Raw genomic sequence first — 71123 nt, forward strand, 5'->3', positions numbered from 1 at the left:
ATCTGACCATTACGAGACATGAGTTCATATGTAACTTTTTACTACTTGGTATTGCCAAGAAACACATCTGTTGTGTTTTTGATGTAATTGTTTTGTGTCTAGTGTAACATGCCAATCTGTAATGAAACGAGGGCCCCTATTGCTCAGCAGTATGAATGATGTGTTATACAGCATAAACCTCATTCAGAATCCGATAGTATAATATATATATATATATATATATATATATATATATATATATATATATATATATATATATATATATATTAACTAGCTAGTGGTAGGCTAACGTTAGCTGCTGTTGAGTATAGTGTTAACTAGCGTCATGTGCAGCGGTGTTTGTGTTACCTGTATCGTCTGTTTTAGAGCATCAGAGAGAAGCGCAGACATATCAGTGGCACCAGATTTCGGTATTATTGATCCAGGCAGCACATTCTCGTCTCCCTCCTTCATTTTACAGTCCAATGGTGGCTAGAATGGCTCCGGGTCAAACGTCAATATGGAATGGATTTATCTGCATTATTTTTTTTAACGCGTTGTTATTTATTTTGACAACCCTAATATATATATCTTTTTACCCAGTATGACAAAAGGCAGAAATAAAATGCAGTGCAATTTCATCACATAAAAAGCAGTAAAAAGTACAGGTGTCATGATCAGCGCAGCAAATGTCTGACTGCAAATCCATCCTAAGACCAGACAAACCTGCTTCTCATAATAACACGGCCTTAAATTTTGGCATTTACAGTCAAAATGACTGATCTTGACAGTGAGGGTTCAGTGGTCCAGCGCTGTCATTGCATCATAATATAATTTACTACAGTGCACACTGTATGATTGTATCTCACCCACTCCACTGAATAAACACTATCAACCATTTATTGTAATATTCACATTGGAGAGGGCTTTGAGTTCATCATTCAGCTGCACAGCTGTCTGACTGCAGCCCTCTAGTGGTAACAACTTACCACTACAACTTTATACAGCGACATGCTCTGTGTGTTGTGCATATGTTACCAATTATTGGAGAATCAAGCCAGTGGTACATTTCTTTCTTTCTTCTCTCTTCTCTCTTTCCTTTCCTTTCATACCCTGATATTTGTCACTGTCACTGTTTCTCCGACTCACTGTTCTGAGTTAAAGAGAAACACTGTCAAGCGGCATGACTCATATGTTATAAATAGTGATGCACATCGGCACTGTATTATTTAATTCTATTCTATTAGCTTCTAAATATGTAATTTCATATTGGTTAATGGCATTGCTGACCTGTGTTTTTTCTTGTGTGTGTGTGTGTGTGTGTGTGTGTGTGTGTGTGTGTGTGTGTGTGTGTGTGTGTGTCTGCCTGCAGGTACCAAACACAAAACTATCTTAGAGGCACGGAGCGGGCTGGGCCCCATCAAGGCATATCCTCGCCTGGGCCCCAAGCCCATTGGAGAGCAGGGAGGGGGGCCGGTGGACCCCAACACTCAGGAAAGAACCTTCCACTGTGAGATCTGTAATGTGCGGGTCAACTCTGAACTGCAACTCAAACAGGTAGGAGGGAGAAATGCCTTTTTATCCAAAAATTGGATTTAATAGGTATCTGTAAAATACTTTGCATACAATATTACTGGCTCTTTTGGAAGTCTAAAGATTACCTTTTCATGCAACAAACATTTTGTGAGAACATTTGCAATTACCATAATTATTTAATAATGGAAGACATTCTCAGGTCAAAAACAGTCCAGAGTCTCCAGAGTCTAAGATACTGTATATATTCAGTATGTTATGTCCACTTTGATGGTTTAATATGGTAATCATTTTCACTTAGGGAAAGTGAGAATAATTTGTCTTCCTGTGTTCCTTCCTTTTCAGCATATATCAAGTCGAAGGCACCGGGACGGCATGGCGGGCAAGCCTAACCCCCTCCTCAGCCGACACAAGAAGCACAGGGGAGCTGATCTGACGGTAACCTTTCAACTTTCTCTGTTGAATTCTAACTTCTTCTGTGACACAGTCAGCAAACCTGAAATCCACAGGTTACATAGACACAGAGAACATGAGGTCTGCAAGGCCTTAGAGTAGTTAGAGCGTGTTTATTTGATCCCAACAAAAGCCTTCCTGTTTTTGGCTGTGACCTCTTCCTGAAAATATTACCTCAATTGGACTGAAACCTCTGCATTATGCTAGATGAAAAGAGTCTGGAGAGGAAAGTCTATATATGTTTCCCCTCCATGTGTTGACCTTCTGGAACTAATCATTTTATCCCTCTCTCTCTTGTCTTGTGTCTCTCTGTGCACCTCCTTCTGTTTGCAGTCTTCTTTGACCTTCTCCAAGGATCTCACCAAAGCTTTGGGTGCAGGGCTCTTGCCCAGCCCCTTGGCTGTTGCTGCAGCAATGGCTGCTGCAGCTTCCTCAAACCATCTGGCTCTCCGTGCAGCAGCTCCTGGGCACCACCCGCACCATCACCTATTACAAGGCCCGCCTCTTAGCCACGCCATCCTGAGACCTGCCCCCGGGCCTATCCGCACCACCCATGGTCAAATCCTCTTCTCCCCTTACTGACACATCACCCTCTGACTTTGGCCAGTCAGGAACAGCCACTCCAAAAGCACACTGTGAAGATACAAATATGATCAACAAACAGCAATTGATAGGGGGGAAATTCCAACCATTTAAATATTGAACTGAGAGAAAAGCAAGGGAAAGGAGCAGCGGAGAGGAGTCAAAGTATATGTCTTTCTTCCCTTTACCTGAAACTCTCCCTCCATTTCAAAGACTTTTGAATGATCTGCAGATGGAATGAGCAGAGGAGAGACTTTCATTATGCATTGAACTCCCTTGTACATCTCTCACCTCCCCTGGTCCCTCTCCCTTGCACTGTGGCCCTGCCATGGCCGCCTCGATAGCTACAGAAGAAACACATGCACACCGTACTAGAAAGATTAAACCACATGTAGTGTTACATAATTATTCTGGGCCAGGTTGGTTTTCTCCTGTCATCACGGCTCAACGTGTTCTTCTCATCCTATGCACCTCAAAAACCAAGACAATAATGTTATGTCAGTAGGGTAGCTGCTTCAATCAGTCTTTGCTGTATGCGCCACATGTATCTGTGGAAGCCTCCACGTACAGTACACGTCCCCTTCTGCGCTGAAGGCCAGGAACTCTTCAGTTTGTGACACTAGGTCTTCGCTATATACAACATGACTTGGGTTGACAGGGAGGTCGTAGCCATCTGAACATGTCTGATGGTGGTGGTGGTGGTGGGGGGGGGGTTAGGAGAGCAGAAAAGTAACTGTGGGGGATTGCACTCCCCTGTCATTTCCTGAGACGGTGAGGTGAGAGGAAGGCTGGCACAGGTCAGCGGATTGACCCCAGGCAGCATGCAGACACACACAGGCCAAAATGAATATGTGTTTTAAAATAGACTGCACCAACAAAAATTGCTACAGGGCACATCTGCCAACATCTGTATCAGTCAAAGAAGGGCCTCACTAAAGGGGAATGAGGATGGAAGAAACGGCAGAAGTCACACATTGGTACATACTGTACTACTATATTTGATACATGATCCCCATCTTTAGCTTGGATTGTTTTTTTGATGGCAATAATCTGTTCTTTTAGTTACAGTATTGAGCAATACTGAAGATAGCATAGTTCATATGTATTGTGAGGTGAGATTTCTTAAGCCATCAAAAAGAAAGCTGTCAACATCTTCACATCACCGTGGTCTTTATTCGCAGGCTGATTCACTGTGTAGATGGGGAGGTATGACTTAGGTGCGACCCTGTGTACTGATGTATTTATGTTGTTTCTGCATGCAGCCTGACAATAAGATCCTGCAGGGTCAGGCTTCTGCTTCATTGGGTTGAACTCTTCCATTGCTGCCCAATCCGCCTCCTCACCTCCCCCATCTCCAAAGGTTCATATGAGTCTATAGCATAGGGCACATCGACACTGGCAACCATAATGTTCAAAGGGAACAAATTAAAAAGAGGAAGATGAAAGCCAAATACATTCTTGGAGAAATTATCTTGAGCTGGAGTGACAACCAAGCCAGAACTCAGCGAGGCCACCCAGGGCATCAACCGATTCTTCCCGTCTTACAACTGAAAGCCATGAAACGCACCATGATTTTGACTTTTGCAAAGACTGGTGAGCACTTAGTTTTGTTTGGTTTGGACTGAAATAGTAAACACAATAAAAAATATTTTTGTAGATTGAAAATGTTAAAAACTGCATCCATGAAGGGATAAGAAGAAGGGTGGAATTGTTAGATGGTGGATTATATAAGGGTTGACTAAGAAAGACTGATATACAGTACAAGCAGACCTATTGACTCAGTGGGGAGCCACAAAAGCTAAGCTAAGCAGACCTTTCTTGCTCGACAGCTTAATCACCCTTTTCTGAACAAGATGTACACTGTGCCCTTTCATTGAGAAGCAATGAGCTCTAATGTCTTACCTTTGTCTGAATATTGCAATGCAATGAGCAATTTTTATCAGAGTGACTTGTTATCATTGTGACACGTTGTGACATGTTGTCTGGAGTCATGTGTAAACTGGGAGCACGCCAGCTGACAGACTTTTCTGTTCTTTCATGAGGAGTAAAAGCCCTCAAAGGGATTGAGAGAGGGACAGAGAGAGACAGGTGTAGCTGGGCTTAGGGACCGACCCTTCATATTAAAGGGCCTTTTTACTATGGTAATCTCTGTTTGGGGAACAGGGTACAATGCCTGGTATCAAGGTATTAAAGCTAGCATTGTTCAACAGGTTTATTTCTTTGTTGGATTTAGTTGAATTGTTTTGTTTTTTTGTGTGTGTGAGAAATGTATTAAAGTAAAAATCTTGAGGAACATTATCAATGCCATTACTTAAAGAAGAAGCTGGCTTGGTGTCAGCTTCCACCATTGTGCTCTTTTTTTGTTGCTGAAAGAAACCTTCTTTGCAGAGTTCATTTTGTGAGTGAGATACTATTCCAGGATCCGTGCTCTCCTTCCTGTTGGTGTGTGTGTATACATATGTATTCTAGTGTGTGTCGGGGCCTGCTCTCTCCCCACTTCCCACCAATCAGAGTCAGAGGCAACCTGGAGTTGAAGTGGCCTAACACAATAATGGAGACAACAACCTGCACTTGTTTGGTTTGGAAACATTTATCAATCATCCTGGATTCTAGCCTCTTGATCAATGACTCAACCAAATCAAAGTAGTGCAATCTTGTCCCTGGTAGGTCAGTCAAGTAGTAGCACCACAGATATGTTCATACTGTGGTAATTCCCACTAATCCATCCTCATTACACATATGGGAAATAGATGTTAGATTCTGGGCAGGTATTTCATGTTAGCTGTGTTTAGGTTAATAGCCTTAGCCTTATTCTGCCCTCAGCCTCTCTCAGAGCAGAGAGAGAGAGAGAGAGAGAGAGAGAGAGAGAGAGAGAGATGGAAAGGCTATGTTGTAATTTTGTCTTGCCAATAAAGTTATTTTTGAATTTCATTGTCAGAGGGGACAAAGAGTTTGTATGGCGAATTGTAGCAATACCTGACTCATTCTGACTACTCTTGTTTATTGCAATAAGAAAATTAAACAATAAATGTGTATGTGAGTGAAACATTATATGTAATTTAAATGAAAAATAAACTTTATGGTAAATACTAATGGTATCAAGAGAAACCATGGTGGGGAAAAAAGTAAATGTCAATAAATCATTAAATGAAACAAATGTCTTCAGAGTTTTTATGAATGAATCATTGTGTGGTCCAACACCTATCAAATGTCATATATCATTAAATGAAATACTGAAAAATATATCATACAGTATAATAATATTAAACTTTATTTATATAGCACTTTTCATACAGGGGCTGTTAGATCGAAGTGCTTTACAATAAAGTAAAGAAACAAGGGAATACAAAAAAAAATAGGCCAAATAAAAATAGTTTAAATACTGCAAGATAAAACCATGCTATAAAATGAACAGCAAACAAAAGAAGCAGCAAATAGCAAAACAGGAACATGTAAAAGATAATAAACAAAGAAAAAGGGACATTTAGTTTAGGGCCATGCTGAATAAATAAAAAAAATGTTTTATTGTCGTTTAAAAATGTTCACAAAGCTTGCATCTCTTTCAGCCTTGGGTAGGAAATTGCATAGTTTTGGTGCATAGTTTAAAAAAACTGAGCTTTTTTTAGTTATACACCGTATATCTAAAGAATGTACAGATCTACAGTCCTAGTACATACTTGAGGATTCACAGAATAGTCAATAGTTTATTTAACAGTTCTTTGATACAAAAACTAAACATAGGCATCTTAAAAAGAGGACTTCATGGCAGAACAGTTTTACCTAATGTGTTCTTAATAAAGTTTATACTGGGTGTATTTGGTATCTATGGAAACTTTGAGATCTTTACTACAATTTAAAACACTTGAAAATTGAGCATTTGTTCCATTTAAGTATAGGACCGTGCAACATGCTTTTGCAATGGGTCCAGCAGAAACATGAGCTAAATGCTGTAACTTTAAAAGAGACTCAGCTGCAATCAGACATTGACAAATCTCCTTTGTGAGCAGCATATGCTGCTAACAGGAGCAGTGGCTGACTGGTGCTGCATTGTACTGTCTGATAAAGAGCAGCATTGTACTGTCTAAAGAGCGTTGCTGATTTCCCGTAATAGATGGCCCTCATTTCGTTCCCCTGGGATTTTTTTTCAAGCATTCCCAAACAGTGTGACAGCTTGCCAGCAGTTCTCTGTATCTTGTAACATTACACAACTCAGCCACTAGATGGTCCTACTGTCATGACTGAGAAGCAGGTCCACTTGAAACAATGCAGTATAGCTGCTCATTCTGTATAGTATAAGCATTATTCACACATGAAGCTTGTGTAACGCTGCATTGCTTTGGATGTAACAATGGAGAAAACTGATGTTCAAGGTCATTCAGTAGGCCTACTGATGTGAACAGTATGCATAAGAACCTATTGCTCTGAAGGTAGGCTACACCTGTTCAACTGCATGTTAATGAAAACATCTAATCTGCCAACCACATGCCAGCAACTCTATGCATGTTTAACGTGGCATGGTTGTTGGTGCCAGATGGGCTGGTTTGAGTATTTCAGAAACTGCTGATCTACTGGTAGTTTTACGCACAACCTTCTCTAGGGTTCACAGAGAACGGTCCAAAAAAGAGAAAATATCTAGTGAGCGGTAGCATCCTGGGCGAAAATGCCGCGTTGAGGTCAGACGAGAATGGCCAGACTGGTTCGAGCTGATAGAAAGGCAACAGTAACTCAAATGACCACCTGTTACAACCGAGTTATGCAGAAGAGCATCTCTGAATGTACAACACATCGAACCTTGAAGCAGATGGGCTACAGCAGCAGAAGACCACAGCAGGTGCCTCTTCTGTCAGCTAGAACAGGAAACTGAGGCTACAATTGGCACGGGCTCTCCAAAATTAGACAATGGAAGATTGGAAAAACGTTGCCTGGTCTGATGAGTCTTGATTTCTGCTGCGACAATCAGAGGGTAGGGTCAGAATTTGACGTAAACAACAAGAAAGTATGGATTCATTCTGCCTTGTTTCAACAGTGCAGGCAGCTGGTGGTGTAATGGTGTGGTGGGTATTTTCTTGGCACACTTTGGGGCCCTTAGTACCAATTGAGCATTTTTTAAACACTACAGACTAGCTGAGTATTGTTGCTGACCATGGCCATGCTTTATTACCACAGCATACCTACATCTTCTATTGGCTACTTCCAGAAGGATAACGCACCATGTCATAAATCTGAAATCATCTCAAACTGTTTTTTTGAACATGACATTAACTGTTGGCTCAAATTGCCTCCACAATCACCAGATCTCAACTTTGCAGCCAGCAAATCTGCAGCAACTCCGTGATGCTATCACATCAATATGGATCAAAATTTCTTGGGAATGTTTCCAGCACCTTATTGAATCTATGCCAACAAAGAATTTAGGCAGTTCTGAAGGCAAAATGGGGTCCAACCCGGTACTTGCAAGGTTTGCTGTATCTCATAAAGTGGCCAATGGGTGTATACAGTATATTATACAGAGCTGCCCTTTGAGCTCTATGAGCATGAATAAATGAACAAGTCATAGCCATATGGCAGAGAAAAGGCCATGAGCAGATTGTTGCTATTTATACTTTCTTTAGTGCCATGCTTGTCGAAGACATTATAAAACTAAATGACCTGTAGGATTCTGCAGCACCTTAAAAGAAAAGAATAAAGAATCGAACATCACTGCTCAGAGATGGATCTTCAGATGGTGTTTCATTATCTAAAGTGCTTTACAGTCTCAGGAATTTGAGATATGTACAGTATTCAAAAAGGCCAGTCTTTTATGTACATATAGTTGCTGGGAAAATTGTGAACATAACCATGTTGTTAAACCTAATTTTTATTTATGTAGTGGGAGAATGGCATTGTATTATTATTAAATATTACTATTTCGTACTTTGTTAATAGGCTACATGTTAAGATAAGCCTTAAACATTTCTTTTCATAATCAAGAAAACAATGCTAACCACGATGATGGTTAGTATCGAATTCAGTCCCTATCCCCATACACATGTAACATGGCATGTAAAGCATAACTGATTGTCAACGTGATTGAGTAGTTGTTGATTTAACCTAAAGGGGCTCTGTGAAGTTGTTTTTTTAAACATTTTAAACAGTTATGTAAAACATGAAACATTTGCAAAATCTAGTATTGTTTACATCCATGTTTATTAGTGTTACGTCCCTAATTTGTCTAGGGGTGGAGGACGCAAACTATTTAAAATAATAAACCCTGGAGGTCTAGACAAACAGTAAATAAGGTAATTTATTGGACAAACTCAACACAAAACAACTGAAAGCAATCTCCAAAAGGAAGACGATTACTGGCTCTTTGCCACTGGCTTGATTCAGGTTTCCACAGCTTCTCACGGCAGCACTTCTCTGCTCACACTCTGCTGGCTTCCACTGAAGCTTCACCCTCTTTGACACTCTCTGGCTTCCACTGAAGCAACACCCTCACTCTGGCTTGGCACAACCATTTAACACCTTCCCTGATTAGCTGATGAGCTGCAGCTGCAGGAGTGACATCACCAGCACACACCTGAGGAGAATCACACACACAGGCAGACAACACAGCAAACAAAACAAAACACGGCACGTAACAATTAGCTTGCAGTCTTCTTCTTCCATGTCTTTGCTGGTGCATTGCATGTTACCGCCACATGTCAGCCAAAGGGCTATGAGAGAGAGAGAGAGAGAGAGAGAGAGAGAGAGAGAGAGAGAGAGAGAGAGAGAGAGAGAGAGAGTTACCGGTAGTCAATGCCGCAACACAGCCTCGTACTTCGGGAAACTGGTGGTGTACCTGCGTACATTGTGAAGCTATGGCCACCCAACAGGAGTGTCTGTGTTGCACGGAGTGGGACCTGTTGCGTCGCAACACCCAAGAGACGCAGTGTTTTGTACAGTCTGAAGATTTCCCCTCTCTGATGAACAGGGCTGTACTTGAAACTTTTTTCCATGTCCCGAAAATAAATTGGAGACGACGACCCAGACCGGAGGGAACAGATGGACAGTTACCCACTCAGTAAGTACACTAGACAAGTTATGTTTTACATCGGTGCAATTATTTCAGATATATTGAGCAAATTATTTTTGATTTTAGTTTGCATCGCCAGCTGTAAATCATGACTGGTTTTCAAGACGGCGGCCGCATGTAAACATGAACGCGAGTGTCTTTATAATCTATCTTTTCAGTAAACTCTGTACACTTACAAAGTTCTATTTCGTATAGGCTTTCTTTCCCGCTCTTGCGTCCAGCACGGGCTTTCAACTACATCAGCAGATACTGTATATAAACAGAGCGGACCCGTTGCTCATCTCCCATTTTTTCTTCAAGCTAGCAGTATGAAGACAAGCTCGACTTCCAGCAGAGTTCGCCTCTGCCCCACCTGCCAGACAGGGTATATCCTGCCACCGGACCTCCATCCGCGCTGCGAGACCTGCCTTGGCGCCGCTCACGCTGGCCTGGCTCTCACCCCCGACTCCTCCTGCCAGTACTGCGCCCGCCTGCCATCTAAAGAGCTTAACCGGCGGGTGGAAGCTTTTCTGGAGTGTCAGGCTAGCGGGGAAGGGGATGGCAGCTGGGAAGACAGACAGCAATCCGTCAACACCCTGGATCCGCTGGAGGAAGGCTTTGTCAACGAGCACGAGTCCGATGGCTCGATTCCCTCAGATAACGCCTCCGTCACAGGCTGTCCCTCCTCCCACCTGGGAGGACTGGACCTTGAAACGGGAATCGATGCCCTTCCATTGCGGCTCTCCCCATCTCCGGAATGGCCAAGGGCACCGCTCTGGCGGCCTTCCCCTCTGCCTCAGGCGGCTCCACCCTCCACCGCTAAGACTCTCTTCTTGGATCTGCCAGAGATCATCAAAAAGGCGGCAGACCAGAGAGGCATAGCGCTCCCGGCTGAGCTTCCAGCCCCCGCTTGCGGCCTCTTGAGCGGGGATGTTTACGCTCAGGAGCCGCCCTCCTCACGGGCCCCACTCTGACTGCGCTTCAAGGAGCTTCGGCCGTTTGTGGAGGAGGCGCTCTCCCAGCCAGGGAAACTGAAGGCTCCCGTCTCTCACTACGCCCCATTCACTTGGGTTCAAGGCGACACAGAAGCAGGCTTCCCTTCTGTCCCCCCCCTGGAGAAGAGCGTGGCGTCCATTCTGCTTCCAAAGGCCACTTTTTTCGACCACCAGAAAGCCCACGCCTGTGCGGCCCAGGGTCTCGCGGCACAGAACAGTATTGCTTTGCTAGCCTCCGCCGTCTCCGCCATGGCCATCACTCCGGGAGCTCTTCCTCCGGAGCTAGCCACGGAGATTGGCAAAGCTATGACCGCCATCCTCACCCTGACCACGGCGTCCATGGTGGCATTGTCCAGAGTCATGGCGTGGCAGACTGTGGCCCAGCGAAACATCCGGTGACCGCTCCCGCCCCTCACGGCGGTGACCGGCCGCCGCCCTTTCGACAGAGCCCTACCATGGGTTGGGCGTCACGATCTCATGTCTCGCCCAGTGGCAGAATGGGCTCTGCGCTCCTTGCTGGCCATGTCTATAAACAACACACAGACATGCGCGCGCCCGCTCTCAGAGCACAGCGCAGCATGGATCAGGCTGACACACATGGACTCATGGATGTCAAAGCTGATAACACGGGGCTACACACTCCAGTTCGCCTCCCCCCCGCCTCGCTTCACTGGCGTATTGGAGACAACCGTGTTATCTCAGGCAGAGTCAGATGCCATGATGACAGAGCTAGGGGAGCTACTGTCAAAAGGGGCAATTTCCCGTGTTCCTCCGGGGGAGGAGAACGAGGGATTTTACTCCCGCTACTTTCTCACTCCAAAAAAGTCAGGCGGGTTGCGCCCCATTCTTGACCTGTCCCAATTCAACTGGTGCATCATGGAGCGCCCATTCCACATGCTGACTGTCAGACATGTGTTAGAATGTAGCCGCCACCATGAGTGGTTTACATCTGTGGATCTGAAAGACGCATACTGTCACATCCAAATTATTCACAGACACAGGAAATTCCTGCGCTTCTTTTTTCCAAGGGGCCCATTTCCAGTACAACCGGCTGCCGTTCGGGACTCACTTTTTCCAAGTGCATGGAGACGTCCCTTCAGTTGTTGCGGAGAAAAAGCGTCAGAGTCCTGTTTTTATCTGGACGATTTGCTCATTCTGGCCCCCTTTCGGGAAAAGGCGGCGCTGCACACTATGGAAGTTCTGCGGCACCTGCAAACACTGGGCTTCGCCATAAACTGGCAGAAAAGCTCACTGGTTCCCGCACAATCGATAGTTTATCTGGGCGTGGACATAAACTCGATTGTCATGAGAGCCAGGCTGTCAGCGCCAAGGCGAGACGCACTCATCTCTCTGCTGTCACGCACCACACTACACGCGACTGTGTCACCGCTGTCTGTGATGCGTCTCCTGGGCATGATGTCTGCGGGATCACGTAGTTGTCCCCCTGGGTCTCCTCCACATGAGGAAAATCCAGAGGTGGTTTCATCACCAGCGCCTCAACCCCATACGCCACAAGTGGCGACTGCTGAACATCCCTCCTTCTCTTCAGTCAGACCTGGCATATTGGGGAAACCCTCGGACCCTGTCAAACGAGGTTCCCCTGGGCAAGGTGACGTCATACGTGACAGTGTACACAGACACGTCCCTTACTGGCTAGGGAGGGATGTGCGAGCCACAGGTGGTGGGAGGAGAATGGCCACCTCCCACTCTCCCACACATAAACTGCCTGGAGCTGTCCACGGTGCTGACGGTTTTAAAGCACTTCGCCCCAGTGGTAGCGGGGAGACATGTTGTCGTACAGACAGACAACGTTACAGCAGCAGCGTTCATAAACCATTAACGCGGCGTGCACTCGGCCCGGCTATTGGAAATAGCCAGGAGCCTCCTGCTGTGGGCCCATAGTCATCTGCTGTCTCTTAAAGCAGTCTACATCCCCGGGGTCCTGAACCGGGTGGCGGACCTAATGTCGAGGGGAGGGCCCTCTCACAACGAGTGGAAATTGAATCCCTCTATTGTTCAGAAGCTGTGGAGCAGGTTCTGGAAAGCGGAGGTGTATCTGTTCGCCTCACGAGAGAACACACAGTGCGCACTGTAGTTTTCCTTGAGCACACAGGACGATCCACCCCTCGGCATAGACGCCTTCTCCCACCATCCCTGGCCCAGAACCCTCCTATACGCTTTTTCCCCGGTCCCTCTGATCCCTCGCCTCCTGGAACACATCCAGGAAGAGAATCTGTCAGTCATTTTAGTGGCACCGGAGCGCACGAGCGCATCCTGGTTGCCGACTCTGGTTCAGATGCTGGCGGGCCCTCCCTGGCAACTACGGTGGCGCGAGGATGCTCTCTCACAGCTGAATGGCGCGATATTTCACCCCCCGGTAATAACCCAGCGGCTGTGGGGTTGGCTGCGGGAAAGGGAACGAGATTAGGCTTGCCCCCTGCCATGGTGCGCACTATCCAGAACGCCAGAGCCCCCTCTACTACAGCGTGTTACACAGGGCGTTGGTCTGCTTTCCAGCGCTGGTGCACAGAGAAGGGTGCGGACCCCATATCGTGTCCCCTGCCTCTCGTGTTAACTTATCTCAAAACATTGGTGGATAATGATTTAGCTCCGTCTACAGTCAACGCCTACGCGGCAGCTATCTCGTCCTGCCACGAAGGCTATGGAGAGAGGACGTTTTTTGCGCACCCCCGGTGAAGCGTTTTCTGAAAGGGGTCAGGGGTCAGAAACCCGCTGTGCGCTCTCTCACACCACTATGGGATCTAGCCCTGGTGCTTCGAGCTTTGGGGAAGCCTCCTTTCGAGCCTCTGGCACAAGCCTCTCTCAGGTTGCTATCACTAAAAACGGCGCGTCTCCTTGCCCTGACATCAGCCAAGAGAGTGAGCAGCTTATGTGCGTCAGTCTCGCCATCCTGCCTCTCCATTAGAGGGGACGGGAGCGCAGCCACCTACAGCCTAACCCCTCATTCACACCGAAAGTTCTGACAAATTCCTTTCGGTCGAGAGTGTTTTCCCTCGAAGGGGTTTTCCCCCCGCCTCATAACAATGATGCAGAGGAAGCTTTTCACCGTTTGTGTCCAGTGCGTGCGCTATCACAGTATGTTTTACGCACGGCGGAAATAAGCCCCCTCCTACTTTTCTCACTAATCATGCAGGCCTACACTCATGGCTTGGTCCTTGCAGCCAGCTAGGCCAAGTCATTTCCATGGCAGGCTCTCTTATCAGAATAACGGTTTATCTGATACAATCTCCTGTCAGTGCATTAGTGAAAGAAGTTAGTCTATGTTCTGCTTGTGGGCTCTGTGTCGCAGGTGGCATTGACTACATCAGCTTCGCCCTAACCCAATAGCGTAGCTTAGAGGGCTGCGCCTATACGAAATAGAACGATAGTTACGTATTGTAACTCCAGATTTTATGAGTATAGGGGCAGCCCTCTAAGATGCGGGCCACCTGCTCCTGTAACATTAGCTGAAGAAAAGGCTGATGTTGGGAGATGAGCAACGGGTACGCTCTGTTTTTATATACAGTTTCTGCGGACGTAGTTGAAAGCCCGTGCTGGACGCAAGGGCGGGAAAGAAATCTTCACGACTGCGCATGCGCGAAGGGATAAACCCAATAGCGTAGCTTAGAGGGCTGCGCCTATACTCATAGAATCTGGAGTTACAATACGTAACTATCGTTCTCAATGCTTCAGTTAACATGTAGGGACCAGTGGCGTAACAAGCCAATACCGGGCCCCTATGCAGGATTATCAAGGCGGGCCCCCCTACTACAGCACATGATGACGGCTCAATGTCCACGAGTAGGCTACCATGAATAGGACAGGATAGGATCATAGAGACACAGCATGTAAGAGCTGAGATGATCAGGAGTAGCCTACGCGCACCACCACAACAACAAAAAAACACTGGTGAATGCGCACCATAACACATGAAAAAACACACAAGGGCAGTCCCTCCAGGATTTCGCAGACTTTTTTTGAGATTGTTGCGGCCCAAAATGCCTGATTTCACGGGAGCCTTTTGTAAAAAAATTGCAATAAAAGTTGCAATGAAGTTGCGGAAGACAGTGAAAGTTGCAAAAAAGTTGCCATTTTTTTTGTATAGTTCTTTAAAAATAAAAAGGAAACTTGTTTTGGGGAGAATAATAATTATTACTATTAATTAATTACTCTGGGCTAAGATTTCCTAGGAACCTTACCAAAAAGGCTCAAGATGCTGCAAATGTTGGTATAATATGAAAATGGCTGGTGGATTTAAGACAAAAAATAATAATTTATTGAATAAATCAAATGTGAACATATATGTCACTGTCAGTGGCTTGATAATCTTTACATTGTTAGTTAATTTCCTATCCTGGCCTGGGCTGGGACACACATTCATACGGTTTGATAAAGTACTTATTCTTATCAATGCACTTACAATAACGAGCTGTCCTCAATTTAGGTCATTGTGTCGTCTCACCTCCGGTTTTTCCTGCATCGTGTGTGTGTGTGTGTGTGTGTGTGTGTGTGTGTGTGTGTGTGTGTGTGTGTGTGTGTGTGTGTGTGTCAGTCAGTCAGTCGCGGGGGAAGTGGAGCAGCAGCCCCGCCCGCTGCAGAGAGCTGACAGGATTGAAACAGCAGCAGCTTCAGCGACTTTACAGTACAGATCCATAGTACCGAGTTTACATTAGTAGTCATTACTAAAAATCATTGGTAAACATATATAATTTTTTTCTGGAGTCATGTTGTCTAAAATAAGCATGTTAAGTTAAAGCTTTAGTGCGTACATTTTTTATATTAATGAACTTCCGTTACATTCAAGCCATTTCCAAATAAGTTGATACAAAGCTAGTCTCGCTTTGCCAGACCCTCCTCCAAAGCGCACTGAAGGAGAGTCTGGCTATTCCTCCTTGGCTACTAGTCAAAATGGATGATGGAAGGCTTGTATCACATGGATGTACCGACAGTTTTGTTGTCATTACTTAGAATTCCTCATGGTGGAGACAGAAACTACGCACTATAGCTTTAAACATGCAAAGAAACATTAGGCTACTTATCACTACTAAAGAAATATTCTCTAATAACCTCTAATTTCTTCATATAAATAGTTTTGTGTATATTTACAAAACTATATATAACTATATATTTTAACAGTACTAAGAATAATGTATTCTGATCATTTGTTGCTATAAAGAAAAAAGAAAATAATACATGTACAACATCATAATTTTCCAACGTAATGTATAGCATGGAAGGTTTCTATCAGGAGACAGGGTTACTAATTTCCAATATGTGTATACTCTGTCTCACAGCCCAGATGCTATCAATCCCCACCCAGGTCTCGGTCATGGTACAACAATAAATGTAGATAAACATGAACACTAAATCAACCATACAAAACTAAAACTCAGATAACATAAATGCAAACCCAAAACATTAACAGAACATTATTAAAACACACTTTAACTAGGACAGAAACCGTTCAGAGCATATATATTTTTCCCTTTGAGCCTTTGCATCGCTTCAGTGTAGAACAGTTCAAATGACCCGCCCCTCCCATTCAGAAACTTAACATCCTTAGTTCTCTCTGCTCAATATGATCTGTGCACTGCATACTTAAGCAGATTATTACAACAACTAATGTGATTTAGTAATGAATATGTTTTTTAACCAAACATGAAAGAATAAGTAAATAAGTAGTAGATAAACCACTAAAAAGTTTAATTACAACTATATCTTGGTTTACAGTGAATGATCATCGAGGATAGGGTTGACTAGATACTAACTAAAATTTATGTGGACTTTTGACCTCAGGACTAAAACTATAACTAAATATAAGGTGATTTAACACCACACATCACCACCCTCTATACATTGTTTAATATCTTGTGATTGCTCTTCCTCTTTGTTGATGCAGTTACTCTGTGTTTGGTATGTGCTATCATAGTTTTATACACATTTCTCCTATGTAATAAATGATGTTACAGCATTTTGACTGATGCACCTGCAATTCAAGCACAGATGATATGGCCTGTTTGGAACTTTTCCAAATTTGTTCTGAATATGAATATCATGGTTGCAAGTTTTCAAATGTCACTGTTGGGCTTTTATCCTAACGTGACAGATCTTTCTAACATTCTTACTGTATTGAAGTGAATGAAGTGTTTTACACTACCTGTACTGTATGTATATGCTTGAATTCTGATCATCTGACAGTTAATTAATAAACGTCCTAATTTAGAGTACATTCCAATACTTTTCTGTTATCTCTCATTTTCTCGCTCCAGGACAAAAATTGTTTTAAGCACACTGCGTAGATTTTCATTTATTACATTAGTACATTTTATTGAAGAGTCTCCATTCACTGCTTGAGAACAGTTAATTAGATTCACTGCAGCCATGGCCTGTGCTGCGACAGTGCAGAAGGGCGATTTGCCTTGACCGCCTACTCCGGCATGAAGGACTACAGACCCTTCTCTCACAATTGTGGCTTTTGTCTCGGGCTGCTGCCATGCCAACACAAGTGAGCTACCCAGCTACTGCCAGCTCAGCTCTCTAAGATGCCTTGTGAGAGCAACATATTTGGCAACAGTCACTTTAGAGCCCTTAATGACGAGCATAATAGGCTCAAGGTTTACTATCATTCACTTAAATAAATATTGTATGACATGGTCCCCTTGTATCCTGAGGGTATGTGGCTAGTTTGTGTGACTCTTGAGTGGGAGTTGGGTTATTGCATGGATTGACTTAATTTCCCTGAAGAGGACAAGATATTAGTTATAAGACAGATCCCTGTATTTTATATTATACTCTTTCAAGGGAGCATTAATAAATGTCTGTTACATGATGTTGCCATTAGTCCAAAGACCATGAATGAAACTAAATGCAGCAGGCATGATTCAGTTGGACAGAATGAAGTCGTGAGGGAAGTCCTATCTGAGATGCTAATAAAAAGCAGCTGTTTTCTTCTGAGATGATGATCTTACACTGTTGTGTAATTTTGGAGAACATACACAGGTGTAACCCCCCAAGTAGCTGCACAAACACTGTTAATAACATCCAACAAGCTGAACTGAAAAGAACAAGTGCTACAGTTGGTCTCAACACAATATTGCGACTAGTTAAGGAAATGAGATAATAGAGTTGTTTACTTTGCTGCATCTCCTCTTTTTTTCCTCCCAGACTGTCTGTGGGGCCTGGACTAATTAGGCTCATTTGAGATGAGCAAGGCTTGCACAGAATTGATCACTGGTGATCGCCAACCAATGCATGCCGGTTAGATTTGTGTCCGACTTGATCCCAACTTGCTCTGACGTCATGCACACGTGGGCAATGATAACCTCATGAGATCAAGCCGGCCGCAGTTCTGAGATGCAGGTAGCATAGTTGCTTTTCACGACTGCAAGACCCAGGTGGATCCAGGGCATGCTGGGAAACGCCGGCCTCTCAGCTGATCTAACAGCTGATTGGTTCAGAATCGACTCAACATGATGACGTTTTATATAAACTTTCTTTTATTTTGAATTGGAGGGATTTTAACTGCTATTTGTCTAATTTATTCTGTACAAACCACATGTTGTGTGGCTGGTAGTTACGTTTCGAAGTCAGAGAGACTAAATCTGTTCAGATTACGGATCATCTACAGTGTGTTAATTAAAATCAGCAACAGATCGCAAGTAGAGCATTTTGAGAGCTACTCTGTCATAATTATAACTGGAGACTGTGTACAAGCTGATATATGGGTCTGATAACATTTTATTAAATCGGAATTGGACCACAGGGTTTCTGTGACTTCCTGTTCAGCCTGAAGGCTGCTAGAATCGGCTGGAAACAGCGGATTTTTGTCATGCCCCCTGCTGCTGCCGCCTGCTCTCGTTCACTTTAAGGCAGTGACACACCAACCCGATAATCGGCCTTCGGACTGTCTGGCGAGGTCAGTGACTCAAGTCTGTTCGGTGTGTTCCGTGCCATTATCTGTCCGAGGAGCTGTCGGCCTTCATTTTGGCCAACTTGACATGTTGCGTCGGAGGGCGGGCAGTTGGACTCCATGACCAATCTGATTGGTGGAGTGCTAACCCGGAAATGACGAGTGGGATGAGCGTGACTAAGCCTCTCAAAATCTGACGAAAATCTTTTAAACTGACCTTTGTCGATCTGAAATGAAGACAGATTCAGCAACTGTATGGCCTATTTTTTACTTAAAATGTTTTCAGAAACATGTTTTGGTGAACAATTTTAGTAAAATATGAGATCGTATTCTGAACAAGCCGCCATGACAGTCTGTCTTTGAATTTCCGGAGAAACCAGACCCACGTGACGCGTTCGTCCAATCAGCTGCCGGTTTTAATTTTGGGGCGACAATACAGATTAGCGCCGCCTGCTGTTATGGAGAAGTATTACACGCTCAACTCGGTGTCGCTTTGGTGTGTTCTGAGGCACTTTTTGCACCTCGGGGAGCCGACTGATCAGTCCAACTGCCTTTTCTGCCAACAGTCAGTCGTCGGGCGAGGCGCAGTTCATCTCAAACGAGTGTATTATCTCTACACTGCTTCACCTGAACTTGCCTACTCATGTTTGTGGTGGCACATGAGAGCACACGCCTGGATTAAACTGAAATGTAACACTGAAATAAATCTGTTTTCTGCGGATGTTGTTCTGTTCCGTCTTACTCTGCATCTGATATTGCATCATGTGTGGGTTTTGACAACTTGCATTGTGATCACATGCTTCACCTTGTTCACTCTGTTGTTCAAATGCAGCACAGGATAATGAAAAAATAAATAAAAATGAATGTATAGCATGACTTTTTCCTAATTATAAAAGCTTTTAAACCTGTTTCTGTCATGATTGTGAGTGTCTGTGTAGTGTTTCCTGTTTTATTTTGTAGTATTCTGTTTTCTCCCTTGTCTTATCTTGTTTTACCACCTGCCTTGTGTTTTCCCGCCTTTGTGATTGTCTGCCCCGCCCTGATGCGTTACACTTGTTCCTATCCCTTCTGTCACCTGCCCTTGTATTACCTCGTTATCCTGTGTATTTAGTCTCTGTGTTTTCCTTGTGTCTTGTAGGATCATTGTTCTGTTCTGCGCTGTCTTGGATTGTGGTTTGTTAGTTTCTCTGTATGTTCCCTTTCGTGTCGTGGCTTGTCTTCCTTGTCTTGTTCCAGTTGTTTTGCTTCCTGGTATTCTTGCCGTGTAGATAATTTTCCGAGTAAGTTTCTGTCTACCTTTTAATAAATTCCTTCTATCTGCATTTGTGTCCAAGCCTCGCTATTTCCGAGAGATCCCTGACAGTTTCTATTTAAATGCATGTACTTTGAAGAGTATGACTCACCTCTTCCATTTTAACACTTACTCTTCTGTCATTTTCTGCATTCAGATTATAGGCTGTTATCCTGTAGAGGATTCATTCTTCTTGCAAACAAGGTTTTGTGTTGTCAATCTCTTTTTTTTAATTAAACACCTACAATGGAATATTCAGTTAATATCCAGATGTTTTATATTAAATATTCTTTAACAATTAGTACGTCAGTGTGTGGTAAACACGAAGAGAATGAATGTCTCAGAGCTCATATTTTCTGAGCTTATCCCCTCCTGAAAACAATCAGTTATCCAAATTTAGATTTGAAATGTGTCTGCAACAATTATAACATTTTAATTTTTTATTTTTTTCCTTTGTGGCTACAGAATGAATTTGTCCAGATTCAGGTGGCAACACTGTAGAAAGCTTATCATATTTTACCAAAAGAGATTCTTGCCTTCACATCAAAGATTAGTCTCTCATCTTTCCCTTTGCACACGTGTGAGTAAAACTCTAAAGTGAGAAGGAGCCAGTGGGGAAGATAGAAAAGGAGGTCACAGCACATGTCTTCTCCTCTCCGATCCTCTCAGGTGCAGAATTCCATTTAGAGAAAAGTGCAGGTACGTATCTCTACCTCTTCAGATTTCATTTGAAGATCCCTATCTGACCATCTCACTGTTATTGCCACATCTCGATGCATGGAGCTCTCAAGAGAGCTGCTGTATAGTGCAAAACTTAGTCCATGCCATTATGTTTTTGCTTTCAGCATTTGTGACGTAGGCCTACAAATGGAGAAAAAAAACACTGACGTGCTAAATAGCAGACTAAGCAGTGTGAGGGCTCTTTCTGTCTTCTTTCATCTTGTTCTGATAAAATACCCTAACCCTATAGATATCTGACACAATATAAAGCCATGGTGGAGGCATTACAAATTCTACATTAAAGCCACTCAGCAAATTTGTCAATTGTGTTTTCTTCGAACTGCAAAGAAAGAAGGATCAAATGGTGCATGCTGGAAAGTCTGACTAAAACTATGTGCTGATAATGTCTTAACGTTTAACAAAAGATTAACTAGTTCCACTAAATTCCTGCATCATGTTTCAGTGTGGGTATGAAACTGTCTTTGTTGGGCCAATTACTTTTTAACAGTTTGACTTGCACAGGTGTTACAACATTAGCAATGCTTCTGTTCTATTCAAGTGTCCCAGAAAGCCATGACAGCATGCACAATACCAGAACCTTGACAGATGAGGCAGCTAAATGGAATTCAGACATCAATACATTTATTATTTACACTTGTGCTTTCTGTGACATATTAAAATGTAACCTGTTCTGTAAGAAACGCTTTCCAGCAGACCTAAAATCAGTAAAGTGAAGGTAATTGGATAAAGCAAACAAATACCCTGGGCTATACTGGAATGCTGAATATACACAGATACTAATGACAAATAGAGATCAGGTATGGGGCAAAGTGACAGATCCGGTGATAAGCAGCAGTCAGATGTTTTTAGCAATCTTCAGACTGGATGATTTGAGTGGCAGGTTTGACATGAATGCAGCACAGACTGTAGGGCAAATTGAGTAAACATGAGGATTAAACTACCTCTTATAGTTCAATGTTATAATATTGTAATATTGATATGTAAATCATTGTTATGTACATTTAACAAAAAACAAAGTATCACTTTAACACACCAATCCTCTGGCTCCTGCCCAGCTGATCGAATTCTGTCCCTACTGTACAGCTCCTTGCTAATGTTACCCAAAAGGCACAGTGAGTCACAGATGTCCTCCCAAGAATGTTCTATTTAAATCCACAATACATGCAATGTAAACCCTGGAGCACTTCAGGAAATGGTGTCACTGAGACTTGCTAGTCCAACACTGGATGTAATGTGAAAGATAGGGTGCCACCTTTAATTAGATGATGAGTTACTGGCGGAAGGAAACAACATTGTCATTCAACAGTGTCCTGTTGTGACAGCCACTCACTAATCTGTCTTCCCTCTGATGCCTGAGTCTCCCCCTCTTAAGTAATATTTCACTTTCACACTCTGTAATCAAATGTCATACTAAATATCCTACTTGAGGTAAATAATTTAATCTTGATGAAGACTCTAAATACAGACTTTTATAAACAAGTGTTTAAGAGATCAAGGACAAGAAGGTTAACAGGAAGTGCCTAAAAATGCAAGAGGAAACAAAATGTGAGAGGAGAATAATTATATTTTGTTGAGATAGATTGATTCCTCAAAGTCACTTCCTTTGTATTCATAGTATCAGACATGTTACTCCCAGCTAAAACAAATTCTACCTAATCAGTGTTTAACCTTTCAGAGTTTTTGATATACTCATCACAGCTGTGTCTTTGTGAATGTTTCCATTCTGTTCAATTATCACACTCACACAGGTGTTTTTAGTTATTCTGGCTGATTAGAACTCTGTGCAGGCTGAAAGTGGGCAAAGCTATGCTGGGAATAGACTTTTTTCACAGCAATTTTGTCTTGTCATGGAAGGAAAATTACACTTAATGGAACTGAGCTATCATTATGATGAACATTCCATTACTTATTCTAGTAGACCGTTGCGCACTACACCAAATCCCTGAATTTAACGTTATTAATTGCACCTGGTTTTTGTGCTTTTAGATCAAAATGGCTGCCTTGAACATTGTGTCTTACTACACATCATATACTAACTCAGTATGCATATCAGCATCATAGACAGTATGTGGACGTAGCCACAGTGACGTCACCCATTGGTTACATTCTGTTTTGGAGCTTCAAGTTTGGCATTTTGGCCATTGCCACATTTTTTTGGAGCCAGAAGTGACCATTTTTGGATGAGAGGATGGAGCTAAGTTATCTGCTAATGCTAGCACTAGCTAGCTAGCTTGGTTAGCAAGGTGCATCCATACTTCATGTTAACTGGGATATTTACAGAGGAGAGCACCGGGCCGTCAGCCATCTGTATATGTGTGTGTGTGTGTGTGTGTGTGTGTGTGTGTGTGTGTGTGTGTGTGTGTGTGTGTGTGTGTGTGGTTAGGCTCCATGTAAGACAACACAGTAAGAGCTCCTCACATATAGGATAATCACTGAACAGAAATTTTTTTAAAAATGCTGTAATGTAATGCTGTATGCAAATATATATATTTAACTTATCGCAGTAGGAAAATTGCAATTAATAACATATTAGCTACTCCTTTGCCTTTCCTGCTGTCACAGGTCAAAATGTCTGCGGTGAAAAAGGTCCTTTGTCTTTAACATTATAAACCTCTACACACCCATGGTACACCCACACATGTGATTTCACTCATTTTGCCTGTTTAGACCTCTTCTCAGGATCGTGTCCTTAATCTTTTAAAATTTACAAGAAATGATGCAATATGTCAGCCAACTTTGATACGTCACAGCCAATTCAATATCACAAGGAGAAAGTAAAATGTTTTTCCAGAGATTTTTGTTTTACAAGATTTTCCCTCATCTGTCATAGCACTGTCTTAAACCTGTATTATTTGTAATGGCCAGCATGGGGGCCTGGTTGCGAAAGAAGTACAGAAGCTTAAAGAGGTGATAGAATGCAAAACCGATTTTACCTTGTCATAGTTGAATAACGACAGTTACTTATTGTTTAGTACCCTTTTTTTTTTTTTTTTTTTTTTTTTTACTTTCTTAAAAAGTATCGGTTCAGGCACCGTTAATTATGTATGCGATTAATGAATCACAGAGTATGTAATTAATTAGATTACATTTTTTAATCAATTGACAGCCCTAATCTGAATATTAGTTAGCAGAATTTGACAACTATAAAGAAATTTGATGTGTGAGTTTGCAAAGCATAAAACAACAGCGTTTCAAAAAGGATCGAACTGCCGTGAGACTGGGTTTGCAGTGACATAGTATGGCTATGCCAAACACAAGTCAAAACCAAGAAGAAACCATCACAGTTGAGTGATTAAGCCAACATGGAGGTGGAACAATGTTTCCTGCATGTAATATATAAAACACTAATTTACACCACAGGAGCAACCTCTAAAAAATAAACACATATTTCTTAATGTGTCAGAGTTTATCAATAGTTTACCCCTCATACCATGAAAGCAATAACAGCTGTTTCTTGAAGGTACTGTGACCAGTAAATTAGGTGATTGTGCATCCATAATTCATGTTAACTGGGATATTAATAGGGATGCTAATTTTGGCGAAAAACAGGCTCCAAACAAAATTAAAAAAAATTAACAGCCAGCTCTTTAGAGTGTATTTTTGTACACCTGAACACTGAACAAGACATTTTAGGCGACTAAAATGTTACATTCATGAGCTAAAAACTCTGGGAAGAAGTGAAAGTTCTAAGATGAAAACACAGACAACACCAAAAGACACGTTTACGGTTATTTAAATGTGCACAGTGTCATTGATAGGCGTTGTTAAAGGGGTGATAGAATGATTATATAGGGTATTTCACACTGTTCCTTAAGGTCTCCTAATAGGGTATGTAACATTGGTTGGGCTGAAAATGACCCAAGTGCTATTCTATGGGCCCTTAACTACTCTGTGAATATGGCTCTATTTGGAGCAAGAGCTTTTCTTCCAAATATGGTATGCTCATGAATATTTAGATGAGCTGCACGCTGATTGGTTGAGCGACCCACATACACATACATTGGAGACAAGACAGCAGGTCTCATATTTCAGACACTGCAACGTTATACATTGTTTGTCTGCTATTTAGTTATTAAATTCACTTATGAGACTTTTTTATGCGAGAAATCAACTAAATAAAGCTCAAATATGGGCCGTTTTATGAAAATTGATGGCTAATTGCAAATTTGGTATGACGTGTAGGACTACAGGAGCTCCACACAGTCTGACGAGAAAGCGGAAGCCTGCTGGGCTCCATACCCAGGACAAAGACACCGTTTCTGTGTTACTGGACTACCGGGGCTCGGAGCTGACTGGCTACCAGCTGCCGGCATAACTATTGTATATTAACAGTTTGAATTTCGTCACGGCATGTATATCACAGCTACCCTAAGGTCTTACAAAGCTAACACTTTTGTCCGATTTCAATTTAAGGCATTTTTGTGAATTTGAGGGGTCTCGTTAGGAAGAGCTGCTAGAAAGGCTATGTGTCCCATTCATTTCTATGGGAAAAGATTGCCGCTACACTTTCGGCATAACTATAGTATATTTACACTTTGAATTTCATCACGGCATGCATATCACAGCTACCCTAAGGTCTCAAAAAGCTTAGCTAACACTTTTATCCAATTTCAATTTAATGCATTTTTGTGAATTTCAGAGGTCTCGTTAGGAGGAGGCAAGCTAGCTCTCATTGATAGAGCTCCCCAGCTCACTCGCGGACAAGAGGCTTGTATTTCCCCAATCGTTTGTTTAAATAACTCAACACACATATCCATTATAAGATTAACTGGAACCTGTGGTAAGAGATTGCGGGCGTAACAAGCTCGCTGACTCACGCACACCGGCCATTTAGCAGGAAGAGGGGAGCTGCAGGCCCTGGAGCTCTGTCAGGGCAGCGGCGTTTGTTAGTCCAGTAACCCAGAAACGGTGACTTTGCGCGGGTATGGAGCACCGCGGGCTGCCGGCCGTGACGGAGCTCCATCTAGCTCACAGCGGGCCGGGGTCTGTGAAGGAGGACCGGCCGGGCGGCGAGGCAGCAACCCAGGCAGCATCGGCCGCTGAATTCTGACACACAGTCGGACTAAATTTGCAATTAGCCATCAATTTTCGTAAAACGGCCCATATTTGACCTCTACATAGTTGATTTCTCGCATAAAAAAGTCTCAGAAGTGAATTTAGTGATAAAATAGCAGATGAAAAATGTATACAATTTCTGAGATCTGGGCGACCTATTCAGAAGACTCCCTGATCTGAGATCAGTGGTGTAGCCTATGTAAATGTTGGGGCGTGACAAAGATAGAGACTAGAGCCAAATAAGAAGGAGCCACCGAGTTGACGTCAACTATTAGCTTTGTTGAGATTTGCCTGTTTTCAGAAGCAGTTTCAAATTGTGAGATTTGCAAAGGAAAGGGATGTCAATGGGATTTTGAGGTTCTATGTATGTCCTATTTACCCACCAAACTGTCGTTATTCAACTATGACAAGGTAAAATCGGTTTTGCATTCTATCACCTCTTTAAGCTTCTGTATTTATTTCGCAACCAAGCCCCCATGCTGGCCATTACAAATAATACAGGTTTAAGACAGTGCTATGACAGATGAGGGAAAATCTTGTAAAACAAAAATCTCTGGAAAAACATTTTACTTTCTCCTTGTGATATTGAATTGGCTGTGACGTATCAAAGTTGGCTGACATATTGCATCATTTCTTGTAAATTTTAAAAGATTAAGGACACAATCCTGAGAAGAGGTCTAAACAGGCAAAATGAGTGAAATCACCTGTGTGGGTGTACCATGGGTGTGTAGAGGTTTATAATGTTAAAGACAAAGGACCTTTTTCACCGCAGACATTTTGACCTGTGACAGCAGGAAAGGCAAAGGAGTAGCTAATATGTTATTAATTGCAATTTTCCTACTGCGATAAGTTAAATATATATATTTGTCATCCAAAATGATCAGTTTTAAACAGAGAGTGCTGTTGCCTTTGACTCTGTATTTCTAGATACTGCATTATTGCAAATCAACATTCTGTATAATCAGGACATGGCACTGTCAGATAAGAATCTCATTATAGAGTCATTCCAGATTTATAATGAATTATCATGCATATCAGATAGTGATGTATAACGAGTTTATAATGTGCTCCCTATGCTCATAATAGTCCTCCTCCTAGTATCTTATCAGTTTTATCATGCTTGGCCATCTCTGACATCCTCTGGCTCAGACTTTCACAGTTTCTACAGTAAGTGAGGTGGAATAAAGGGGTAGTCCATCCATCTGTCATGTCAACGACAACCGTCTGCTAGACCTAAAACACAATCCATAATTCTGCATGGGTGCCAGTTGTGTTTACCAAGACACCGTGTGTTATAAACATAATCACTTTACCAGCCCCTGCCTGTCTGTTATGGATGGCACTTGTCATTTACAGAGGAGAGCCCCGGGCCATCAGTCATCCTTATGTGCGACTGTGTGTGTGTGTGTGTGTGTGTGTGTGTGTGTGTGTGTGTGTGTGTGTGTGTGTGTGTGTTGGGGGTGTGGGGTTGGTGAGGCTTTTATCTGTCTTAGGCTCCATGTAAGACAACACAGTAAAAGCTCCTCACATACTGTATAGGATAATCACTGAACAGAACCACTTATACATGTACACCACGACAGATACAGGGTCATTACAAAATAATGTAAACACCTCATAAAAAAAGATTGTTGAATAACTTAATCACAATCACCAACACTTGTAAAAGTATGGGTCATATATGAATATTAGTTAGCAGAATTTGACAACTATAAAGAAATTTGATGTGTGAGTTTGCAAAGCATAAAACAACAGCGTTTCAAAAAAGATCTGTCGGTAGGTAACAACAGTGACATAGTATGGCTATGCCAAACACAAGTCAAAACCAAGAAGAAACCATCACAGTTGAGTGATTAAGCCAACATGAAGGTGGAACAATGTTTCCTATATGTATTATATAAAACACTATTTTACACCACAGGAGCAACCTCTAAAGAATAAACACATATGTCTTAATGTGTCAGAGTTTATCAATAGTTTACCCCTCATACCATGAAAGCAATAACAGCTGTTTCTTGAAGGTACTGTGACCATTAAATTAGGTGATCGCTCCATGAATAATGTGTTTTATCGACTTGGTCTCCTGTGAAAAAAGATAAAGTGGAGCACAAAAATGCCAGCAGTCATTTTATTGTTTTCGAAATTACCTTTAAGCAGGACTCACCTTGTTCCAGTTTTATCATTTCGGCAATTTATAATATGTATTCTGTTTTGGAATACGGCAATCATGAGCGTAGAGTGGGCATCAGCCAGTGGTGGATCATACACTTAGACCTCTTAAAGCTCATTATGTATCGTGATTTACTGACCATATTAGCAAATAAGATAAAATAAATAAGACTAAAAAAAAGGACTAATCCAACCCCCTCGGGAAATGACTGACACACGAAAAGAGATCAATGTGGCCTATGGTATTTTCAGCACTGTCATGGGAAATGTTCCACATTGTCTCATGGGTATCTATCACAGCTAAATTAATCATGTGCAATTTGTTGGTTTGGTCTGTGTGTTTATGTGTGTCTGTGTTCTCTCTTTAAATTTTCATGTTCTCATTACTGCATCTATAAAGTAAAGTATGCTCTCATGGATACACACTCATGCAGAAACAGAAAAACACTTACACAGCAGGAAGAGACAAATCACAAAATTCCTAATATTGAATGCTCAAATTCAATTAGACGGTGAAGACCGTGAAGTGTTTCGTGTTTTCCAATTTCTTACTCCCTATGTTGCACACTTTGATCTCATGATTCCATAATTTCCCTTGACACAATTTTATGAGCAGGCTGGACAGAATGTTATAAGCAGCAGAGAGAGGTCAGATCCAGGCACAGTTAGTCAGTGCAATATCCAAGTGTGATGGAAGCTCAATTGCAATATTGCCAGCTCTCATTGACACCACAGTAATGAGCTATAAACCCCATGTTACATCTCCATCATCCGTCCAGAGCTCCAAAAAACAGACGCCTCTAATGGACTCAACCCAAAATATCAATTAATAAGAGCCTGGTCTCCTGCTCTCAAGACAGTTATGACTCCTCAAGCAGCACATATTTTCAGTGACTTCTACTGCAACTTCTCAAATGTGAAAACAAAGCTTCTGATTGGTTAGGCAGCTCAGTGAACACACAGATGGTCAAGTTACAAGTTTGCAGCTATTGCAAAACAGACCAACAAAACAGAGGTGGAAATTACAATCCACTTTTGTTGTTTGTTGTTTTGTTTGGTTCAGCTCAAAGACTTGTTTTCAACTGATTATGTAATTGGTTCACTTTTCTTTCAAGCTAAGCAATAGCATCACCGTTGAAAATACACTTCAGAAGGTACATTCAATAAACAAATCTCACCAGTGAGGGGAGCTTGATGACTAAGAACTACTGATTTTTTGAGTGACAATGGTGGTTTAGTAGAGTCAGATCAGTTTGAAGATTCTGTGTAAAAGATTTGTTCGTACATGTACTGAATGCCTCTACAAACAAATATTTATTTTGTTGGCTATGAAACGCAAGTAAGTGGGAGAACTGAATATTAAGCATTGATTGTTAGTGTTGGATTCAGTTGTTATAAAAGTGAATGCTGCTTCACTCCTTGGCACCACTGCCACTTTAAAAATGTATCTGCATTTTGTTCACTCATTTGTGTCCCCAATCAAACAATATGTACGCAAATATTACATATTCATTGAGTTTCTGCAGGAATACAGTGGGTTAAATACAATATTCAAACTGCATGCAAAAAACAAATCTCTTAGTGGCAAAGGAAATAAATTTAGCACAAAACGGCCGTTGAAAACAGCATCTGATTGCACCCATTTTTATCAACTACAGTGCAAAAAATGATGTAGCCTACTCTGATTGCCTTTGTGATGAACAGGATGCTATGTATCTTCTAAAGTATTCTTACTGCATATTTAGTAAAAAAATAGGCAATACTGTAACAAGACAGAACAGAACAGAGATTCAAAAGCCTAAACAGCCTATCAGTCTTATTTTCTCCCATAGGCCTCAGTGCCAATCATGGTCCCCGAGAGAAGATTAAAGGGGACAAAAAGCTTTTGACAAGGAGGGAGCAGAAAAACACTGGAGCTCTTTGAAAATCACTGAATGAAAAAAAAATACATCTGTTTTGGTTTAGCGACACCAGAGCTCACAGTTTCACATACTCAATGTGGTCTAATACAAACAGACTTTAAAAGCAGGTCTTAAAGAAACAGTCTTCAAATTAACATTTAGATGGAAGTGACACTTCAGATCTTGCGAGTCAGAGATCACGGAGGAGTGGGTGGAATAAAAAAACTGCATTCATCAAAGTCATTTTGCATGCCCCAAGGAGAAGTACAAAGTGGACTCTGAGTTAACCCCTATTAACTCAATTATTGACAGGTGCATCTTATGATCTACCATGGAGAGGCCTGGAATCATCTAGATCTGCTTATTTTAGTCTTCATGTCGCCACAAGCAAAAGCGAGCAAGGATGGCCGCTGAGTGTGTGACTTTTTTCCTGTTACTGTGTTTACACATGCAGAATCCCCTTTGGACTTATTGGCCAGAGATTGCAAGCTGTGCATCTAAACCCCAGCCTGTATACAAATATAGCTAAATCTGCACCCTGTAATTTCTCACACATCATTGCACTCTCACTATATCTTCTCACTCTCACACACTCTTCTTTTCTGTCTCCCTCTGGGCGTTTGTTCTTTCATAACATTTCTCCCATATAAGGACTGTCACGTCACTGTCCCCTCTCAACTTCAGGTTCGAACTTACTTTATCTTCTCCCTCTCAGGCCATGAAAGCCTGTACAAATGGATGATTAGCAGCTCCAATAGACAGGAGAGGAATAACAGTGTGACTGTACCCTTGGCTCTATGTGCTGCTCTCCTCCAATTGGACACACAACTACACGCAAGAATGGATCTGTATCTGAATCTGTATTCTCATGTACTTACATAAACCTCCAAACAAATTGCCAGACTGTGTTTTCTGTCCGGCACTGCCAATTCTTTTGCGGCCTTCTACAGTTATAGCCATGTTGGAGTTGATTATATAATGTGAGATAACAAAACACACAACATGATGTGTCCACAAAGACACACACACACACACACACACACACACACACACAGAAAATATATTCTTCTGTCTCAGTCTGAATCATTTAAAAATATTTTCCTATTTTCCTATTGGTCTATTCATATGTGTTCTACCATGACAAGGTTATCTCAATCTATTCAGCCTGCTAATTCAATAAACAAGTACAGGAAAAGCAGATCAATGGGCAAAATGATTACAATGAAACTGTTAGCTAGGGGACCTGAGGAAATTTTATATGATGCTGACATTCAGACAGCCTGCTCTTTACACACATGCAGATACATGTTTAAGATACATAATAACCTATCCTATAGCTACCATTGGCTACCTACTGTGAGTAATAGGCCAACTATGAACGTCCTGCTGACCTGTCAGCACCTACACCGCTGTCTGCAGCTCTGAGGGGAGCCCATACTAAGTGAGAGTTGTCTTTGTGACGTGTGCTGGTAAAAAACGACATCCAAATGCAATAAATGGTGCATGTCATATTGTTCAGCAGTACACAGGGCATGTGGCTACCTGTGATATATTGCAGGATGTCCTTCTAGCTCTGCAGCACATCTGCCCTAATATCCATCTGCCTTTCAGTTAGAAGAGAAGCCTCTCCTGCCATGGCATGTTGTGGATAAACAGCCCCTGGCACTCTTTCCCTGTGCTCTCTGGTGGCCCAAAAACAGGGTTGCTTTGATTACCAAGGGGGATAAAAGAACACTCATCAATAATTTAAAAATGCAATTAATGACTTCCCCACCTCTGTCAGATCTCCCATCCCGAACTCCTGCGCTGCTGCAATCCCCACAATACAGGAACAGGACAAATATGGAAATGGGAAGTCATAACTAAAACATAGCAGTGTTAACCTTTTGTGAAATGCACTATTTAGATTCTTGCCTGACGCTTTGTTGTTGTTGTCATAACCTCTTCTATCAGCCCTCAGTCTCCAGAGGCCACAGCCATTGATACCTTTTATAGCTATGATCTCAAACTTTGCTTTGCTGAAATATTCATGCTTCGTTGCATTCTGAATGTCTTCCTGAACACCAACACAAATGTAATTGCCTGTTTAATTGCAAGAAAAATGATAGGTTTGGAATGAGTATTAATTGGAGTTGTTTTCAGCAGCTAATTATAAAAAATACCTTTTTCATGATACACATACATATATTTTCAGGATGTATATGAATACTAAATGTTATTCTCCAGCCTATGTTTATTTTATAGGAAATGATACAGGGTCTACAACGCCAGAGCAACTAAATCATGCAGTGCTGCTTGGAGGTAAATGTATAAAAACAAAAATGTCACACAGTCGGTGCTTATACAAGACAAACATTTCATCTCACCACCTGTCAGAGCCATTTAAGAGAGACTTTAGCAGCCATGAAAAGAATTCTAAGTGACCCTCTGTTACTTGTGTCAATGCTGGCATGATGATGATGTGTCTTTCCAGATCAACACGGCGGGATTTTAGTTATGACAACTCAGCCTGTCTGTCTGTACTGATAATATTCCCTTCTTGATGTGTGTTCTTAGCTCATATTGAAGTTTGAAATTTAAAAATACACCACATATTAAGTTGTGCTCTTGAACATTGTCAAACTATATATTTTAGGTAGTATTTAAGTCAACCATATAGTTCCCACCATATAGTATGGTGGGAAATTAACCTGTCATTCCATTAACTAACCAAAACCCACCCAGATGGATGGACAAAAATGTTTGTTTTCATTTCACATTTTCTGTATGAATGGGTATTGGGCAGTCAATTACAAACACACAGCTGTGTAGCCTATCTAGTCACATACATCACCATCTTCTGTAGTGACATGCAGAGGCAGCTGCTGTCTATATAATGACTTCCTAAAAAAAATTGTGTCTTGACAGTGATGTCCACTGTTCGTTCCTAGAGGAACATGTGAGGATGGTGGCAAAAAGGTGGATAAATAAGACTGCTGCACTTTAAACACACACGTTCAGTTTTATCTCCAACAATATGATCAGCTGCAATTAAACTGTATTATGTTTATTTGTTCTCTTCTTACACAGTATGTTCATTGATGGGCTTCAGTTCACAAATAGTTGTCCTCGTGACGTTGCCTACACGTTATTTTAAAATGATATGTGTGCGTGCGTGTTTGATGGGGAGGTAATAGCTCTCAGCAGCATCATGGCCATCTATGAGTATTCTACGTAGCCTTCAGCACAACGTAATAGAATACTCCTCCTACGCTCCAGTTGCTGATTGGCGTTGCGCAGGTATCCAGCTATTATTTATTAGCCCAAAGCTTGGACGTCTCATTTATCCTGACCGGATCTCACTGCAAGATCTATCTGTTCCCACTTTGCACCAGGGCGCACGCAGCTGACTCTTTGAACAAACTATCTGCTCGACAGAAAACAGGTAAAGAAAAAAGATTACTTACAAATGTTTAAAGTAAAATGTTAACATATTTATTCTATTTTCAACAGTTGCCTTTTTCTGTCATGAAAAAGTGGAACTTTTGGAAAGGAAACAAAAGGGGACTGCGTGACATTACTGTCGTCATGTTTTTTTCTGTATTGGATGGACATTTTCAAGAGAAACAAAACCACAAAATTACTAATTAGATTCATAAAAAAAAATACGTTTCATGAACTAGGCTATATATTTGTAAATCTGACACCGCGCGCTTTTACGCACCAATTACGCATTGGGGTAGGCGCAACAAATGGTTCCTGATATTCAACGATAGTTTTGCCTATAAGGAAACAACAGGATAACTGTAAATATTTTTCGCACAGGCGGTGCTGAGAAAATGAGGAGAGGCTTGCTGCTGGCGACTCTGTTCCTTATCATGAAACTTCGATACAGCCAGTCCAGATGCGAGGAGCCCGGATCGCGCACATCAACTTCAGATGTAGGTTTCCTGGCGCGTAAGCTGATTTACACACCGTCTTTAAACAGAAAATGTTAAACTGCACTTTTTGCTTCTCATAACTGCAGCAGACCACAGGCTTGGGCAACCTCAAGCGGAACATTCTGAAGAGGTATAGCGATTTGGATTATGACAGCTTTGTGGGTCTGATGGGGAGAAGAAATGCTGGTGAGTCTCCCGTTGATTACATTCATAAGTTTATAGTAATAATAATACTATTGTTAATGATAAAGTGAAAAAACATCAAAATGGCAATATGTGTTGTAAATGGTGTCCCTTTCTGACATTTGGTAATTTATGTATGATCATTTGATCTGAATTTTATTTTCTCATATGCTCACTTCTATTTCACAAAGACGTTTTGTTCCTTTTAAATTTCCTTTTATTTTATCAGATGCAAACGCTGTACAGGCACCACAAAAAAGTAAGATCATTGTGAGTTAGTAATGATATAAAGTGTTTTAAATTATTTCATGAAACACAAAATGTAATGCTTCTCATTCTTCTTTTTTTAGGGGAAATGAATGACATTTTTGTTGGTCTTATGGGAAGGAGAAACTTAGAGCCTGGTGAGTGTGGCACTTCACATGTGTCACATATCCACAATAGCCCTGTTGGCTTTTGTTTCAAGGTTTTCTCTGGTGTTGATCATGAAGAGAATATATCTACATGGGACTATAATGTAATGTCTGCCCTCATAGATAATGGTCCTTGGAGGAGGGAGTATCCAGAGAGGAAAGGCATTTTTCTCAACAAGTGCAGGCTGAGGTGAGTGCCTCTTCTTTTTCACTCCGTAGATGGAACATGAAACATCTCCACTTGGAAAAAAAAGTTAACACTTAACCTGGCTAATAAAAGTATAAAACAATATGGAACAGAGGAGGTTTTGAAGATTTATGAAATCAAATATTTCCTCTGTATGCTTTCCATTTTTCTAAAAGGTAAACCGCTAGTTTACCTTATTTTTGTGGTGTATTAAATAATTTATTTTGCACATTTTAAATGCATGAGGGTAGGAATAATACTTATATATGATGTGTTTTGTTGCAGGTTTCTTCAGGGGCTGTAGACATTCATTCCGAAGCAACTCTCTAATCTGGCAACAATGACAGAAGATCACAGAGAACACAACCAATGAACTAAATGTCTGATGGAAACAACTAAATGGCGTGATTCAGACTGTTGACCTGCCAGCTGGCTTATGAAAGTGACCATAAACTACATAGATTGCATTTGTTGTATCTGAAGACAAAACATGATTAGTAGTAACAGCCAATACATTCTATTCCTTTATCATGTTATACCTTTTTCTTCAAAAGCTCAAAATAAAAATCATTTTGTACACATAATTTATTAATTCAAAATGTCTGTGCATTTTCCTGCAGCTGTTCATAAGTGATTCTTCAAGCTTGTCTCCAGTGCAGAAAGTAATGTTCAATCACACCTGCTACAATGTTTATTGTTGGGCTATATAAAATGACTTGACAAGAGGGACTTATTGGATTTCTTTTTATAATACTGTTTATCAGACGCTACAGTGTTCTCAGAAAGAAGTGCAGCGGCTTTCAAGTACACACTTTTCAGAGCATCTTATATCACTTATAGATAAGAAGAAAATACATTTTTAACAGCACAGTTGTTGCTTTTCGTACTGAAACACTGGCTGTAGATTAGGAGTCTGCTAACTTATCAAAGAGGGTTCAAAAGGAAATCAAAATGGAAAAATGCAAACACATTAAGCTAATGTTATTTTTGTAATTTTAAATATTGCATGTTGTTTCAGAAAGCCAAAAAACTAACATATTTTAAATTATTTAAATTTAACTTCAGAAAAGTAAAGTCAGAACATCAGATTTAATACCAGAAAAGATGCAAAATAATAAGTTGTAACACATCAATGGCCTGAACACACACACACACACTGCAATACATCTGTTGCTGTATTATTGGCTCAGATCAGGTTGTAAAATACATCAAAATAATATTCTATGTGCCTCTTCCTGCAGCACCCCAAGCACATAACTGTGACTGTGTAGCGTCATAAATACATAAATTAAAATGCTGATCATGTTGAACGTAATTAAACCAAAGGTTTATCTTGGTTAAAAATAGCCAAGCCATACGGAGCTGCCGCTACAAATTCACATTCAAATTTTAATCACTCTCACCGTGGGTGTTTATAGTGACATACTGGCTGGAATTATACTGCGATCGGATCAAGGAAGACCTCTCAGAAGAAAATATTAGTCGACATACGGCGCAGGGAAATCAACCCCAGCTGAAACACAGAATCAGAGTTGCCTGCCTTGAGCGACTGCAGTCTTGTTCTCAGTAGCGCGAGAGATTAGATTGCCTTCCTTCCTTTTCTCTGGCTCCATCTCTGCTTTAGTTTGGTTTAAACTAGCAAGGAAGGCTGACGTTGTGTGACTCCTTCCATCCGTCACCTCCTGAACCCCTTTAAGTCCCGCTGTCCCGGCTGTCTGTGAGAGTGGGCCATGGCTCAGACCCAGGCGTAAGGAGGGTCGATAGCGTGGCCTGTAGCCGTACGCTCTCAGGTGATAGGTGTAGTACTCCAGTGTGTACATCAGCTCTGCTTCTACATAATGGAAAGATACTGCCAGGTCAGAGCAGCACTGCGGACCCTGGGGAAGAATAACACACACAAATATACATGTTAGCAGCACAAAGTGTTGCACAAACACATACATGTAAAGATACCAAAAGTTAGAACAAAGATTTAAAAAAACATATATTTCAACAACAGAACACACTTGAAATACTGTACATGTGGCATTTTAACATTTATAATTATGAGGTGTATAAACAAGCAAAACCAATTGTCAAAGTGTGTCAGTCTCTATCATCCATCAAACTGCAATCATATTTCACAGATGTTACTGTGACATCCCTTTACAGCACAAAAGGAAATTGACTACTAATTACACAACGTGCTGTGAAAAGTCTTTAAAATACTCACTTTCTTCCAACAACTTTATCTAATAAATACAGAGACATTTTTTTACTTGTGATGCCAGGGATGTATTTAAGTAGGAACATTTTGTATGCAAACAGGATTTTGAGTAAATATGGTCTCCATTTTGTGAACTACTAACTAACAATTCTATCTATCTATTCTTGTATAAAAATGCGACATGCAGCACCTCTCGTGTTTGCGGTGACGTTGGGGGCTTAAAACACCATCAAGCTTTGCATTTGCCATTACAATTTGCACACTACTCACTTTCAGTTAGAGAAAAAATCCTTACTGTACATTTCAAAATAAAAGAATAATTCTATCACTTGAAGCGCAGATGTACACTAATGATATTGGTACACCCCCTCAATAGCATGCCTTTCTAACCCAACTTGCCCCTTTCTTTTTTTAAAGATTCTTTGTTTGGCATTTTAGGCCTTTATTTGTGACAGGACAGCTTAGACATGAAAGGGGAGCGATAATAATAATAATAATAATAATAATAATAATAATAATAACTTGGATTTATATAGCGCCTTTCAAGGTACCCAAGATCGCTTAACAAATAGGGGGGAGGGGGGTTAGGGGTCAAAGGACTTAATGAAAAGAAATGGGGGATAGGGGGAATGACATGCAGCAAAGGGCTGCAGGTCAGAATCAAATCTACGGTCGCTGTGTCGAGGACTGAGCCTCTGTATATGGGTGCACGCTCTACCAGGTGAGCTACCCAGGCGCCCCGACTTGCCCCTTTCTAATACGGTTACAGTGATTGACTCCACAGGATGTCCCGCTTATCACAGAGCTATCTGTAAACTAACTTGTGCTTTAATGGTGCCATTTTAGGCACTTTTGGACAGCTTACATAGTAGACATAGACAAGAAATATGGTGCGAGAGGGTGGTATGACATGCAGCAAAGATTATTGACTAGAACCAAACTGGGAATGTTGGGGTTATATGGTATGCATCTTAACCATTAATCCACTGGATACCCCATTCTAAAGCATTTTAAGCACAGGTATGATTTGTATTTTTTTGCTTTTACCATCTCTACCAACAAATACTGTAGTACCATTTCACAGCACTAGATCACAAATAAAACATGAGTGGTGACTTGCCTCAACAATTGGGTAGTAGCAATAGCTCCAGTACCAGAAGCTCTTGGAGAACTTGCCGGTTAGATGGTGCTCTGGCACAAACGGGTGGAAAGTTTCACGATGCAAAGTATCTCTGGAGTCCCCCGCCAGCACGCCCATCTTCTCCAAACACTGCCCCAGCGCCAAGTCCTCTACAGGTGTGGTGTGTGAGCAAACTTTGGTCCGAAAACCTTCCACAAATCTCTTGAGGGCCTCTTTGCTTAGAACATAGCCTGCCCCTCCGCTCATGTAGCCTTGCTTGGTGTAAGGCTTGAAGCGTTTGCCGAAGTAGATGGGCTCTTCAGGGGTGTGGTTGGACAGAATCCAGCGCAGGTTGTCCACCACCACATAGGTGTCATCATCTGCTTTTAAGAACCAATCGGCTTCACTTGCATGGTGCTCATAGACGTAATGGAAGGCTCGAATGGTCTTCCAGTACAGCTGGTCACGGCCCTCCTTGGTGCCCAGGCCCACAGTGGGGAAGTCTGGGTCCTCTTCAGAGCTCATGAACACCACCACATTGCAGTGGCGACTCCAGGTGGCCCTGACATGGCGGGCCCTGCTCTGCAGGTTATACGGCCCCGTCATCACCCAACATAGAACACGTACCTTCTGGTACAACACATCTGCCACACGGCTGTCTTCATCTAGAGGGAAACGGAAAACAATACAACACATAACAATGTTAACTAGTGTGAAGTGGAGCAATTGTATGTGTAGTTATATCAGGAATGCCCCACTACCTTGGCACTCCACACATGAGCATAACTTCTCCATATCTAATCAGTGTACTCCACATTCCTTCTGTGTTTTTTATGCTCCTTTCATTGCATTTTCTTACGTAAACGACCTTTGAGTAAGAACTAAGATAACCTTGGACAACGTTCATGCAGTAGTTCCTGCAAGTCTAAATGCCTCATCAGAGAAGAAAGACAGTTAACAGTTACAGAGTAAGGGTGGACAGGATCAGTCAGTTTTTTTTTTTATTTTGGCCTCCATGTTCATCCATCTTTTACCAAGACTACTTCCAAATCCATCAATGCATCCATGCCAAATATTATACACCCTATCTGCTCTGTCAGTGTCTATCAGTGTCTTTAATTGTGCCATAATATATTGTAATGGCAAAAATTACACTTGAGCACTGTTCCTTTTATTTCTTATGTTTTTATTAACACATAGCCTTCTCTCAGCACTATTGAAAGAACAGTTTGTCTCCCCTTATCATGTTGATTCGATCCTGCTTAACTGCTGAGACAGAAAGTCTGGGAGACGAAGCATAGGCCCTTTGTTTAAACTGATAAACTACAAGGACACTATAAACCATCTTCCTTCCCAGATCCGGGTCCTCCCCCTGCCAGTTACGGAGTACGGGAATGTAACCTCAGAGGTGAACGTGGGGGATAGGGGATTAGGTGAAGTGGGTTTATGACACCTTGGGAGATTTAGAAAGGTATCTGACAAGATCTTTATCTTTATGTGCATGTTAACCTATAACCTGTTAACCTTATCTGGACACTGTCTGTGAGAAAATGTAAACCATTGTTGTAGGTAGATCATGTTTGAATTGTCACTCCCCTTTTCCCAATGTGCATTTAAGCTCAGTGTTTCCTTGACTCATTTGAAGAATCGGTACTCACTGAGCTGTTTGTGCTTTTGTGACTCTGTTATTCTTCCTATATTTGCAAATATATCTTAATAAATACGAAACCCTAACTTGATTCAGTTCTCCGACTGTCTTATTTGTTACATTCACTAAACTTTGAAACCTCTACCCCTGCTGGACCAGAAACTTCCATTACAATATCTATCTATCTATCTATCTATCTAAGAAATGGCTATATATAGAATGTATATGTATAGACAGTATATAGAAATATATATAAATACTAAATAAACTCTTTGTTGACCCATACGTGAAATTATTTTTTCTGTAGTATAAAAGGACCAGTGCAAAAGAGTGTAAAGCACCTGCATGGTGAGGATGGAGCAGGTTGATGAGAGATGCTCCCTCCTTCCTCCAGCTGATTGGTCTCTCCGACACCGCTGTGGCTCTTTCCTGAGCCTCTGACAGCACAGGGTAGCTCCTCTCAAACCACACCTGGTGCAGGAAGAAGTAGATGCTGCAGGCCCCCACCAAGAAGCCCAGGGAGAAGGCCCATCTGGAGCTGGAGCCCTTCATGGTGAGACCGTCCCCAGCACCGTAATGTCCCATTTACAGCAAGTCTACATGGGAACACAACACACCAGGATTGATTTGATGGACTGACAAACCTGACATGTGTCTCTTCAAGTAACTTCAATATTATTTTGCAAATCATTGTGTCAGAAAAGGCAATACACCCTAATGGTATTTTCAACGCAAGACAGGTTTGTGATGTGTGCATTCAAAATAAAAAGATATGATGTGGTTTGAGTACACTCTGATAGCTTTATATCATCTTGGATGCACTTTTCAGACCCAGACTACAACACATTTTAGGTATTGCACCCTGGAGCCTAATCTCACCCTCTCACATTCACAGGGATGTTGCCTTAAAACAAACTTTAAAAGGTGTTTCTTATTGCAATACATTTGGACAGGAAAATCTGTCTAAGCTGGAAAAGCATCTCACTTGAGAGTTATTAGAGTCTGTACACAGACATTGAACTAGTGACTGACTGTGAACATGTAGAATTTTTGTTTCCAATCTAAATTATTTTAACTTGAGTGTAGAACCTACAGTAAATCAGAAACCAGCTCCAGTAGAATGGTGCTGTCACAGTGATTTGTCCCCCTTATCATTATCATATTTAAGGCAGACTGATTTAAGTAGATACATTTAAAATAAGTTATAATATAACTAGTGTCTGTAGTCATTTTGGCATGAGGACTTGAAAAGTCCTTTGTGAACATGGACTTTACACAGGGTAGATCCCATGTCCCTTATTTGGAAGTCGTGCAGCTGAAAGGGTTGCTAACTCCCCCAAACAGCTGACAAATTCATGTGACACATCAGAGGAAAGGACGTCTCATCCCTCTAAAACACATTTGCTCGTTTTCTCTCCCCTCCCATTATTTTCTTGTGTTTATTCCGTGCTTCCTCGTGGTAGGAACTACCGACCGTGGGCTTGGTGTGTCAGGGACTTTAGCCCCGGATGTAATTTTAGTTTAAGTTTAGGTGCGCAATAATATTGCTACATTTTGTTTGAAGGTTCTTCTCCAACAAAAGATGCAAAAGAGGAGGAAAGAGTACATTATGCCTACAGGAGAATAAATAGTTGAACCAATACATATTGCCTAAGAGCCTTACTGCATTATATACAACTATAATTTTATATTTTGAATTGTCACCTATGTTTCCCAGCATAGTCAAAAAGGTAGACATAGGTGCATAAAATTCACCAGAATGGAGGAAATTAAGTGTTTAACATCCACAAACTGGGATGCTGAAATGAACATACACGGTTATTAACAAACTGGGCAAGCCAAATGGCGTTTTTGTGATCTGCTCTGTGTGCACTGTTCAGTTAATTTAATGGGTCCGGGCTAAGCCCCGAACCTCATCAAGTCCAAGAAACGCCACTTGTTTATATACCAAAAATACATGACTGCTGCGACAGCGAATAAGGGGCATGTGGAATCCAGATGTTTGACTATAAAGCTGCTGAAATGTTGTCACCACTATACAGCAGCTGTGTTTATATTTCCAGTAAGCACACGTATGTCTAAGATATACACCCGTGTGTGTGTGTGTGTGTGTGTGTGTGTTATTTACCTTTGCTGGGACATCAGCCATTTGTGGGCACGATCTGCTTGCAACCCCTAAAGCAGCGAAATATTTCCTGTTTCTGAAAAAAAGGTACCAGCCTGCTACACCTGTCTGTCATATAGTCGCATGCTGGTCACATTCATCTGATGTATTGTTTTTGATTCAAGTCGTCCCTGTTTTGCATCGCCAAATAAGATGATTAGAGAGGAAAGCCACTGATCAGATTTACATTCTTCTAAAAATACGGCCTCTCATTGGCTGGCTGCCGGTGACGTGTTGAGGAAGCCGCATTTCACGTCCAGAAATGCATTAATGGCAATTAACTGATTTTTACTACATGTAACCTATCAATTATTGTTGAAATGTGTAATTTGAAGATGCTGAGATATAGAGCGAAACAATTTTATTTTTAATAATGATAATAATAGTAATAAAGTTGTTGATTTGTTAATCTTGTCCACTAGGTGTCACCCTAGTTTTGTCTATGGGTCACCCTAACAAAGCCTACAAAATTAATGCAACCTATACACTTACACATCCTCACTCACTCCTACAGTTATATAGACTTTACATGCATGCACATGAGGAGGTGTAAGGCAATCATAGACTGCAGACTTAATTTGAAGCATCTGCTCTGTTTGAACAGCTGTAAGGCACTAAGCAAACACAACGCATCAATCAGCCAATATGTACTCATGGATGTATAATATAGAAGGTGTACACACACAAGGGATTTAACTCAGGTTTTAACTTGCTACAAAGCACAGATCGAAGAACAATTTACAGGCAGATAGAAATAGACTTGATATAAAACAATAAAGGTGAACAAACATAGGTAAAGATAAGCATTATAATAAACATTATTAAACATTTACTATTATGTAGGCTACATACACATAGGTTAAAACAGCTACTCTTCATTAAAAAAGTGCATCCTAAGTGTATCTGCACTGGGGGTTTCACAATCCACATCACTTTGAGTTGCATATGATCGTAGCGTTCAAACTAGTTGTGATAGCACAAAATCATGCGTGGCAGTTTGACAGTTGAGCAAAGAAGAGCAGGTGAATTTCAAAATGTCAAATACTGAATTACAGTTTTTTTTCGATTGCTTAAGCACTATTTTGAAAACAGGGACCGTTTTTTCAAAACACTACACACAATTAGCACAACAACACACCCAATTAGCAGAACTCAGACCCTCAGACCTCAGACCCTTTGCAAAATGAAACAGTCTTGCAAAAACTGTACACTAATTTATAAAAAATATATTTTGTTATCATATGAAACACACACGAAACGTACGACTTAATTCAGGTTGAACCAGTTACACACTGCTGTTGCTAACCTAAAACACTTTTAGCAATTCTACTTCTCAGTGATTAGAGTACTGTAAATGAAGTACACAGAGAAAGTGCAAATATACAATAAGTTCACCAAATACTACACAAGCCCAATGCTGCAGACTGAGGAAAATATAATATATTTCTCTCCATGTACCCAAATCAGTCAACATGTCAACATGGAGAATCACAACAAAACATGTCCCAGTTGTCATGCTACTACAGTAGTGTGCATAACACTGTTAGCTCAGCAATCAACAGACAAACATAAGATACTGTATCCAGTAGAGGTTAAAATTACAGTAATAAAAAAAACAACAACAAAAAAGATCTGAAAAAACATGATTGGTGTGTCTATAAATACAGTTTTTTTTTCAACTGCTTACACAACTTCATTTTTAGATGTGTTTATGGCATTTTGAATGCAGTGTTTCATTTTGAAGGAGATGTGAGGCATTTTGCATTTTGTGTGTGCAGTTTTGGAAAATGTGTGTAGAGTTTTGAAAAAAGGAGACATAGTTTTGAAAACGTGTGTAAGCAGTTGGAAAAAACTGTAAGCAATCATGTGTTTCATGGCTGTTTCACAGACTGGCTCATAGGTGTGGTCCTTTGACAGTCAGTGCTTTGGAATTGCAAGGAAGTGACTTCATGATATACTGGACTGTGTTTCGTGTTTTGCAAATCACTGTGTGTATTGTTTTGCAAAAAGTGTGAGGGTGACATTATGCTTATAGTGGTGCATATCTGGGCCAATGTTTTGCTCCTTGAGTGTAAGGTTTTGATAATTGTGTAATACTTTTGATTTCAGTGTGTAAGTAATCGGAAAAACTGTAATTAACAATGAGTGGAATATTGTTGAGTGGTAGGGGACTGTAAAACTTCTATACTTTTTGAAGCCTATATTTGAGCATCTAAACACTTCTAAATTAAACGTTGTGATACAGGATGCAGCATGACAACAATGACTTGATATTATATTTTATTACAACACGTTTAAACATGGTTCATGGTTCAATGTAATGCTGGAGTCTGTTGTGTCATGGGGTAATAACTACACGAATAATCTACTGTTGTTATATACCTGTATGCCGCCAATGCAAATCACTTGGTTATCCCAGAGTGACTAACGCGAACCACCAGGGGAGTGGCTCCGAGCGAGTCGCCGTCTTCCGCAGCTCACCGGACGCAGAACCCAGATTCTCAAATTTGAACAGACGTGACTTGAAGGAATAATTTATCCCACGGAAACAACAACAGTAAGAAATATGTCAATCTCTCTTCTTTTTTTGGTCTACTTAACGTTAGGCTACTATGCGAATACATGTTGGGACTGTTTTGCATATCGCGTTGAAATAGACTTGTTCGCTTTTTTTCTTCTTAATATTCTTGACAAATTGGCTAACGTCTGATATTTTGGAAGAAGGTCTAGGGCTTGAAGTGTATAACCTACATTTCACAGCTTTAAAATAGGAGAACACGCAATGGGTTTTCCTTAAAAAGTTAAGGGCTAAAGTTTGGGGTTTCATAAGTCCGGCAATGAGTTTATGAGTCAAAAGATTTATTTAGTCAAAATAAATAAAAGTATCCTAGTTTTGTTTCATGCATAGGCTACACGTTCATAAATGCTCACAGCCATGCTGCAGCCTTCCTGCTGCCAGTTGTGTAACCTGTTTCTTAAAAATTATGATGCACGTGAAATACTTGTTTGAAACTTTAGAAGTACAGTATGCTAAAAGCCACTCCTTTTGACTATTTCTCGATATGGAAATCACATAATTGTACAGTATTTTTGCATATACTTTTTAAATTTAAGATTTAAATTCATGTTAAACATGTGCCTTTGATGGCCTCAGTTATGTGATCGTGTAATATATAGGGAGAGTGATAAGACTTCTACATTTGAGTGGTCATAACATATTTGGGCTGTTGCTCTCTGGTGACAAAGTGGTAAACATTCCAAAGCTTGTGGTGAGATTAAATCTTATTTTTCATTGGAGCAGAGTGTGTAGACAGGAAAATAGCAATTGCACCAGTTAACAGGAACTCAGCAACAACTTAACTTATCAGCAACTTAACTTCACATAAAATGGGTTGAGCAGCACAAAGAAAGAATCAGAAATGCTATTTTTTTATTTATTTTATTTAAAGAAGCCTTGCCACATCTGCACATTTGTAAAGGAAAGCACCTATCTTGCTCTATGATGTAAATCAGCATTGCAGAGTCTGTAGAAATCCTGTCAGAGAGTGCCACCCTCTCAACTGAGCAGCCTTCTGCCAGAGAGGAGTGATTCAAAAAGTTGGTGTCCAGGGTCGGAGGGTCGACTACAATCTCCCCTGCCCATCTCAGGGTCCTGGAGGCATACAGGTTCTGGAGGGACAGCAGGTTGCAGCCAATCACCTTCTCCACAGAGCGAATGATACAATGCAGTCTGCCTTGTCCTTGGCAGTGGCAGCATCGTACCAGATGGGGATTGACTCAGTGATGGCAGTGTAAAAGTGCCCTATCATTGTCCTGGGCAAGTTCAGCTGCTGCAGGAAGTACATCCTCTGCTGGGCTTTTTATGTTTAGCTCCCACCTGAGATCCTGGGTGATGATGGAGCCCAGCAAGTGGAAGGACTTCCCCTCAGTGCCTATACTTCATTAACCCCCACCATAGATCTGTACTGCCAAGTAGAGCTGCTGCGGCACTATTTCAATGTGAAAATCCAAGCATTGTGGTTAACAGAAAGAAATATCTGCCAAAATACTTTGTAAGCCATACATTTCTGCGGTTGTCAAAAGATTAAAATCAAATTTTATAGTTCAGTGATGTTTATATTGTACAATACACGATCTAGCTAACTTGGAACGAGCCTGTTGCCTCAGCAGTTTTAAGGACTTGTTGCTTTGACAACAGCTCCAGATAAATTTGAAGCCAGCTTTGAAGAACTGAAAAATCCAGGCTGATGTCAAAATTTCCCACAGTCCAATCAAAGTCAATTATTCCAAAGTGAAACATAGGACCTCTGTCTTTTACATGCCCCCTTTGTTTCTTTTATTCTACAGTACATGCATACAATTTTGACATCCTTTTAATCTTCATTCTAGATGCGTGCCAAATATAAGAAGTGTGTGGGAGTGATTTTGGTCAGTGGACTACTGCTAGCACTGTTTTATGCTTGGGGCCCTGGAACCAGCTCAGGAGTTGACATAAGGCCAAGACAGGAAGGTCTAATAAAGGAACTCCTTGAAGGGAAATTTCGAGACCCCATCAGTGGCAATCATGACATTGCCTACCATATAAAGGATGATGTGGCATGGTGTGTTAATCAGTAAGCAAGTCTAAATTCTGCATTGAATTTGTATTTGTTTCCGTATTAACTGACTCAGTGCCATTTTATTTTTCTGACACAGTCATTTGGCTCAAAATACATGTGTTTGTCTGGCTGATGAAGGGGCCTTTCAACTGCCATTCTTCAATCTGCTGTTCCCACGCGTGTGGGCCCACAATTTTGATCTTGCGTTCTTAGAGTCCCATCCTGACCCTGAGGGCATAAAGCGTCACAGAGCTGAAGAGTACAGCAACTTTCAGAAGAGGTAAAGTTAAACACCCTTGTCTACTCATACCTCTTAGATGTAAATCAAATAGATAACATTTATTGCAAACACAATAACTACTTTTTATGATAAGACCTTTGAGTCATGCTGTAATGGCTCAGTTGACAGATAACCTACCACACCATTAACATCTCAGTACATTGACATGACACTGACACTGACAGACTATTTAAAGGCCTTGCTCACATCCTGGCTGTACACTGAAATATGCTTGGCTGTTGTTACTGGCCTTCACCCCGGTCTCCACTTACTTTAGCTCTGTTTGCCTGCACCTTTGGTGGTCTATATTTGTAAGTTAATTCGCACTAAGGGGTTGTCATATATATATATATATATATATGCATTTATACCAAGACACTTTGGAGCAGATTATCACATTTCATTGCTGTTCACATTTACCCTCAATTCACATTACTTTGGGAAAATGTATTGTTTGGATTCACTTGTACAATTCAGCGCATGCGCAGAACGGATCTTACAGGCGTTACGGATCGGGTACTGACAACCGGGATGTAACAATCTGCAGCTGCCGTCGGAGAAACAACACAGACGGTGCGTTCATTGAAACTGGTAAACTACAGCCTCGTGGTGCATTTGTAGTTATTGTAAATGTCCTTTTCCTATCTGGTTGTTGTTTTTGTCGTTCAACAGCAATTTACTTGTGAAATAAGTTATTGTTATTGTTATACATTATTATTAAATCATTTAATTTTGACCATATGGCCTAGGCAATAAACAAGCCATTCTTAAATGTCACCAACTGTTGTTTAGTATCCTTTTTTTTTCTTTTCTTTTTTTACTTTCTTAAAAAGTATCTCTTCAGGCACCGTTAATTATGTATGCGATTAATTTTGATTAATTAATCACAGAGTAATTAATTAGATTACATTTTTTAATCGATTGACAGCCCTTATATATATATATATATATATATATATATATATATATATATATATATATATATATATACATATACATATAACAAAAATAAATAATAAGCACTGGACAACAGACTCATTAAAATGCACATGTAAAGGCACGTTGTAGCAGGGCTTAAAGTGAAACTTTAACTTCAACCGTCATCCAGTGGACTTTTTTCAGGTGAGTGAGGAGCTCCGGGCACTGGCATTTCACTTTAAGCACTTTGACCATATGCTTTAATTTTGTATTCTCCATGGCGTAACGGTATTAAATAATATGCGAGTGTGGTCCCATATGTGGTATGCAGCGATAAACACTTTTGGCAAGGTCTGAATCTGCAGCTAGAGGCTGCCTGAACGCAGTGGGGAGGACTCGCTTTGCAGTCTGTTTTTGTTTGGGGGGAGTGGGGATTTTTCAGCATCAAGACATAATCTTTCAAAAGAGAAGCATCTACAGCTCATAATCAGACACTTGATTGTTATTAGCCTGCCATTGTCTTTGCACTCACCGCAGCCAAACAGCAACCCTCCTTGACTGCTGTTTGTATTATTTAATAATATGTTCTGTATGTAAAGGACCTACAATCCTGCAGATGTGCCTATTGTAGCTGAGGCCAACAGTCCTCTTCAGTATCCTACCCAGGGCGTGGCGGTGCGACCCCTCAAAACGATCATCATTCCTGGTAACAGCATATCTAACCATAAACCACACATGATATCAATGCTTAAACATTATGTCGTTACCTAGTTGCTTTAATTGCTAATGAAGTCTGTTAGTTTAAATGCTTCACCATCATCCCATCTTGATATCCCCAGTAGTATTTGCTTACTTTCCATAGGTTTGGGTCTTAAAGAAGAAACAAGATCCAGCCATATGGTAATTTCTTCATTTTCTGCTTTTCGTTGTGGTGACATACCCACTTTTTTTCTGTCTAAATGTTAACTTTTTTTTTTTTTTTTTTTAATTTTTTTCACCAAAACCATGCAATGGTGTAACAGGTATATTTGACAGCATCACTGGGGACTTTTGATGTTGCTGCTACAGTGGATGGGGTCTCTGTTAAAGGAGAGGGAGAGAAGCACATTATACTGTCTAGTCCTCTTCTGTCCACTCTGAACAAGCAGCTGCAGTTTGTCACCTATACAAACACTGTTTTCCATCCCAAGACAGCAGATACAGGTAAAGCTATCATGTGGATACTATCTTGATACTAAAAGTAGAATGTCATGTTTACTTATTCAACCTTATAGAGATTCATCTTAATGCTCAGAGGTAATACACACCAATTTGGATCAATAAGTAATGACTCGGACTCGAGTCGCTCTTAAGTCACACTTGACTTGGACTCTAGCTCAGAGACTTGTGAGCATCTCCAGGGTTAAACAGTACAGGGTTATTTTTTATCTGTGAAATATACAGGGTTATTTTTATCTGTAAAATACAGGCAGATACAATCTCATAATTACTATTTGATGGTTAATAAATACCAAAACATCATTATCTAAAGAATTGACAAAGACTGCAGTGCATAAGCAATTACAGCTTGGCATGAATATGCACTGCTTCATCTCTTTATCACAATTTTGTTCTGCAGTTCAGTTTGCAACTGAAGGTCACAAGTCATTTTTCACCATTAAAGTTGGACATGGAACCATACCTAAACTTTACAACTCTGGATATCAAAAAGGTTCGTGAGCAGTTAACATTATTATTTATTTTGTTACAAAGTGTTTGAATACCACATCGGAATGTTTTAGTTGTTTATGTGTTTTTTGTTTTTTTTTTCTACTTAGAGTACAATATTAGTGCACTTGTTACCATCGCCACCAAGACCTTTCTACGCTATGACAAACTCAAAGATCTCATTGACAGCATACGGCAATATTATCCCACCGTTACAATAGTGATAGCTGATGATAATGAACACCCTCAGCCAGTGACCGGGTCTCACATTGATCATTACATCATGCCATTTGGAAAGGTAAATAAGTGTTCTGTCTCTATGAAGTATCATGCATTGTGATCATTAACCAGCACAGTTTATGAATGTATGTGTTGATCAACCTTCATCTACTGTACTGTATATAGGGTTGGTTTGCAGGAAGAAACCTGGCAGTGTCTCAAGTGACCACCAAGTATGTGCTCTGGGTGGATGATGATTTCATCTTAACTGCAAACACCAAGCTGGAGAGGATGGTGGACATCTTAGAAAAGACCACTCTGGATCTTGTGAGTTGTATGCCCAGAGACAGTACAATGTGTGTGGCAAATATCTGCTGCAATAATAGTGACTGCATATTATTTTACCTACAAATACTTGGCTAACTTAAAAGTAAACAATTATTCAGCTCTACTCTCTCCCACCCAGATGTTGGAAGTAAGAGTACAACAGCATCCCTTTACTACACCAAACTTCGTTTTTTTTTTAAAGAAGTGGTGCTTAAATTTGTCTGACTTTCATTTCAGTCTTTCATATTTCCTCATGTGCACATGCACTTTTTGTTAAGGTTTCATAATTTATATTAGCATAGCTTTCCATAAGCGTTGTCTGCCAGCCAAACTGCTGACTACTCATTAGCAGTCCAGCCGGCTACTTTATCATAATCATTCTTTATTCGAAAAAATATATATTTGATTAAAAGAATTGTGATTTGCTATGCATGTACATTTTACAACAACTAGCCTCTGCTTCAAAACAATGCCATCCATCCATCCATCCATCTTCATCCGCTTATCCGGGGTCGGGTCGCGGGGGTAGCAGCTCCAGCAGGGGACCCCAAACTTCCCTTTCCCGGGCCACATTAACCAGCTCCGACTGGGGGATCCCGAGGCGTTCCCAGGCCAGGTTAGAGATATAATCCCTCCACCTAGTCCTGGGTCTCCCCCGAGGCCTCCTCCCAGCTGCAATGCAAGCATGATAAATAGAAACAAGCCTTATACATTTTCAGACATATATATGTATATGTGCGTGTGTGTGTGTGTGTACGCTCAGCTGAGAGGCTGTGGCTGTGTTCCAAATTGCATACTTTTCTTTTTCCTTTTACTACTATTTGTTCATAACATTGCGCCTTTGAATGTTGACCCTCTTGCTCATACAGTATGTGCTGCAAAGGATTGTATGAATAGCCAGAAAAGCATGCTGGCTTGCACACTGCAAAATCCGGCCAGATGCAGCAGGAAATCCTGCAGGAAATCCTGGAATTTTTCATCCTGGAATACTGCATTTGTTATACTGGGACATACTAAATCTTTTTTCTGGCCTATTAAATAGTATGTGTAGAGTCTTCTAACCAGACCTACATTAGGCCAATGCAGTGCGAGGAAGGGAGAACTTGTTCAGCTTGTGTGTTCTGGGCTGCCAATACATCAATGTCCATTCATTAAATATCTTTGAGTGGGGTGACCCATTTATTCAATGACGACACGCTCTCTGTAGCAGAGGTATATTTCAGATTTGTTCATTTTCTTTCAGGTAAGTTTCATTCTGATTTCCATTTAAACACAAATAAAACAATACTGCTTTCCCCTTTGCCACACACCTGTACCTGTGGCTGCTGATTACTTATATGCTTTTCCTGTGACAATGCTATGCTGCACTTTTGTGTTTCATCACTGGGTGGAGCATTGTACGGTGGCCGACAGGGGCAAACGCCCTGCAACTTAAGAAAACAACTTCATTAATTTGACAACACATGCGCAGCATTCAGCAAACGCGCTGCAAATACACAACTCAACCAAATACATAAACGTGCTACAAATACACACAACACAACCAAATAGATAAACGCGCTGCAAATATGAAACGATGCAAAAAGAAAAGCACACAAACCCAGAAAACAAATGCAACAAAAAAATGCAGCATTCAGATTACACAACTAATAATATATTAATAATATACAGTCTATGCTTCCGTCTCATGCCCTCCCGGCTGTTGCCGTCCCCGTGCTTCGGCTTTTCAAAATAAAATTCATGTATTATGGCTTAAACATCAACGTCAACGTTAAACGCTGATGCAGTTTTAAATGTTTTATTACCACAAGTTTACAGACGTCTCTGCTGATTGAGTATCACCTGTGACCGTGACACACCCACCAAACGAGAGAAAACATATCTCAAACATAGACTTAATATTTACAGTCTATTCAGTTGTTTTTTTGTTGCATTTGTTTTCTGGGTTTGTGTGCTTTTCTTTTACATCGTTTCATATTTGCAGTGCGTTTATGTATTTGGTTGAGTTGTGTATTTGCAGTGCGTTTGCTGAATGCTGCGCATGTGTTGTCAAATTAATGAAGTTGTTTTTCTTTTTGCATCGCTTCTTTTTTCGGGGTTTGCGTGCTTTTCTTTTTGCATCGTTTTTTATTTGCAGTGCGTTTATGTATTTGGTTGAGTTGTGTATTTGCAGCGCGTTTGCTGAATGCTGCGCATGTGTTGTCAAATTAATGAAGTTGTTTTCTTAAGTTGCAGGGCGTTTGCCCCTGTCGGCCACCGTGCAATGCTCCACCCAGTAATGAAACACAAAAGTGCATACACATTCATGTCAACAATTCATGTCAAAACGTGCAATTTCACTAACGTGTAAAACAAAGTTACATAATGGCTCCAACAGTATGTTAGTGTTTGACTTTTATATATTATATATTATTATCCATTTCTCTTGTTGATGGCATATTGACTCTAGTCTTGTTATATAATTTGTATTCGGCCTTGACCGGTGAGTACGTGCAGGATGAAGTGATCATGAGAATAGAAAATGGTGTGATAAGAATAACTGCATGGGTATTGGAACACAGGATGTGTGTTGCCAAGTAGAGAGCGGAGAGTCGTCGTCAGTGTTTGACAAATGTTACGAAAATATTTGGTGATGAAACACATTAAGAATTGCATTGATTGCACAGACAGAAAACAGGAACTCATTATAGGTTGGGCTACTTCAGAAAACATCAGAAAACACTGCAGCAACTTGACGATTGCACAGTAAGCATTAAAAAGTTTGAGACGTTTGAGCTTAATAATAAACAACTCTTAATTAATATATACATATTTCTTATTTTGGTAGCTTGTAGTTTTCTCTGTACTTAGCTTTATTAACTGTTCGATATTCGTGAAGGCATCATCAAACTTTTGTTTCATTGTTTCCTCCTATGTGTGGATTTGGCTTTTAAATCCTTCTAACCTGTTCAATAATTCAAACATCAAGTCCCCAACGTTCATGTTCATATTAGACTTCCATCTTTGGAGCTTTCTGAATTCTAAGTGCTGAATTCTTTTCTTTTTTTTATTCTCCAGTATTCATTCAATGTGGACCCATGCATTAACAAGCACTTTCTTTCCCACACCAACCCACTAATGGGAATATATTCGAAAAGAGACACTTACAGTACTAATACACATAATGAACATATAATGCAAACACCATTAATAAATGGAGCATTAGGAGATGGTTTCTTTCCCATAGAGGAAAGTAGTTATTCATTTTCTCTGTACTTGATAGCAGGAAGGGAAGAATGTAGGAGCTGATAGGATGATTTTTAATGTACAAATAAACAACAAGATTAAATTACAAATGAACTCATCTGTGCTGACGTCTCACCTAAAATGAACTTCTGCTATACAGTAGAGGTAGGAGAAAAAGTCAATTCTTAGATGCATCGCGATTCTCTATTGAAAGATTATGTCTCGATGCAGAAAAGTCAATAATTGATGCATGAATCATGCCAAAGTAATAACTAATGCTAATGGGTTGCTTGAGCCCCGCTACAATGTACTTTCACGAATGCATTTAACCTATTCTCATTCCCAACTTATCCGGGGCCCCTTGGTGTCATGGTCTGGTTAGTCTATATCCACGATGTTCCACGTCCAGGATTGCTCCAGTGCTGCGGGAAATTCCGCCAGATAACGCGCTTTTCGCCCGAGTGTCTGTTATCTCCGCTTCTATTTGTGTTGGCATTTTAAACTTTACTTTATGTATTTATGAGTACTATGGTTAAATGCTCCTCAGATCTCTGCAGGGTAAATCGAGACAGCTAGCTAGACAATCTGTGCAATCTGAGTTTTCTGTTGCAACAACTTTTCCACCAAAACAAGTTCCTTCCCGAGACTATTTTGCAGCGGCTCCATCGGGCGCTTAGTGCCGCCCAAGACAATTTTGATTGGTTTAAAGAAATGGCAATAAACCAGAGCATGTTTTTTTCCAATCCCAGAATGCTGTGTGGACTAGCCAGACCCTCCTCCGCAGCGCTTTGAAGGAAGGTCTGGCAATGCGAGACTATGGTCTGGTGAATTAGTCCGTTGTGTCTGCCCTGTATAAACGAGCACAAGCTGCATATCAGGAATTATCAAGAGGTCAGAGTGTTATGACGGAGCATTAGTGTCAGGGTTAGGAGAGCAGTTCTACATGGAAACCGCAGCAAAACGGTGCACACCCTTTTGAGATTGAACGTGCCCCAGGTATGCAGGTAGGGAATTCAGGAAGGGATTTTAGATGAGCGGGGCTGGCAAGAGATTCCGATGACATCTGGTGGATGGTTCGAGGATGGCAGGTCTGGGGAGTAAGAGGAGTGAACATGGCCAGGGGGAAGTCAGTGAGCAGGAGCTGGAGACAGGGACAAAGAGCCAGACCAAGTAAAACAACAAAGAGATGAGACAGTCCTCATGACAGAGTATGTTGAGAACATGCTCCAACATACTTAATGCTGAAAGTTAGAATGTATATTTTATTTATTCATTTCAAACCCATGTGCTGGAGTATAGAGCCAAATAATGAAATATGAATGAATCCCACTACGTATGGACAGCAATGTATTCAGTACACTTGCTAAGTAGCAGGAAGTTGTGCAATATAAATAATAATAATAAGTTCATGAAAATGTTTACCATTTTAACATACAATCTCCCACAGACTGTATTGTAAGGATCATTAACGTCCTTTCCGAGTCAGTTACACAGTGTCTGTCTTAATGACTTCAGGTCGGTGGCGCAGTGAGAGAGGTCACAGGTTACACTGCAACATATCGTCACACCATTTCAGTGGAAGAAGGGGGAGAGGAGGGCAACTGTTTACATATTAGAAATGGCTACTACCATGTCATCGAGGGATTTCCCAACTGTGTGGTAGCTGATGCCGTCATCAACTTCTTCATGGGGAGGACAGACAAGATCCAGGAGGTGGGCTTTAACCCCCGCCTGGCACGGCATGGTCATCTGGGTGAGTCCACTATGATATATTAACATAGCAGTTTATATTAGCTATTTTCTCTATGCAGTACATCTGTAATAACACTGTTGAGTTATTTCAGATTGGAAAGATGTAAAAAAATAAAATAAAAGAAACGGGAAATTGTAGCAAACAAACTTTTCTTTTGGCACTGCAGAGTTTTTCATCGACGGTCTGGGCTCCCTCCACATTGGCTCCTGTAGTGACATCATTGTAAACCACGCATCAAAGATCAAACTACCCTGGAGTAAAACAGACTCACAAAAGGCCTATGACAAATTCCGCTATTCATCTTCCACTGCTGATAATGACATTCATAAAGAAGTCTTCTACTTCAAGAACAGGTTCAAGTGCATAACCAGTCACTGAAACTTGTGCTCCCAAATGTCTGTCTGCTGCCCTAATGTGAGGAACAATAGGAACAGATTGTATTCAGGTAATGTGAAGACTGCAGAAAAGTATAACTGTTATATTTTTTATGTTTGCTTTTACTACCTTAGCACTTGCTGTTAAACAGAAATTGCTTGGACATATTTTGCTCTATGAACAGATTACGTTCTTCATCCTCTTTTCTCTAGCAGACGTTTTTGTATGCACTGTTGATTTCCATATGTACTGTAACTTTAAAAAGTTCATGCTAAATGCTTCAGAGAAAGCGTTTTACGTTTACGATTAAAAGCTAACAATAAAGTAATCAAGCATAGTTTGATGTTATCTAAATTAAATACAATTTATATTGTATCTGACACACACCCACAGCCCTACCAGCTGGGCTCAAGTACTGTAAATCCATAAACTGTTGTTACAAATAGATTGTATCTTATCTAAAACATTAAATCAAACCCCGCCAATGCCTTATAATAAAACAACAGATAATAGAAAGTGTTCCTTGTTCCTTAACAAACATAGTGTTACATTAAAATGTATTTATTTATTTTGGCATTATACTTATTTTCATAAGCAACTGGTAGGTCAATTACTTATTTCCTTTGACATATATATAAATAATAATAATACATTTTATTTAAAGGCGCCTTTCTCGGCACTCAAGGACACCGTACAGGGATACATAAGACATTTAAAAGCAGCAAAAAAAACACCAGATTTCGGTAGCCAGGGTTGGCAGGAAGAAGATTTTTACAAGTAAATGTTCCAATCAATGATCCAGGCAGCACATTCTCGTCTCCCTCCTTCATTTTACAGTCGAATGGTGGCTTTATATATTTATTATATATACATATGTGGTAGAATTTCCAGCTTACACACTCTAAATTGCTAAATTGAGATTAGTAGTACTCTACATCAAGTCACAGGTTAAAGTCCAGTTGGAACACACTCTGTATAGAGCAGGCCATATATCAACTCTGGGTCTTCTGAGTTGAGGGAGACTGAGCAGCTGTATAATAACTAGGGCTGTCAGCGTTAGCGCGTTAATCGCGATGCAATTAAGGGCTGACGCGATGCGATTCATTTTTTTTTAATCGCATGCCGGCATTTATTAATTTATTTTACACTTCACTTGGCTTTGCGTCATGCCTAACAGGCTACTATTTTGACCCTTTGCAGCACCGTTACTTATCATCAAGCTGCCACTTCCTCGTATCACATCCTGCTGCTGCAGGCTGCAGGCATGATGGAGAAAGACAGAAGCAATGAAATCCTGAATGGCGCTTTTTATTTTCCAAAACTCCCGGACGGCTCGTAGACAAGTCGAAAGCCATATACACATTGTGTAAAGCCGAATTAAAATATCACCGAAGCACGTCAAGCTTGAGCTACCACCTATGGAGCTAAGCATAGTAGTACAGTTAACGTGATGCTAGACCACCGGCCCTTGGGGGCCGGGGGAGAGATGAATGTTCGGAAATAAGAGGTTGCTGTGGCCCGCCGTACAGGTTAGTTTGACCAGCGGGCATCAATCCTGCTTGCAAGTGTCCGCTCATTAGACAAAAACTGGACTACATCCAACTTCAACGAAACTCCCAACGCGAGTTCAGAGACTGCTGTGTTTTTGTTGTTGTGGAAACAACAGTGTACCGGACTATCCAGCCTGTTTCTCTGTCGCCGGGTAAGAGTGGAGATGGGCTGTGTTAACACAGACTTGTGCAGAAATGAGCTGCTCATTAACCGGTGATCACTGGACGTCAGTGAGTAATCAACATTATTTAGGAGTTACTAAACACTATATTGACCCTAGTAAGGATAGGGATTTTTAGTTTTTTAGTTAGGTACTTGGAGGAATTGTGCAAACAGATTCACATATTTTTATTTTGTTTACAGTAAATAAATAATTACAAATCTTAAAATCAAGTTCATAAAATAACTTTCTTTGCATTCATTTGATTCCCAATCAAGATACACTGGTAAAAATTGCTTTCCATTGTTAATATGTACTTAAAAACTGTTCTGAAATGCAAAATAATAGAATTTTAATCATGTGATAAAATATGCGATTAATCGCGATTAACTATAGAACTTCAGTGATTAATCGCGATTAAAAAAAATTAATCGTTTGACAGCCCTAATAATAACAAAAGGCTTGATTGTGTGCCTCCGTCTCCCAAGGTTCCCAGAATTAGATAACGCTCCCCACACACAGGGAAGACTACAGTAAGGATAGGCTCTCCTGCAGTATGGTCAGACTGACAATGTTTTCAATCTATGCTGATGTGTTTGAGTTCATGGTTTAGGTACGCATGTGTTTACGGCGCCAGTAATACATTTGTTTCCATTGAAGGTTAGAGAAAGCTCATATTTGGTATACAGTTACGTTTATTTTTGACGTCATTGGGCAAAAATACCATAATCCTAATAACCCTTTTGGCTAAGTTTCCAGGCTTTAGAATGATAGATCTTCCGTGACGGGATTGTTTGCATTCTACCCAGTGCAGCTTTAAATACTCATTGGAACGGCTGTAATCCTCAGAGTTGGGGTGGCACTGTTGTTAAATTGTACTGCTTAATCCTAATTCTCCTCGATTGAGATTTATTACTCTAATCAAATTCAAACTCTGTTGTCCCATAAACAAACATGGCCCAGGTAACATTTCTGTTTACATGTTTTGAACGTATTGTAATAGATGAAACATGCATGCTTCATCTCAAAGTTTACATGCACTGAATACTGTATACCATGGATCTCTCAGGTTCATCACTGGTATATGAAAGCCCTCACTCACCATTGTGAACTGTATGAACGTGTTGGATGGCCTTCTTTATCAACACGGAGACTTCAACACTGGTATATCTTCATATACAAGGCTATTTTAGGTCTACTTCTATCCTACCTTCTGACCTATATCAATGTAAATAGTACCGCAACTTACAATCTTCGTTCCCAGGATCTTTTCCTTCTGTCTGTTCCAAAGGTTAGAACTGAGCTGGGGGAAAAAGGTGTTTAAGTTTGCTGCTCCCTCTACCTGGAACAAGTTACAGAAATCCATGAAATTTACTGAGCTGGTCTCACTGGTCGCTTTTAAGGGGATGTTGATTGACTTGGAGGCAGCCACATCTGGCCGCAGATGTTTTGCCTGATGTGTTTAGGATTCTGGTTGACTTTGAGGGATTTGCTGTTTCAGTTGTTTCATGTTTTAGTGTATTTTGTGTTTGTATGTATGTGTGGTTGTACTGCTGCCTGTCAGGACACTCTTGAAAAAGAGATTTTTAATCTCAATGAGTCTCTTCCTGGTTAAATAAAGGTAAAAAAAGATACTGTTTGTGCACTTGGCTGTTTAAGTGTGAAAATGACAAATTGATGTGAGTGTGTGAAAGTGGTTGCTGTGCAAGACAACTGAATAAAAAGGTGGTTAAGTGAGTCTTTACATTACATTGTTGTACAAATTAGTTATTGAGTGTGTATATATATATATATATATATATAGAATATAGTTATTTTATCATTCCCCACCTCCTTGTATCTCTACAGTTTTTTTTTCGATTGCTAAACTAGTCTTAGTTTAACAGTCGAGTTAGAGTTTTGCACATGCTCAAGAAAAACCACAGTGCGCACTGTGTGTTTTCTCGTGAGGCGAACAGATTCACCTCCGCTTTCCAGAACCTGCTCCACAGCTTCTGAACAATAGAGGGATCCAATCTCCACTCGTTGTGAGAGGTCCCTCCCCTCGACATGAGGGCCGCCGCCCGGTTCAGAACCCTGGGGATGTACACCGCTTTGAGGGACAGCAGATGACTGTGAGCCCACAGCAGGAGGCGTCTGGCTATTTCCAGAAGCCGGGCCGAGCGCATGCCGCCCTGGCGGTTTATAAACGCTGCTGCCGTAATGTTGTCCGTACGACAACATGACTCCCCGCCACCACTGGGGTGAAGTGTTTCAAAACCTTCAGCACTGTGGACAGCTCCAGGCTGTCCACAGTGCCTCCCACCATCTGTGACTCGCACATTTCTCCCCAGCCAGTAAGGGACGCGTCTGTGTACACTGTCACGTATGACGTCCCTCTGCCCAGGGGGACCCCGGTTGTAAGGGTCAGGCATTGGCGATGAAACCACCTCTGGATTTTCCTCATGTGGAGGAGACCCATGGGGACCACTATATGCCCTGCAGACATCATGCCCAGAAGACGCATCACAGACAGCGCTGATACTGTGGCGTGTAGCTTGGTGCGGTACAACAGAGAGATCAGTGTGTCTCGCCTCGGCGCAGATAGCCTGGCTCTCATGACAATTGAGTTTATGTCCATGCCCAGATAGACTATCGATTGTGCGGGAACCAGTGAGCTCTTTTGCCAGTTTATGGCAAAGCCCAGTGTTTGCAGGTGGAGCAGAACTTCCATAGTTTGTAGTGCCGCCTGCTCCCGAGAGGGGGCCAGAATGAGCAGATCGTCCAGATAAAAGAGAACTCTGATGCCCTTCCTCCACAACGGCAAGTGAGTCCCGAACGGCAGCCAGTTGAACTGGAAATGGGCCCCTTGGAAAAAGAAACGCAGGATTTTCCTGTGTCTGGGAATAATTTGGATGTGAACGTATGCGTCTTTCAGATCCACTGACGTAAACCACTTGTGGTGGCACACGCATTCCAACACGTGCCTGACTGTCAGCATCTGGAATGGGCGCTCCATGATGTACCAGTTGAGTTGTGACAGGTCGAGAATGGGACGTAACCCGCCTGTCTTTTTCGGTGTGAGGAAGTAGCGGGAGTAAAATCCCTCGTTCTCCTCCCCTGGAGGGATGTGGGTAATAACTCTGTTTGTCAATAGCTCCCCTAGCTCTGACGTCATGGCGTCTGTCTCTGCCTGAGATAACACGGTTGTCTCCAACACACCCACGAAGCGAGGCGAGGAGGAGGCGAACTGGAGTTTGTAGCCCCGTGTTATTAACTTTGACATCCATGAGTCCATGTGTGTCAGGCTTATCCGTGCTGCGCTGTGCTCTAAGAGCGGGCGCGCACATGTCTGTGTGTTGTTTACAGACATGGCCAGCAAGGAGCGCAGAGCCCATTCTGCCGCTGGGCAAGACGAGTGATCGTGTCGCCCAGTAGGGCTCTGTCGAAAGGGCGGCGGTCGGTTGCCGCCGTGTGGGGCGGGAACGGCCACCGGGTCATTGCTTCCCTCATCCCGCTGGCATAGCTGGGGGGAGACGGATGATTGAGCGGCGCTGTTCATATTGAGTGAGCGCTCGCGGAATGGTGTGTGCTTGTCAGCGCGATGTTTAGTTGAAACAACTTGTGTTTCCAGCTCTTAACGGTATGGGGACAGACGTTCCCCGCGCCCCGACGCCGCTGTTTGTTGGGTGGCTCGGGGGGCGGGTTAGACCAGGTGGGGGCCGCCTTCATGGTCTTCCGGCTCCGTGAAGCCTGCCGGTCATGTGGAGCCGGCTGCCGCTGTGGAGGGGGGGCGGGCGGAGGAGCGGCAAAGCGATATTGTTCTGTGCCGCGAGACCCTGGACCGCACACTGGTGAGACCGGTCAGTGACCGAGCTGCCATCCCCTTCCCCGCTAGCCTGACAAACCAGAAAAGCTTCCGCCCGCCGGTTAAGCTCTTTAAATGGCAGGCGGGCACAGAACCGGCAGGGAGGAGTCGGAGGTGTCTGGGCAGAATCGATCACCGGTGATTGCCGCCCAATGCATGCCGGCTGCCACTGTGGAAGGGGGGCGGGCGGAGGAGGGCGGACGGAGGAGCGGAGGTCGAAGTCTGGGAAGATGCAGCCGCAGCAGAGGCTGAGGGGCGCTTCCTTTTATGGCGGTTGTCCTGGCAACAGTGATGCCGTGGAGGAGCCGCCTTCCAAGAGCCGAGCCTTCAACGCTGTTCCGCGTCTTCGGCCGCTTGGTGAAGGTGGGACATGGCTGTCTGTAGGCGGGGCCCAAATAGTCCATCGGGAGCTATGGGGCCATACAGAAGCTTGTGTCTGACATCAGTGGGTAGCTGTGACATGTGGAGCCAGATGTTTCGCTGGGCCACAGTCTGCCACGCCATGACTCTGGACAACGCCACCATGGACGCCGTGGTCAGGGTGAGGATGGCGGTCATGGCTTTGCCAATTTCCGTGGCTAGCTCCGGAGGAACAGCTCCCGGAGTGATGGCCATGGCGGAGACGGCGGAGGCTAGCAAAGCAATATTGTTCTGTGCCGCGAGACCCTGGGCCGCACACTGGTGAGACCGGTCAGTGACCCAGCTGCCATCCCCTTCCCCGCTAGCCTGACAAACCAGAAAAGCTTCCGCCCACCGGTTAAGCTCTTTAGATGGCAGGCGGGCGCAGAACTGGCAGGAGGCGTCGGAGGTGAGAGCCAGGCCGGCGTGAGCAGCGCCGAGGCAGGTCTGGCAGGTGGGGCATAGGCGAACACTGCTTGATGCCAAGCTTGTCTTCATACTGCTAGCTTGAAGAAAAAGTGGGAGATGTGTAACGGGTCCGCTCTGTTTATATACAGTATCTGCGGACGTAGTTGAAAGCCCGTGCTGGACGCAAGGGCGGGAAAGAAAATCTTCACGACTGCGCATGCGTGAAGGGATAAACCCAACAGAGTAGCCTTAGAGGGCGAAGAACATAAATAAATTGTTATAATGTGGTAAAGTTCCTCATGTACCTTTTTTAATATGTCAAGAGATAACTCACTGCTTGAACTATAGTTTTACAAAAAGGAAAGGTTACAATGTAATAGCCATGAGCTTAAAGCCATGGGATAAGTGTAGAGTTTTGAAAACTGTGTTCAAGCAATGAAAATTACACATGAAGTGCTGCTGTGCAGACTGTGGTTAGAGTTTTGCACATGTGGCTTCAGTTGCACTGTCATTTAGCAATAAAAAAAACTGTAATGAACTATACTGCTTGAACTATAGTTTTACAAAAAGGAAAGGTTACAAAGTAATAGCCATGAGCTGAAAATGCATCACTGCTTAAATATAAATGCCACAACTTGTTTTTATATTTGGTCATCTGGGGAATTTCCACAAATGAGTATCTGTAACATCCTCCAACTTTGTAGTGCTCTTCCTGTCTTGTTTTTAGACAGATAACTTTCTGTTTTGCACATGGGCAAGGCTAGGTTATTTAGACTCTAGGCTCGTTCGAGATGAGCCAGAATCGATCACCGGTGATCGCCGCCCAATGCATGCCAGTTAGATTTGTGTCCGACTTGATCCCTAATCACTTTTCTTGTCATGTGAAATTAATTATTATTATTATTATTATTATTATTATTATAAGGTGCTGAGAGCTGCAGAGAGGGTGATCCGCCGAGCTTCAACAATGCGGACGTAGGTGAAACCTGTGCTGGACGCAAGGGCAGGAAAGAAAATCTTCACGACTGCGCATGTGCGAAGGGATAAACCCAATAGAGTAGCCTTAGAGGGCGAAGCCTATATGAATATTTTCTGTGAACATAAATAAATTGTTATAATGTGGTAAAGTTCCTCATTTTATAGCCTACCACTGACATTATCTCGACCCTACCACAGTACAAGAGCAATCCGAAATGTACTCAATTTAAACAATTATACAAAATATAACAACCACATCAAATACATTACATACAATCAAACATTGTTGTTGGACTTCTGTGCTAGTCATGGATTGTCTATAATGAACACCATGTTCGAACATAGGGATGCTCATAAGTGTACTTGGTACCAGAGCACCCTAGGCCAAAGGTCAATGATCGATTTTATAATCGTTTCATCTGATCTGAGGCCGTATGTTTTGGACACTCGGGTGAAGAGAGGGGCGGAGCTGTCAACCGATCACCATCTGGTGGTGAGTTGGGTCAGGGGGTGGGGGAAGACTCTGGACAGACCTGGTAAGCCCAAACGGGTAGTGCGGGTAAATTGGGAACGTCTGGAGGAGGCCCCTGTCCGACAGACTTTCAACTCACACCTCCGGCGGAGCTTTTCGTGCATCCCTGTGGAGGCTGGGGGCATTGAACCCGAGTGGACAATGTTCAAAGTTTCCATTGCTGAAGCTGCGGTGAGGAGCTGTGGTCTTAGGGTCTTAGGTGCCTCAAGGGGCGGTAACCCACGAACACCATGGTGGACACCGGTGGTCAGTGAAGCCGTCCGACTGAAGAAGGAGTCTTTCCGGGATATGTTATCCCAGACGACTCCGGAGGCAGTTGCAAGGTACCAAAGGGCCCAAAGGGCTGCAGTCTCTGCCGTGAAAGAGGCAAAGCAGCGTGTGTGGGAGAAGTTTGGAGAAGACATGGAGAAGGACTTTCGGTCGGCACCAAGGTACTTCTGGAAAACCGTTCGCCACCTCAGGAGGGGGAAGCGGGGAACCATCCAAGCTGTGTACAGTAAGGATGGGACGCTGTTGACCTCAACTGAGGAGGTAATAGGGCGGTGGAAGGAGCACTTTGACGAACTCCTAAATCCGACTAATACCATACGAGTATGGTAGAGGCAGAGCTGGAGGATGAGGGGGGATTGGCATCAATTTCCCTGGTGGAGGTTGCTGAGGTAGTTAAACAACTCCACAGTGGCAAAGCCCCAGGAATTGATGAGATCCGTCCAGAAATGCTTAAGGCTCTGGGTGTGGAGGGGTTGTCTTGGTTGACACGCCTCTTCAACATTGCGTGGAAGTCTGGGACGGTGTCTAAGGAGTGGCAGACCGGGGTGGTGGTTCCCCTTTTTAAAAAGGGGGACCAGAGGGTGTGTGCCAATTACAGGGGTATCACACTTCTCAGCCTCCCCGGTAAAGTCTACTCCAAGGTGCTGGAAAGGAGGGTTCGGTCAATAGTCGAATCTCAGGTTGAAGAGGAACAATGCGGATTCCGTCCTGGTCGTGGAACAACGGACCAGATCTTTACTCTCGCAAGGATCCTGGAGGGAGCCTGGGAGTATGCCCAACCAGTCTACATGTGTTTTGTGGATCTGGAGAAGGCGTATGACCGGGTGCCCCGGGAGATACTGTGGGAGGTGCTGCGAGTACGGGGTGAGGGGGTCCCTTCTCAGGGCCATCCAATCTCTGTACGACCAAAGCGAGAGCTGTGTCCGGGTTCTCGGCAGTAAGTCGGACTGGTTTCAGGTGAGAGTTGGCCTCCGCCAGGGCTGCCCTTGTCACCAATCCTGTTTGTAGTATTTATGGACAGGATATCGAGGCGTAGTCGGGGTGGAGAGGGGTTGCAGTTCGGTGGGCTGGGGATCTCGTCGCTGCTTTTTGCAGATGATGTGGTCCTGATGGCATCATCGGCCTGTGACCTTCAGCACTCACTGGATCGGTTCGCAGCCGAGTGTGAAGCGGCTGGGATGAGGATCAGCACCTCTAAATCGGAGGCCATGGTTCTCAGCAGGAAACCGATGGAGTGCCTTCTCCAGGTAGGGAATGAGTCCTTACCCCAAGTGAAGGAGTTCAAGTACCTTGGGGTCTTGTTCGCGAGTGAGGGGACAATGGAGCGGGAGATTGGTCGGAGAATCGGCACAGCAGGTGCGGTATTACATTCAATTTATCGCACCGTTGTGACGAAAAGAGAGCTGAGCCAGAAGGCAAAGCTCTCAATCTACCGGTCAGTTTTTGTTCCTACCCTCACCTATGGTCATGAAGGCTGGGTCATGACCGAAAGAACAAGATCCAGGGTACAAGCGGCCGAAATGGGTTTCCTCAGGAGGGTAGCTGGCGTCTCACTTAGAGATAGGGTGAGAAGCTCAGTTATCCGTGAGGAGCTCGGAGTAGAGCCGCTGCTCCTTTGCGTCGAAAGGAGCCAGTTGAGGTGGTTCGGGCATCTGGTAAGGATGCCCCCTGGGCGCCTCCCTAGGGAGGTGTTCCAGGCACGTCCAGCTGGGAGGAGGCCTCGGGGGAGACCCAGGACTAGGTGGAGGGATTATATCTCTAACCTGGCCTAGGAACGCCTCGGGATCCCCCAGTCGGAGCTGGTTAATGTGGCCCGGGAAAGGGAAGTTTGGGGTCCCATGCTGGAGCTGCTACTCCCGCGACCCGACCCCGGATAAGAGGATGAAGATGGATGGACAATCAAACATCGTTACTCTGAACAATTCATCAAAGTACTGTTAATTAAAGTACTCAAACACCCCTTCGCTACTTAAAACATGGTATCATCTTTCAAATGGGGCTTGATAGCCTGGGGACTCTTTAGCCTGACACAACCAAGGGGTCTCTCTCAAGGGGGTAAGCTTCGCTTCAGAGCTCAAATCTACTATGGCACCATTTTGATGCTACAAAGCGATCACCCGACGTTAACATTCCATTGACTGCCATTCATTTTGACGTCACTTTGACAGCAAATAACTTTACATCTGAAGCGTTTAAAGACTTTATTTGTCCATTGTTTATTTCTAAAGAAACATGACAATGTATAAAAGGCTCCATTACCTTGTACCTCACGTTATGGCTCCGTAGTATACGTTTTTTGTAAAAATAGGCTAACGATTGTGTCATAACCACGCGACTTACTGTCGCATAGTACAGGAATTACCGTATAGTACAGGAGAAGCTTGCAGGCAGTTTGGACTTACATTAGCTGTTTAAGTTTAATTACTAATGTTAACTAGCATTTTAGTTAGCAATAATTAGCCTGTGTCCATGTTATCTCCTTACATATACCTACGCTCTACGTCTCTGCAAGATTGGGAATGATTGAGGTTTCTCTTGGCACAGCTACCAGAAGACTTACAACTTTCAGACACATTGCTCACGTCACATTTACATCGTTTCAGTTGGAGGCTGCGCAGTAACGCTCAGCGCTCACCGGAAAAGTGCTTCTAAAGGCCTTCACTGGTCTCCGTCCAGAGCGATGGGATCTGTTGGTCCATTCTTATATACAGTCTATGGTCTCTCTCCACAACACGTACCCCATGGCGCCATTTTGATGCTAACAAGCCATCACCCGCCGTTAGCATTCCATTGACTGCCATTCATTTTGACGTTACTTTGACAGCGAATAACTTTACATCTGAAGCATTTAAAGACTATTTGTCCATTGTTTATTTCTAAAGACCACTGTTGGTCCATTTCTTTCACTGTCTATGGACACAACCAGAGTTGACTTACTTGAACACAAACTTTACTATTGTACAAGCAACAACTGTTAACCTGCATTCAATTAATTAGGCAAAGATTATACCATACTGCACGTGTTTAGGTAACGAAACTAGCAAACTGGGTACATGTGTTTCTCTTGACAGGACTAGCCTCCAGTTTCAACCTCCACAAAACAGATTGTTAACATTTTCCAATAAATATTCAAAACTTTTGTGCCTCATTTCATTTACCCGTAACATAATGAGCTACAGCGTACTAATGCTGCAAAATTTTAGTGATGAGAGGACCTTCATTACAATAAATAAAGAAGTTAATACACTTTTTATTTAGGGTTTTGTTCCTACGGTGACAGCTGACTCTGTCAACAGAAACTCATGATGACAGATGAAGCAGGGACCCCCTACTACATATATTGTATAAAAGTGAGTTGCATATTAAACTAGGCCTACAATAACATGCAGGGCAGCCTAAAGCCTTTACACATAATTTTTTGTATAGAATACTAGGTTATTAAAATAGCCTCATAATTGTTGGCATGGCTTTATAAATCATGTTTTAATGTTAAAACATACATCTGGCACAGTGAATCCTTAGGATTAACTGTATCTGTGCATGGCTATTTTAGGGAATACTATAGGCCAGTAAGCGTATCATCAGTGGGGATTTATATTTGCTTATATGTTAGATTCATGTTAAGACTTTTTTTGAAACTTAAAAAATTAGGACTAATTTGGAGGCCCCCCTGCATTGACTCTGAGGACCCTCTGTTGAAGATCCCTGCTGCATGATAAAGAACCTGCTGAGACTGTCATTCCAACATTTCACCACAAGATGGAAACAAAAGATCAGACAAAAATGCCACACAAGTTAAATGATCCTCTGCTTTGTCATGAGGAACCTAACATTATTATAATTGTATTACCAATATTAGTAGTAGAAGTATCAGTTCATACTAATTATGTGTACTCTTGGTTGGGTTAGTGTCTGTGTTTTCCAGTACATTTCAACGATTGCTGCTTTTGCTGTTTCTGTACAAATTGCATAAATTAGAAATAACAAAATACTTGATGTTTTATCCTTTTGTAAATTGTATTACAGTTTTTTTACAATCACTTTGCTACTAATTTCAGAACCTTGGCGTCATTTTTCAAAACTCTAGACACAAAACTCAAAACAATCATCAGTTGTAACACAGGCTGTCCAATGTTCAAAACATTGCATTGTGCATTCATATCTTTAAAGAAATATTGCAATTGCACAATCATTGGTTCAAAAAACAAATTTATTGTCAAATACCATTGAAACGTTACTTTAGATCACCCACACACAAGCTACCCATAGTTTCACTGGGTCATTGTTCATACAGTCATTAAATACTGTAGTACAAAATAGGTGATACATGTTTCATTATGGTACTAGATGTAAATACATCCCTGTAAAAGTACTGCAGTAGTAAAGAGAATACTACAGACACAGTGGAATCACTGAACAAAACCTGAGATGTATTTATGAAAAACAATACAGTACGATCACAACATAGGTTTATTTGAATCAAAGCAAAATAACTAGCTACAAAATAGAAAAGAAAAGACAGTACTGTAAAACATCAAATGCAGTGTTCCTCAACTTGCTTGTACTGTAAAAAGCAAAACAAAGAAGTGATTACTGTACTTCTACATATTCATCAACTCTGTCTTGTGGATTTGGCCGCAGGTTCTCATCTACATTGCAATTAGCCAAACATTTTGGAAAAAACCATCGGGCATGGCGAACAATGTGGTACGAGTATATATGTATATGTATATATAAAGTATATATATAAAGTATATATCTCAATCATCAGTAACGAGTTGGCAGAATTGGACAAGCAATTCCAAGGGCCTGCATGCATACAGTGCAGTACTGTCAATACTGTAAATAGTCTGAAAAGGTGGTACATGGGACCATAGAAACAGTGTCTGATAAACAGTAGTACATTGCAGTAAAGGTGGTACATGGGACCATAGAAACAGTGTCTGATAAACAGTAGTACATTGCAGTAAAGGTGGTACATGGGATCATAGAAACAGTGTCTGATAAACAGTAGTACATTACAGTAAAGAATGATGATGAAATATTACAGCCAAAGATAATGTAGTCTAATTGGTTCATGCTCCACACTAATTGATGACAATGAATCTCGTTATCTTGAAACTTTCATGATCTAAACATGGAATATTGTTAGTCTGTTTCCATACAACTATGCATTAAGAGTAATGCAACAGTTACTTATCATTTTGAGTAGTTGTATCGATTGATAGTTAGATCATTGTAATGAAATTAATAGACAGTCATCTGAAATCAAAATTTTGAAATCAAAAGCTTTGGCTTTCCAAAAACTGGATCACTGAGTCCAGGAAAGTTATTTTATCTGCTTTTATATATTTAACTGTTTTAACTGCTCTTCAATGTTTAATTCCTTATACTGCACTGTAAAAAAAAATTTTCTCGTATTTTATCTGTTTTTTATTTTTTTATCTGTTTTCATGTAAATCTGTTTTTAATTTTTTAATCTGTTTTCATGTAAAGCACTTTGAATTGCCCTGTTGCTGAAATGTGCTATACAAATAAAGCTGCCTTGCCTTGAAATGTAAAGTGTGAATTGCTTTTTGAAATAGTAGTACTATGATGTTAAGTTGTGTCATATTGAACAGGTGATCTTTGTTAAATGAACAAATGATCTTTGGTTTATGTGTATTGTATCCAAGCAACTGAAAAAAGTGTTAGAGTTTTGAAAATTGTGTATTTTGATCATTGGTTGTGAGTTTTGAAAAATGACGTCAAGGTTCTGAAATTAGGGCCAAAGTGATTGTAAAAAAACTGTATTCCACTGTTTTTGTGGTCTTTTTTGTTCCATTTCTTTGGGGTTTTCTTTTTATTTGGTTAGGTTTGGGTTAACTAACATAACTGTAAAAACATTTACATATTACCTGTAAGCACTTTTTCATAATCAAAGCGATGTCATTAAATCGCTCACATTCCCAGAGGAGTTTGCAGTGTTACTTTTTTAATACTTGCGTCTGTCTGTGTGTGTGTGTGTGTGTGTGTGTGTGTGTGTGTGTGCGTGTGCGTGTGCGTGTGCGCGCGTGTGTGTGTGTGTGTGTGTGAGGTCTGCCGGTAGAATCTGGCTTAGTAAACATTTGGCCAGAGCCTTGTGTACCATGTTCTAATTGAAGTGGACTACTTCCTGCCAATTAGTGAAACACTCCTTGAGCTTAAAACCCAAAGGGTACAGTGTCTAGAGACCTCTTTGAAATATGCACTGGAAAAAATTAATAACTTGGCTATCCAACATCAAGCAAGGAAATAATTAGTTTTTTTTTTTTCCTTTTCCGTCCTGGTTTTGAACCCACACTACGTATAGTTTTATCAGGTCAAGGTAACAGGATTATGATGATGAGCAGTGGGGGGAAACCTTTAACTGTTGGACAGCAGAGGGCATCATGGTGGTGAGGAAGACATCACTTTCAATATGGCATTTACAGCCTCTGGTAAAACACACCTTCAACATCTTATAACAGTTTTATAAACACATACAAACTTTCTTTCTGCAGTAAAAACATTTTATCTTATTTAGCAAGTTTATATGAAAATATACACAAATTGACACGTGTGTAGCTTGCATGTTAAATAAACCAGCATTCTGTATGATTGATGACTTGTTGGATTACTTTCCAATTTTACCCCTTGTTGTGTGGCAAACAAATCCTTTGTCTTCTTTAAATACAGGATTGTTTTGAATCCTGTATTTTTCACTTTTGATCATATCTCAGTGCAGACACACAGGTCTACAGTACCTCACCAAATACAAAGACTGCCGTTCTTCTCTCTTCAAAACCTGACACAGTGGCGTGGTTCACATTCCACACTGTTTCCTCCTAAAATGTATTCATACTTAATAACCACTCTATCCCATGTCTTGATTTAGAAACCTATTATCCAATTTCTTTGATTTTATTAAATGTATTTAAATGTAATGTATTAAATGCCATTTTAATTCACTGTGAAGTTCTGTTTTTGGAGATATATTTATTGTCAAAACAGCCAGTGGATGGCACAGTTGCTGACAAATACAAAAGTCATTCATACAATATATTGTGCAGTCTCTCGGGAGTTAAAAAGACGAAACATTTTAAGACAGTATTGGATGGCATTTACTGTAAATTCAATCATATATTTCAAAACATATAAATACACAAAGTAAAATACAACAAACTATTCAGTGCACTTTATATTAATCTGTATTGCAAACAAATAGAAACTAAATAAATATCACTATGCTAATATTCCAGCATATAAAACAATACAGAACAGAAAAAGTAACCATTAACATCTGTCATATACAGCTTTATACTCATAAGTCAAAAATAAATTTTACACCAAATATATGAGGAGATTGAGATGTGTTACTGTTTATCTATATCAGATTGAAGTGTGCTAGGAGTGAGTTCAATATCTATGAGAAAACTGGTAACACTGTAATGTAATAAGTATTGTAATTCATGACATAGTGCTACAACAGGCTACTGCTTCTTTGAAACACTGGTATATCGTGAAATCTGGACCAAATGCTGAATCACTGCTATACAGCTGAGAGACATAATCTCTACAACATGTGGAAGTCTTATTGTCCTCTGTCTTTGTAGCCCAAGGCCCCTCGTTGCTGGGAGCATGACTCATCATCACTGCCTCCTGGCTCATACCCAAACAGTCGTGGTGTTCTCTGGAGGTTTTTCCTACAGAAGACAACAGAAATTGCATTGTTTGTTCAGGACAATCTACATATTGTAGATTCTACAATCTATCAATCTACATCGTAAGCATCGTAAACAAAGTGTTTTTATATTTGTGAAAATTTAAACTTTCTAGCTTACCTTCTGCTGTTGAATATACATCACTGCATCATGAACAGTGACAAAAATATGTTGAGGGTTCATGTAGGTCATTAGACCACTTGATGTTAGGATCTTCAATACGCTCTCTAGGGGGATAGAAATCATTGATCAGTATTCAATGTATGCAAGTGAATAAACTAGTATAAACCCAGAATACCATAGGGAAAACCATAAGAAAGCAAACAATTCAAACACATAGGCCTTACCATTGCAGTTTGCCAAATATACATAA

The 71123-nt window shown here is 41.5% G+C and overlaps 6 protein-coding genes across 11 annotated transcripts in view; 4 read left to right on the forward strand and 2 right to left on the reverse strand.

The window, feature by feature from the left end:
- Positions 1–3252, forward strand: part of znf385a (zinc finger protein 385A) — a 55523-nt gene extending 52271 nt beyond the window's left edge. Inside the window, exons 6-8 of the mRNA XM_078254978.1 lie at positions 1352–1536; positions 1858–1950; positions 2299–3252. Of these exons, the coding sequence (XP_078111104.1) occupies positions 1352–1536; positions 1858–1950; positions 2299–2547 (527 nt within the window). The 3' untranslated portion in view covers positions 2548–3252. The remainder of the gene's footprint in view (positions 1–1351; positions 1537–1857; positions 1951–2298) is intronic.
- Positions 3253–9121: 5869 nt separating this feature from the next.
- LOC144520878 (uncharacterized) lies at positions 9122–20745 on the forward strand. 4 transcript variants are annotated; one of them, XM_078254979.1, is made up of 2 exons: positions 9122–9589; positions 9902–12924. In XM_078254979.1, exon 2 carries the CDS (start codon positions 11053–11055, stop codon positions 12475–12477), a length of 1425 nt encoding a protein of 474 aa, XP_078111105.1. In that variant the 5' UTR covers positions 9122–9589; positions 9902–11052; the 3' UTR covers positions 12478–12924. The 4 variants fall into 3 exon arrangements, 2 of the variants coding, with proteins under 2 accessions (XP_078111105.1, XP_078111106.1); XR_013502257.1 differs by lacking the exon at positions 9902–12924 and adding an exon at positions 15128–20745; XR_013502258.1 differs by lacking the exon at positions 9902–12924 and adding an exon at positions 15132–20745.
- Positions 20746–32876: 12131 nt separating this feature from the next.
- Positions 32877–35069, forward strand: tac3a (tachykinin precursor 3a). Its single transcript, XM_078254983.1, has 7 exons — positions 32877–33065; positions 33446–33561; positions 33648–33747; positions 33974–34003; positions 34095–34148; positions 34281–34347; positions 34630–35069. Exons 2-7 carry the CDS (start codon positions 33460–33462, stop codon positions 34646–34648), a joined length of 372 nt encoding a protein of 123 aa, XP_078111109.1. The 5' UTR covers positions 32877–33065; positions 33446–33459; the 3' UTR covers positions 34649–35069.
- On the reverse strand, positions 34900–41678 carry c1galt1la (core 1 synthase, glycoprotein-N-acetylgalactosamine 3-beta-galactosyltransferase 1, like a). The gene is made up of 4 exons (XM_078254982.1): positions 41447–41678; positions 39660–39914; positions 37671–38335; positions 34900–36221 (listed from the first exon to the last, which is right to left on the reverse strand). The coding sequence occupies exons 2-4, from the start codon at positions 39901–39903 to the stop codon at positions 35871–35873; spliced, it is 1260 nt and encodes a 419-aa protein (XP_078111108.1). The 5' UTR covers positions 39904–39914; positions 41447–41678; the 3' UTR covers positions 34900–35870.
- Positions 41679–43895: 2217 nt separating this feature from the next.
- Positions 43896–55400, forward strand: b4galnt1a (beta-1,4-N-acetyl-galactosaminyl transferase 1a). 3 transcript variants are annotated; one of them, XM_078254984.1, is made up of 12 exons: positions 43896–44039; positions 45872–46083; positions 46178–46360; positions 47878–47984; positions 48141–48178; positions 48301–48481; positions 48897–48989; positions 49096–49283; positions 49391–49531; positions 50064–50147; positions 54272–54509; positions 54676–55400. In XM_078254984.1, exons 2-12 carry the CDS (start codon positions 45872–45874, stop codon positions 54885–54887), a joined length of 1677 nt encoding a protein of 558 aa, XP_078111110.1. In that variant the 5' UTR covers positions 43896–44039; the 3' UTR covers positions 54888–55400. The 3 variants fall into 3 exon arrangements, with proteins under 3 accessions (XP_078111110.1, XP_078111111.1, XP_078111112.1); XM_078254985.1 differs by having other exon boundaries at positions 43896–44036; XM_078254986.1 differs by lacking the exon at positions 50064–50147 and having other exon boundaries at positions 43899–44039.
- A 14621-nt stretch (positions 55401–70021) lies between these two features.
- Positions 70022–71123, reverse strand: part of slc26a10 (solute carrier family 26 member 10) — a 6185-nt gene continuing 5083 nt past the window's right edge. The window contains exons 16-18 of the mRNA XM_078253957.1: positions 71098–71123; positions 70871–70977; positions 70022–70732 (exon numbers count right to left, since the gene is read on the reverse strand). The exon at positions 71098–71123 is cut by the window's right edge and continues 29 nt beyond it. Of these exons, the coding sequence (XP_078110083.1) occupies positions 70694–70732; positions 70871–70977; positions 71098–71123 (172 nt within the window). The 3' untranslated portion in view covers positions 70022–70693. The remainder of the gene's footprint in view (positions 70733–70870; positions 70978–71097) is intronic.

This window comes from Sander vitreus, chromosome 7 (assembly GCF_031162955.1).
Source record: "Sander vitreus isolate 19-12246 chromosome 7, sanVit1, whole genome shotgun sequence".
NCBI classification, from domain to species: Eukaryota; Metazoa; Chordata; class Actinopteri; order Perciformes; family Percidae; genus Sander; species Sander vitreus.

Coding starts and splice junctions, on each gene's coding strand:
- LOC144520878 (XM_078254979.1), top strand. CDS start 11,053: ATGTCTCGCCCAGTGGCAGAATGGGCTCTGCGCTCCTTGCTGGCCATG.
- b4galnt1a (XM_078254984.1), top strand. CDS start 45,872: ATGCGTGCCAAATATAAGAAGTGTGTGGGAGTGATTTTGGTCAGTGGA. Junction 47,985..48,140: donor CAAAACGATCATCATTCCTG/GTAACAGCATAT, acceptor TACTTTCCATAG/GTTTGGGTCTTAAAGAAGAA. Junction 49,532..50,063: donor AAAAGACCACTCTGGATCTT/GTGAGTTGTATG, acceptor CGGGGGTAGCAG/CTCCAGCAGGGGACCCCAAA.
- tac3a (XM_078254983.1), top strand. CDS start 33,460: ATGAGGAGAGGCTTGCTGCTGGCGACTCTGTTCCTTATCATGAAACTT. Junction 33,562..33,647: donor CGCGCACATCAACTTCAGAT/GTAGGTTTCCTG, acceptor TCATAACTGCAG/CAGACCACAGGCTTGGGCAA. Junction 34,149..34,280: donor AAGGAGAAACTTAGAGCCTG/GTGAGTGTGGCA, acceptor CTGCCCTCATAG/ATAATGGTCCTTGGAGGAGG.
- c1galt1la (XM_078254982.1), bottom strand. CDS start 39,903: ATGGGACATTACGGTGCTGGGGACGGTCTCACCATGAAGGGCTCCAGC. Junction 38,336..39,659: donor GCTCCATCCTCACCATGCAG/GTGCTTTACACT, acceptor GTTTCCCTCTAG/ATGAAGACAGCCGTGTGGCA. Junction 36,222..37,670: donor GCTACTACCCAATTGTTGAG/GCAAGTCACCAC, acceptor ATTCTTCCCCAG/GGTCCGCAGTGCTGCTCTGA.